Genomic DNA, 72,089 nt, shown 5'->3' with positions numbered 1-72,089 from the left:
TATAATTAAATGCCATCCAACACTATATAATTAATACAGGTGTCTGACACATATTCTAAATATGTTCTTCCCCTTTAACCAGAGAGAGAGCCTCTTACTTGAACTGTGATTGACAGTAGAGGTGAGATTAATCTTATTTTTTATCACCCATTTATACACAGGAAAAAACCATAATTATATAGTGATTAAATATGGTATTAAAATGTCTGATTTAGAAAACAGCTCACAATATTTTTGCAGTAAAACACAAACAAACATATTTTTGGAAAAAGGATGAACATTATTGAAATTAAAGGCATCTTAGCAATAAGTGACTAACAGCCTTTTTCTGTTTATATGATAGAGCAATGACAGATGCTCTGACATATATTCAATCTGTTTCAGTAGACCATCACAGGAAAAAAATGAATTTCTTTTTCAAGTTAAAAATAAAGACAGAAAAATCCCTTTTCCTCAGACCTTCAAATACTTCAAGCCACATTTTCACTTAAAAACTTACTTTTTCTTCTAGTGCCTTGTTTTAATGCTGAATTGCTCTATAATACAGCAGAGTGTAAACATCTGCACAAATTTTGGAAAAGAGTGTATTTTAACCAGCACAAAAAGAAAGAACTCAAATACTGTTTCTTGGGAAACAGCTTTAAAACAATGTGTAAAATAGATAGATTTTTTCTTCCATGTCCTCTACTTGTACAGATAACAATCATGTCTCTCAAGACAAACCCAAGGACACTGTCCTTCACAGGTCACTAACATTCAGAGACTACATAGCAAAGATGTCTGGTAAAATACAAACAGGCTAATGCACAACTGTCCCTAGACCTGTCATTACTGCCTTTTTCTTTTGTCATAATGGCAGCAAATCAGTAAATTTTGCCAACAAATCTCTCCAACCAGGTATCTCAGAGCAGAGTAAGAGTCTTGGAAAATGTCTTTAATTCAGTTTGGTAGGTCTTAAGCTAATATTAAAAAAAGCGCTGATGTTGTTTTCTTCTTCTAAAATGCTTTCTCAACTTTCAGAGGGCATTACACTACCTTGAGAGGAGGATAATGGTTGAGTACTCGCAGGCTGTTAATAGATGTTGTTCTGCTGTGGGATAGCTCTCTTGTTCCTTCTCTTCCTGCTTGGTAGCATAAAGGAGAGCGGACTGAGTGTCCTTTCTCATTTTCCTCATCCCAAAGATCTGTCTCTTTGACCTTGCTGCTGGGTCTTATGTTTGGAGTCCAGGGCAGATGTACCCTTCCCTGAAGCCCTAGTTTTTTTACTCATCCAGAGAGTGGATTCTAGATTTGTTGCACTACTAAATTTGATATTCTAAAGTTTGTAAGTTTTAATGGCATAAAATCTTACAACAGGATGATGCTACACATTTTATTAGGTCTGTCTCTTCTATATATATCAGTGTAAGTGATCTTCAAAATTGTATTAATTTGCCATATTGAGTAAAGTGTGTACAGGAAAATAATGAACAGTCCTTTTTTAAGGGAAAAATAACTCTAATTTGAAAACATTGCCATTTCAGTGTGAGAGTTTGTACATCTGTCTAACATACATGGAAAAGTAAAAATATTCCTTTTACTGTCATAAAATTCCCTACATTTGTTTGACTATTACAGGAAAAGGACTCAGTAAAAACAGTGAAATTGCCATTAAATAGAAAATATAAATGCTCTTCAGGAAAAAACCCCAATCAGTAAGTATCTGAATGTATTTAGTTGGGCAAATAAAATGATTGCTATGGATTGAAGGATGTATAAGCATGCACACTAAGATAGGTGTATCAAATGATATTTATTGTACCCAGAATAAGATTTCAGTGCTTTTTGCCATCAGGGCAATAATGAAGACTTCAAGTTAAGTTTAATTCTGTAAAAAGAATAATAAAAATGCCCAATAATGATCTTTACTAATTTGCCTTCAGCTCACTAGTGTGATTCAATTTGCCATTGAAACACATGGTCTAAAGTGAATATAATGAATATGTTTAGAGAATGAAGAGTTTCAAAGTTATTCTTTCATATAGAGGTATTCAGTGAGATGCTCATTAATCAGTGTATTGCCTTGGTCTAATTAGATAAGGTAAGGTAAATCAAAGAAAAGAAACCAGAAGGAAGATATCAAAGAAAACAAGGATAAACCCACAAAATATTTTCTCTATATAAGATAGTAATTCCAGATTTCTCTGCAGTCAGCAATTAACATGATTTCTAATGTTTCAATGAGGTGCACTCCTTAGGAAAAAAAAGCGTATGACAATTTTGTATCTATTGTTTGTTTCTTTTATAGTTCATGCATCTAGAGAAAAATAAAAATAAAAAATCAACACCAGAACACTTTTTCTTGCTGATACTCTGTTTGTTTAGAGAAGAGGCCACTAAAGAGCAGAGGGATTTCAGGTTTTATTAAGTGGAGCTGTGTGCCTGATTGGACAAATTATTTTGACATAAAAAAAGGTCAGATTTCAGTTGATACAAGCTGGTAAAGGTTTTTTGAAAGAAAGGACATAGATCAGCGTATCTCAGCTGAATATCTGGTCTACACCTTTAAAAGAAATGAGATCATTAGTTGCCTCTGCGCCCTTTTTGGAGCAGTTCCCACTTTGCCCGGTCAGCTCTGGACGCAGCAGGCTGCGGGGCCAGCCTCCGGAATCCGGGAGACCAGAGGTCTGGCTCGTGGGTCCTTCCACAGGACCGCGGCAATAGAGGCAGGTGGCGGAAGAAGGAGGCAGGCTCAATTGTGGATGAAATCCGGAAGGTTTATTGTGTCTCTGAACAGGGAACCTCGCCCCCCGCGGGTGTCCAGCAATGAGCAACCCTGAGTACGCCTGCCAGGGGTTTTATGGGGGGGTGGCGACAGGGGAGGGATGACAACGGCATCGAATCAGGGAAGGAGAAGGACGGGTCTGCGGGATGAGGGACACACAAGGGAACCTATCTTGGGAAAGGAAGGGAGGGATCCTCCCCCCAAGACCAATCACTCGACGCCCCTGCCAGAACTTTCTAGAAGCTTGGGAGGGGTGCCGGAGCGATTGGCAGGGGTCTGGGAGGAGACAAATAGAGAAAGCAGGGTTATGAACACGAAACCGGGAGGGTATAAACTGGGATGGTACAGTAACACGAAACCCAAAGGGGAGACCCAGACTGAACCAAACAAGACACACTCCCACAATTAGTCAGCTGCTTTGTGTCATAGACTGAGCCTGTGAAAAGACACTGTCATTGTCCTTTTCACTGCTGACAGTAGATTTCACAGAGGAGCCTATACCATTATTAATTAGGACTTTTTATTTTTTAATAAGCTTACTAGAGAGTTGCTGAATTTTGCTGGCTTGTCTGTAGGCCTGTTCACAGTCTGGCAGGATGCAGCATAACAAGAGAGAGACCCTCAATATTGCAAAAGAGAAGTTCTATGGGGGAAATGAAAGAGCAGATGCTGTTAATTATTTGTATTTGAAAATAAAATTACTTTTAGCTTAGTCTCTGGCTGTCACACTTCACTCTTTTTAACAGTGCCTTCAAACAGTCACATTTACAAAAGAAAGAAGACTAAGTTCTTGTGTTATACACATACATATACATATATATGTCTATGTATATAGACATATATATGTATAAGTATATATATGTATATATATTACATATATATATGTCTATATACATAGACATATATATATGCTTCTTGTGAAGATGTTTGCATTCTGGAACACTTTTTCACTGTTCAGACTTCAGAGATGTGAGGTGGATAACACTGCCACATGCAAAACCACCTAGGCATGCATGAGCTGTGTGAATGAAAGGTGTGTACCTGTGCTGATGCCACATTACGCATGACTCAGGTGATCTAGCTCACAGCTGGCCATTCTGATGCAGTGTTAGTGGAATCTGAGGTTAAAGAGATTTCAGACATTCACCAGAAATTCTATCAGTACAGGAATAAGAGTCATTGTATGACAGAAGAAACTCCTCAAAACCTCTCATAGGGAGAAATCATCTTCCCACTCTGGGCAAAGGTAATTTCAGGCTTGGGGTGAATGGCACAGATTGGACAAGGATTAACTTCAGTTTGCAGGAACTGCTGTGTTTTGTATTACCTGAATTAAAAGAAAAAATATTACACTTTCAAATCACCACTTCCACTAAAAAAAACCCCTAAAACAAGTAAGTCCCCAAACACAGAAAATACAGGAAATTTGTGTTACTTTTAAAATAAGCATATTAGGTCTGAATGTTTATTCTGTCTATGGATTTTACAGACCATGAACAACAAGCATAAATATGTGATTTGCATTTGTATAAATGAGGGAAAATACTTCCTGAAAACATTTTCACTTTCCTCTAACTAACATGATTGTTAGATAATATAAATACAGTCTTTCCATCACTGTCTATTGCTCAGCACTAGTGACGAAAGAAGTTTCAATAGCCAGCCTTTTTGACTGTCATTGTTTTTTGGGTGCATAATGTCTTTTTTGTTGCAGCATCTTTTTATAAATATATCCCTTCATATTTTTTCTGAAGGGCAAGATCCTGATTGAGGCCTTTCAATACATGACGGGAGACTACAAGAAAGTAGGACAGACTATTTACAAGGGCATGAAGTGACAGAACCAGGGTGAATGACTTCAAACTGAGAGTAAGTTTAGATTAGATATTAGGAAGAAATTCTTTTCTGTGTGGACACTGGAACACATTACACAGAGAAGATCTGGATGCACCATCCCTGGAGGTGTTCAAGGCCAAGTTAGATGGAGCTTTGAGCAATTTGGTCTAGGGAAAGTTGTTCCTTGGCCCCTTAAATGTTGGAACTACAGTCTGTGACTCTGATTTTTAATTGTTTTGGCAAATATTGTCCCTTTGGTTTCATTGTGCAGTTCACTTAGAGTTGTGGTGTGGATTCACAGAATTTGTCTTAATAGAAGTGTCTCAGATACTTAATCTTTTGGACAATATTTTGTGCACAGATTACAGCAAGATATTAAAAAAAAATATTCTTTGCAAATTTTTAAAAATTTTATTTTGGATTAACTGACATAAATATTAACTATTCAAAAAGCAGAAGTGGAGTTTCACAGGATTTTCCAGCCTTCTTCCATATGCAGTTGGAATGACAGATGAACATCAGGGTAATTCACCTCGATATAATAATACGTGGAGATCAGCCCTCTGAGCAGCCTACATTTTCAATAAGCAGTGGCAGGAACTCTGATAACAAAACAGCCTAGATTTTAGATGACTAAATTAACCGAGGTGAATCCCACCATTAGGATGTCACATTCCCATTCTGTTGTTTGGTTTCTTGCTTTTTGAGGCCTAGGACTTGCATAGCCCCAGTGACTTCTTATTCTTTATAGAAAAACAGTTTTTTATTCTTTGCTTCTCCTGCTGCTTCCTCTAATAATTGGTGATTTTACAAATTTTCAGATTCCTGTATTAATTTCTAGTTTATAATTTTATTTATAATTCAACTCATTCCCTAATATAAGACTATGGATTTTGCCTACATCCTCATTTTCCTCTGTAGCTCAGTTTCTGTTGATGTTTTAGTGAACATAGCACATGTCATTGCTCTCATTCTGTTTATGCTAAATATGAATTCTATTCTCTTAACCTGCTATTTAGAATATAATACAGCAGAGTTAATTATATTCTGAGAGTAATGTAATTCTGAACTCCGTGGGATGAAAACAGTACTTGAATTTTCTATATCTCTGCTATCTTATTACTTCTAAGATTTAAGCAGATTTAGTTCAGGTGAATTCTTATCAGAGATTTTATAAGTGGATTGTAGACATCAGCTTCATATGGGCTTAGTTATGACTTATTTTTCAGTCAAAAAATGGCAATCTTAAGTCACTGGAGGTGTAAAGTAAAAATCTAATCCAAATCCCCCCAAAAATCCATACATATTTGAGACCCAGTTTGTTACCACTACAGTCATATAGTAGCTTTAAATATGTTTTCATAATCTAGTTCTCTTTTTACATCACCCAGCAAACATATTGTCAGTCCTGAGGAAAGGTGTGTACTCTGAGCTACTTTTTTCTGTTTCTGTTTTTGATATGTTGTATTTTAGGAAGCTAGTGGCAGAAAGCCCCAGAATTTTCAGTGATAGGTTCTATTGCAGTACTCTGGGTAGTGCCTTATGACCCAGGCAAGATTATTTAAGATCAATGTTTTAGATGCTGCTGCAACATTTTCAAAGAAAATTTTCAAGCTGTAGCTTTTCCTTTTTGTCGACCTTTTTGAATGTGATTGTGACTGTGAAAACTATTGGAACACAAACTCTGCCACTGGGCCTATTATTCTTTTTACATGTAATTGTGAAGCTGTGCTAAAATCAGAGGTTATGATTTGCTCATAAGTTTTTAAGAAAAGTGTTTAATCTTTTCTTAGAGACAGGAGGGATTTTTTTGATTTGTTTTTCGTTCAACTGGGGATTCTTTGTGTGTATGTCCCAAGCCTGTAGGCTGTATAGTACACTTCAGCATAGCTCTGCAATAAAAATGTTGGATCACATTATCCTGTTATAATTTTTAAATGTCTCTGAAAACAATATTAAACTGTTTGGAAGAAGAAAGAATAAAGCAACATGGATTCCACTGCAATAAAAAAATATTAACTACAACAAAACATAGCATTTTCATCCCCCTAGTATTGGGATGGAGTAGGTAGGAGTGAATGAGATGGAATTCTTAGATTGAAATATATATGTTTTCACGTACTTATCTGATGGATCCTTAAATAAGCCTTACTTAGGGTTATTGGAAGCGTGATTTTCTTTATTGTCATGTGGTGTGTCTATTCTTGCAATAAAATAAAAAGTTTGATGGATCATGTTGTTTTCTTCTCTAAAAAATGCAATGTGTTGTATCTCTGGCTGTCCCACAGAGCTGTAAATTGCTTCCATTAGTTTCCTTGCTTTTTACTTTTGTTGTCTTGGTAACAAAACATAATTTGTTCTTATACGTGTATTATAGTCAAACTCTATAAGTTAAGGTTGCAAAATTTCTTTCGGTAATAAACTCATATTTCCACCTGGACATAACTTTTTGGAGAAGTATGACATTAAACCAAAACTTTCTTGGCTGAAGTTTATGAGAAGTGCATTTTATCTCTAAAAGTTAATAGAAAATAATTTGCTTTATATGAATGATGCACAATGGCAAAAAAATATTTCCTAAGGGAAAAGAAAAAGTAATAAAGATGGGATTCTTCTCCATAAATTTAGACATCTAAAAGTTAGCCACGTAGGTCTAATAACTTAAGGGTCATGCTCAGTGAAGAGAAACAGACACCTCCAGACATCTATCCATTACATTCCAAAACATGATTTTAAAATAAGGGAAAGTGAGAAGCTGAATTGCTCTATGGAGCTGTCCATTTCTCTCCTTTAATGGTAAGTAAAATGTTGTGAGATTACCTGAAACTTGTCTGGCTAGGTTTTAAATGCTTAAACTAGGGCAGACACATCCTGTTCAAGCATTCTGTTCTTAATAAGGGAAACTCAAATGTATGTGATCAAAGAAGCTTCCTATTTTGTGTATTGCCAGTTCTAAAGAGGGTTTTTTTTATTCCATGAACTTGATTTCAAGTAGTTAAGAAACCGTTCATTAAAGGAGAGATTCTTTGAAGCAAGAGGAGTCACACATTCCCGGCTATACACATTTTTTGTGTAGGGCTTCATACAGGTGTTTTACTCAGAGAAGATTGAATGCTTGAATGTCAACAATTTCATTCCCGCCCTTCTGCCAAAACCATCTAATGATTTTATAGTGCTTGCTGGATGCTTTTCACATTTGATCATGACAAATATAGAAAATGTTCTAGGAGATGGAAAATGTTCTGCTGAATTTCAGGCCACAGAGTAGTCATGGATCTTTAAGCAGTCATTGAGTCTATCCTGCTCTGTCAAATGTATCATCAGATTTGTGATGAAGAAATTGTACTGATTGCTTTTCAAATTGTTTGCTCTTTCTTCTTTAAATTAACATCCTTATATGGTTTAAATTGTCTCTTGTCTGTTTCTGTACACCACTCTAAATATTCTGGTCTTCTCCAGAAGAGTTAATGAGAATTTCAACTTTTTATGACTTTTTAAAATATATTATCTTTCTAAATTTCCACTCTTTGCACAATAATCACAACATATTAATTAGATTCTAGACTAATAAGGCATAAACTCTAGTTACAGACATCCTAAATCTTACTCAAAGAAAGTTATATGTTTCCTGGCTAGACATATTAGAAGTTTTTTATTCTTTGGTCAAAGGCCAGCCCTGGTCCTGGAGAAAAGACATTAATTTGGTTGCTTGGGTTTGTCTCTTTCTTGTAGAAAAATCTGAGATCCTGAGCTTGTAAAGGCAGGTTTATATATTTTACAATAAAAAGCTGCATTTGCTTTATATGCAATATTCTTTGGGCACTCAAATGTGAAACCTACCCTTCTCTTAAACCTAACCTTCTCTTGATGATCTATGTCTGCCCTTTCTTTAGGCCTTTCAAGGACTGTCCCTTTTGAGATTTCCATACAGACTTCAAACCTCTCTAGAGGTTTCCACAGACAATGATATTTTCTATTTTGTTGCTTTATCCTTTTCCAATAATTTTCAAAATGTAATATGTCTTCAGTGCAATAAATCACTGAGCACTGAGCTTGATAGCTTTATAAATCTATCCACAGTGACTCCAAGCTCTCCTTTCAGAGTGATAATAGCCAACTAGTGTTTGCAAACAGAGGAGGACTTGTGGCTGATGTGATGGTTAGAGGCTGTCTGGGGCATAGTGATCCTGAAATGATCTAGTCTTCAATTCTTGAAGAACTAAGAAGGGGAATTTCCAGAATGCGGACTTTGGCCTGTGAGGGAGACTGGTTGAGGAAATCCCTTGGGAGGCAGTCCAGAAGGGCAAAGGATTCCCAGAAGGCTGAACATTCTTTGAGAAGGAAATCTTAAAGGCTAGGATCAGGCTGTCTACATGTGCCAAAATATGAACCAGTGGGGAAGAAGACCAGCCTGGCTGAACAGAGTATGACTAAAGAAAAGGCAACAGAGCTGGTGAAGCATCTGGAGCACAAGTCTTGTAAAGAGAAGTTGAGGGAGCTGGGATTGTTTAGCTTGGAGAAAAGGAAGTCAGGAAGAAATTATTGCTCTCTACAACTGCCTGAAAAGAACTTGTAGCCAGATGCAAGTTTGTCTCTTGTCCCAATAAACAAGTGATAGGGACAAGTGTGGGGACAGATGCAAATCACACCAGAGGAGATTTTGATTGAGTATTAGGGAAAGATATAATCACTGAAAGGCTTGTCAAGCTTTAAAATAGGTTGGGAAGTGGTTGAGTCACCATCCCTGGACATATTTAAAAGATGTGTAGATGTAGCTCTGACATAGTTTAATGGTGGGCTTGGTAGTGCTGGGTTAATGGTTGGACTCAATTATCTTAAAGGTCTTTTCCAACGTAAATGATTCTATGATTCTGTAACAGCTGACTTAGAACACATGATTACGCATCAATACCTAATACTGGTTTACTCATGGAATTTTACATGATAATGGTTATTTATTGCGCTGTGAGATCTCCCTGCATCTCTCTGCAATCACATTTCATTTTTACCATGCTGCACAACTATGCATACTCAGCAAACTTTTTTCTCTCAATACTTTCTTATGAAAGGCTTTTGGAAGTCTAGCGTGTTTAACAAATGGATAATCATCCTGCACTTCTGCAGACTAACTCAGAGAACTTGAATAGGTTTGTGAAATATAGTTAAAGATGGATTGATTCTTTATCTTAGTTTATTTAACTGAATATTTACTTTGTTCTTATTATAATTTTAGACAATTAATCTATTTCTGAAATTGAAACTGTTAGTCTGTAGTAGTTTGACTAGCCCTGAAGCACTTCTTCAAATTTGCTGTAATTTTAGCCATTCATTCCTCCAATTCTGCAGCTAATTGGTTGTTTATATAACACAGTTACTACTTAAAGAAACTTTGATTTTGAGTTCTCTTAATGTTTAGAATTAAAGAGTACCTAAATTTAACAAGAAGTTACTATTTATTTTATTTATTTGTTCGTACATTCAGCTGAGAATGTACTTTGAGACAGTTGCTCCAAGATATTCTTGTAAGGAAGAGCTCTCACATGGGACCCTTCCTAAATTTTTCTGTCGTGAAAAGTGATGTAAATCACTGCTTCAGATTCTCTACCGTGGTTCCTTTCCTATATTAACTACCCTTCTGTTGGGGTTTTAGTTTAGTCCTAGTTTTTTCCTGTTAAAGGAATTTTTTCCCATATGCATGTTGCTAGGGGACAAATGGCTGTACTTAAGAAAGACAAAAGAGCTGCCCATTGGCGGCGGGGTGGGCCTGGCTACTCCTTTGTTTCACCTGGGTGTGGAGTCAGTTTGCTCTCGGTGTTCTCGGAGGGAGAAGCTGCTGGTGTTTTTCGGCCGTTTTTCTTTCTGCGGAGAAAAGATCCCAGGACCCCCAGCCCACTTTCCCTGTCCCGCTGGAGGCTGGGCTGTGGCCGCCCTGCCCCGCCGCTGATTCGAGCCTTTGCTGTGTTGTGGCCCTGCTCAACCTGCCTGCCTGGGCCTCCGGGGGGGTTCCCCGCTTGGATACATCGCGTCTGCCACCTGGGATTTGTGCTCATCCCTGCCGCTCCAGCCTGCTGCTGTAGCCTGCCATTCCAGCCTGCCGTTCCGGCCTGCTGTTCCCAAGGCTCCAGCTGGACACCAGGGCCAGCTGTCTGGGGTTTGTGAAGCCTTTGTCCCATCCCTTCCCGGGATCCCAGGGCACCAGAGCCGCGTGCTCCCCGAGCTCGCTCCGGAGCGCCCCCTGCAGCCGCGGGGGAACCATCGCACCTGCCCTGCTCACCGGGAGCCGCCAGCGCCCCTGCCGGCTGCGAGCGGAACTGCACCCGAGGGGAAAGGGCCTGACAGCCGAGAAGGCTGGCACTGGGTTTGTGATTGCTGTTACTGCCATAGTTGTTGTTGTTTTGTTTGACTGGTTATATATATAATAGTAAAGAACTGTTATTCCTATTTCCCACATCTTTGCCTAAAGGCCCTTGATTTCAAAATTATAATAACTCAGAGGGAAAGGAGTTACATCTGCCATTTCAAGGGAGGCTTTCATCTTCCTTAGCAGACACCTGTCTTTCAAAACCAAGACACCTTCCTTTGCTATATTAAGTGTCTATTGACCCTGCAGACTTTGTGTCAAGTATTTTGCTTCTAACGTGTTTGAAAACATCTAAGTAATAACTTCATGCCTTTGGAAAATTGTTCTTCAAAGAAATTTTTTGGGTTATTAAAGTCTCAGAATTAATTTGCCAGAGTTTATTTCTTTTCCATTCACCTTATCTGGACAAAATGATCATTTTCTGAAAGATAACTCTTTACTGCTGTTATCCATTTTATTTTTACTGTTTAACTATTGTTATTCTCTACTGTTTCTATTCTTTAGTCTGACTGATTTTACAGTTGCTTCTTCCCTTCAATATGGTGTCTTGAAGGAAATTCCATACTATCTATAGAAGATTTGTTCTTTGGCTGATTCTTTTGCGTTACTTTAAGTGTTCTGGTTTTGCATAATTTCTCTTTTTGAAAGTGAACATCTCTGCAGCGGTTTATTTTGTGTGTATGTTTCTCTACTGCCATCGTTTTGAACTAGATTGTATCACCCTGAGAAAGGCTCCTTCAGACATACATTCCGGAATGAGTCCAACCTACATCTCATAAGAATTATTGGTTACTCCCAAGAGTAGACGTTCTGAGTAACTGTTTCAAGAAGTTGAAGTCTAATAAAGTAACTTTAATCATCTGAAGTTTGATCTGACACCATTTGTTCAGATGTCTACCTAAATCTTCCTGGAAATAACTACAACTTCCCATCATTACAGTGTTTATTGCTCTTGCAGCTTCTCTGGTCTCTTAGTCACAGGTAGTGCCTGAAGGCTGAAAATTAATATGAAGTTTTAACCATCATTCTCGTTCTGTTTAAGTATTATTTTTAATTATTATTGCTTTTTAAATCGTGGCTAATTACTCATTACTTGTTTGCTCTAGAAAAACTTTTGTCTGGCCTGTTTAAGTAATTTGCAGCCTGACCCGACATGTTTGAAAGATCAGCTTTTTTCCCCAAGTTTATAAGTGTTCATAAGTTATTATCCTCATTAAAAATCAGGTAAACAAATTCACCTATTTTATGCTTTACGCTTCAAACATTTAAATAGGTGAGTGTGTTCATTTCCTTTTTGGATGTTTTTTTCCTCACATATGACATCCTGAAAAGGAGGTGGGTTTTTTAGAAAAAAACCTTGACTTTAAATTCCTCTTTCATTAAATTAATTAAATTAATTAAATATCATTAAATTCATCTTTAATTAAAAAGTTTATTTCAAAGGAATCTGTGTGCTCTTCTGCGGCTCTGAGCTTTCTCATAGTGCTTAGTGTAAAAGTTCCCCATAAACTTTTTAAGTTTCAGCATCATGATTCTATTTTCACCTAGCTATAGCTCATCTGAAATAACAGACAGTTTTATAAAGCAGACATCCACCTACTTGATGAGATTTTTTCCAGTTTATTGTGTTTGATTACATTTTCCTCACACAACTGTCTACAGATGAAGAGAAACTCAATCCGTCCAGACTGGTGCATGACTTTGATCAGTCTTGATCTTTTACTTCTCACCTGTTCATTTAACTTTGGCTCCAGAATCTCTATTCTCCTGTCCCATGTCATGCTACAAATGTAAGCCATAAAAGCCATATATGACCATTATTCCACTGTCTAGACCATGGTGTTCTTTGCTGTACTAAGTCAGCATACTCTCACTGTTGTCATCACAGACACATCTGTCTATCTACATGATCTATGTCCTATTATTGTTCACTTCATCACTTCATGAGATTGCTCTGGAAGTCCAGGATATACCTTTCTATCTAGTCAAATCATGTTGGCTAAATATTTTCAGCCTTTTATAGAATCACATAATCCTAGAACACTTGAGGTGGAAAGGGGCCTCTGAAGATCAGGTATCCACCCCATTGTTCAAAACAGAGTCCACCAGGAGGTCTCCCAGTACCATGTCCAGTAAGTTTTTAATACTTCCAAGGATCAAGACTCCACAATGTCTCTGATCACCAAATGGAGGTACAGATGCTTGTGTCCTACTGTGCTGTGGGGGCACATCACTGGCTCATGTTCAACTGGCACACTCCCCATTTTCTGCAAAGCTGCTTTTCAGCTGCTTGGCTCCTCAGCATTTACTGGTGCATGGGCTTATTTCTCTCCAGGGTCACGGCTGGGCATTTCCCCTTACGGAACTCAATATCTTCCTGCTAGGAAATGGTTTTCCCCAATGGCAGTATTTGCTAATGGCCTGGAAGTGGGTCTACTTAGGATGTCTGTGCACTTTCTCTGTGAACAATAATGCTACATATAATTTATGTCACTTATAAAAGGGAAAAATAAAAGGAATTAAAAAGTCAATAATGTAGTTTTTGACCCTGGTCAGTGGTCTGTGGTAGGTGTATTCTACATCACCATGCCAGTTTCTTTATTTCTAAGTTTATCTATATATTTCTGTACCGATGCTGCTCAGATATGTTCTAGTTTGATATTATAGAATTAATTATTTCAGTAGGCTAAATTATTCTCATTCAGGTTTTCTTAACATTTCTAATCATCGTAATTTGACTTATACCATATGTTGCCATATGTGGTCAGGAGGTATTGTTCAGTGTCTTCTAGTCACTTCTGCTTAAAGAAGAGAGTAACAGTGAATTCTTCCATAAAAATCTCTGACATTTTTTTCCCTGATGAGCAAAATCTATATATTTCCTTTTTTTTTTTTTTTTTCACATCCTGCTAGGGCTGCTCCTAAACACTGAGTGATAGTCTTGCCACCATAGTACTGCTCAACAGAGCTTGAAATTAGCAAGAGGAGCTCAGGCTGTCTGACAGCTAGTCCTACCACGGCCGCCAAGTCTGAACAAACAGCAGCAGCTATTTTGCTCACAGGGGAAATAAGGTTAGTGAAAATATTAAAGAAAAGTGAATGCCACTGCTGGCATGGCAACACTTTGCAGTAATTGGTTCCTTTTGATTCATGCTGGCCTGATTCTGAGAGCTGCAGATGGGAAACTTAGATTTAGGTTGGAAGCCCTAGTTTGGAGATTATAAGCTCAAGAAATGGCAAACAGATCAAAAGTTCACTGAAGTAAGTGTAATTCTGCAAATTCCAAGAACATTTCTTGCTAATTTGCTTTTCTTTGAGAGAATTCCTTGATTTGAACATGTAGAATAGCAACTAGTGTAACTATTCAGCTGCAAGCGCTGTTTTTTATGAAAACCTGCAGTCTGATTTTTTCTGCAACTAAACTCTATCTCATTCATCAAAAACTAACCCTGACCGTTCCTTCTTATTACAGAAATCAGATCTGTGTAACTAGATAATATGATTAATTTTGAAAGACATTGCTGAAAATTTGTTGTAAATATTATTAAAATTACTAATAAAGAAGAAAACTTGTGTTCAAAGGCTAGATACAAAACCAAAAATCATTAACTAACACAAACAAATGGTAAAAACAGCTTGTAAAAATAAATTTTCTAGCTCAGATATGCAAATATGAACCATATCTGAACTGTACAGCTTAGCAAACCAAACTGGAGTTCTCAAGTGAATTGAATAGACTCTCAGAAATGTTGAGGAGATTGCTTGCTTTTGGTACTATGTTGCTTGGCTAGGAATGTGGCAGTTGATAAAGTTCATATTTCTCTTCCTGGTTCTGCTTTAAACTGTGAAATGGATGAGAAATAAAAAAAAAAAAAAAAAAAGAAAGGTAAAAAGAGTGAATTTACCAAACCTTTTCCAAGCCTTAAGTTTAAATATGACTTAAGTTTAAATTGCAGACTTGTTGGAGTGAAATTACTTCTGTCATTTTCAGAGGGCTAATTCTGCTTTCTTGACCTCATCAAACTTGTACTGATTGACAAACATGGTAATACTACAGATTGAGGATGATAATTAATAAGTATTCCAGAGAAGTTGTAGAGTCTTCAGCCTTGGAGGCACTCAAAACCCAAATGGACACACTGCTGAGCAACCTGCTCTAGCCAGCCCTGGTCTGTGCAGGAGGGATGGACTAGGCAGCCTCCAGAGGTCCCTTCCAAACTCAGACTTTCTGTGATAATCTACGTATAATCCCTCCCCCCACCCCTTGAAAGATCTTCATGAATTTAGCAGCTGTGGTATTTTTTCTAATATGCTTGTTTCCTGCCTTGTTACATCAGAGCCTTGATCTCTGAGTCAGCGTGGGGTCTTATGAGGCAGATTGTTATTTATACTGAGCTTTTTCATTTGCTCCCTGTTCACTTATATGCAAAAATATTTAATAGGCTGAAGCTGAGTACATACAACAATATGTCACGTAAAAGAGTACTTTAAAGAATATTACCGTCTTCTCAAATCCAGGAATGTTAATCTGGGAATGTAAATGTAATGTTGCATTTTAAGAAAAGCACACAGTGTGAATTATGCAGCACAAAACAGCTGCCTTTATAACCCTGACAATTCAAAAGGAATAGAGAGGGAGAACAGAGTGAAGCAGTGTGTTTCAGTCACTGTATCAGGTAGATGTAACACCACCCATGTGGCTGGTAGCTACTGAGCCAGAAAATCAAGCTTTACCATGAGTGAAACCCTAGATCCCATGAGTCTGTTTTCCATTCTAAATGGTTAGTTGCTTTAGTGGTATTTCATTAGGACTACTCACATCATCACATCCCAGTGATCCTGCTCCATATCTGCTCTACCATCAGTTTCCAACAAAATTCTGCTATACTCTGGTTTGATTACCTGCAATAGGAAAACACATTGAAAGATGACCTTTTAGTGAATTATTTTATACATGCTAAGGTCAGTTCTATTTTGACATCTGAATTACATAATAGAGAATATAGCTAGTCAAGGCTTCAAGCATTTTATTTTCAGCATAGTAACTACAAATAAAACTGCTTTAATTCTCCACAAATGATTTAACCTTGGAATTAAATACACATGTAAATGTGATGGTCCCACACCTCAATTTGTGTAGACTTTCAACTATCCACTGGATTATTTGTGTTTCCAGATACCACAGAAATTCAGATTGTCAGCTCAATTCCTTAAAGACTTGTCGTGCCTACCCAGCAAAGCAGCACTACAGTTGTTTGATTAATGTCCTGATATTCCGCTCAAATTAGCAGCACCATTTCAAAGTATTTCATCTCCTGAAGGGATATTGCAGCCTGATATTCAAGGGATTAAGCTGCAGATAAAACAATTATCTTTTAATGACATCTTTCCTCCTCATTTTCATGTTTTTTTCATTATAAGGCAGTAACATAATTTAAAAGCAGAGGAAGGCTTTGTATCCTTACATATTAAGAGATGTTGCATATAAAAGTCTTCATTGTTTGTCTTAGCAATCAAACAAAAGAAAATGTGACAACTCAATCATTCTGCACTTCAGCAAAACCATCTTTTATTAGCACTGTAGAAATTCAGCAGAAATCTCCATCTTCCTGTAGATCCTTTGTCATGTGGCTATTTTAAAATAAAATGTTGAAAACCAGACATATTCATGGCATTTTCTGGCTAATAAGAATCAAATTTCTTGTCTAGATTGAACAGTCTGGCTGAGCTCTCTTAAATAGGCCAGAACTGTAAATAAACCAGCTTTTATAATGCTCTAAAGGGACAATAGCAGATACATAGATAAATGAAATAGGAGGAAAAATCTTCTGAAGAACATTACTGGAAACAATACTGTGTTATAGTAAATAAAAACCACTGGTTTAAAACAACAGCTAATTTTATTCAGGGTTTTATTGATCAGAATAAACAAATACATTTTATTTTTATCTCCATTCAGTTAATGTGAGACAACTGTATATTAATCCACTGTTTATACTCTTATTTGAACCCTTTCTGTGCAGCAACACAGAGGGATGGATGTAGTTTTAATCTGAACACGCAACTTGCCCGGCTTTGGGGCAATGATGATATTGTAAAATAAAACCATTCTAGATACTGCAGTGAATATGGATCAGTGAGGCTCCTGAGCTTGTCAGAACACACAATGTTTTGACATGGTAAGAGCACTTTGGATGTTGGTCTCCTGTCCTTTTGGAAGGAAAGCATGGGATGCCAGGGTTTGTCAGCAGTTATTTTCCTGTCCTTTCCTTAGCCAGTTCTTGGTGGAGGGAAAAAAAAGTTACCTGTAAATTCTTCTCCACTTGCTAATCTCTTCTCATTATGTTTAATGAAAATGATAGGCACAGCTTCTGTAAAACACAGGCCAGCCTTACCACTGAATACAAGGCCTTTTCTGGTCTTCTCTGTTAAGTGATCTCTGTTGCAATGAATAAAGGAGTGTCTTTGGAGGATGTTCTACATTTAAGTGATTCTTTTGTTCCTTTCCTTCTCTTTGCTCAAACCTGAAATTGGTTTAGGACTGGCTTGTGAGTTGTGCTAGTTTCTGGCCAAGGAAGAATAAAGATGCGACATCAAAAGTTGTATTTATTCTAAAATATCACAATTCGTTCCTTAGTATGAAACAGACAGCTCTAAAATGCTTTCACAGACCATTTCATTTGAAATAGATGTGCATGCAATATGCTGAGTTTTCTTCTGTGCAGTTTTTGAATTCTTCAAACACTATTTTTTTAAACTCACATGACAGAATGTTACATGTTTCAAACAGTGTACCAAGAACATTGGTGGAGTTTTCACTTCTTGTTAATATATGTGTGCATGAGGGAAAAATGCACTCCTGTCAATATTTACAGTAAAAAGCCAAACTTAGGAGTACACCCTGAATAAAGAAATTGGTTCATGGTAACTTCAATAAAATATAAGATACACCTTTTAGGAAAATGCTACTGCTCCTGGATATATTTAGTTTTGCATCAGTAACAGTAACATCTGTTTCTGCACACATAAAAAAAGCAAGCTTGAATTTTTTTTTGACAAAGAACTAAGTAAGTACCAGTGTCAAACACGCAGCACAGTCACACACACACACTTGTGTGTATATGCACACAATCACACATATAAAGACAAGACATTAGAGAACATACAGCAAAATCAAACACTGCAGAATGTGGAAATGTCGAGCAGTGTCCCTTCCTTCCTTTATTCTTTGTAGAACAGAATACCTATGAAACTTTTGCAAGCTTTGTTTTTCTTTTCCCCAAACTCAGAGCAGTCTGACTTCACTCTGATGGATTTTTAGCAGCAGTAAAGACACATCTCAGACACAAAGATCATCTCCATCAGTCAGCAACGCATACCTTGTCACCCTGAAATAAGAATTGCTAAACATTCTCAAGAAGAATCTTCCAGAGTATTTTTAACATAGGCAAAGAAAATACATTCACTTCATGTGTTCTTAGAAATGTCTGAATCATTTTGGCTGAAGGTTTTTCCTTGTTTCTTCAGTGACAGATGGACTAAAGATCTGACAGATGAGCTAAACTTTCTACTAGAGAAGAAAATTCTCATGTGTGTGCCTTTTGGGTATTCAATCTGTCTGCATAAAAAGTTAAAATACATATTTCCATGTCTTTACATATGTATTTCTCACTCAACCAAGCCACCTTTGGATGTGGCTTTTGTTGTTGTTGTTTAATTATTCATTTATTTCTTTTCCTCTTATTTTTATCCATAAGCCATTAGACAGTTAGCTTCCTTGGGTTCTAAGACTGTGCTTTTCACTCTTTTTTTAAAATAATTGTCTCCTTTTAGGAAAAGAAGATTCTAAGACAGGAATTTTAAGGCAGGCAACAACACAAAGAATCTTTTTTTTTTTACATATGAAGAAAGATATTTTGTAAAATAGGGTAATTGTGCAAAAGAAAGAGAGGAAAAGGAATAGAGGAATGAATTTTGTATTTTGCTGATCTAGTACATGGAGCCTATTGATGGCACTAAGAAATATCTTACTGAATCCTGATCAGGTTCCTATTTTATGTGTGACCTTGGTTTCTCTGTTTCTCAGCTCTTGTGTATAAGCTGGGGACACTGTTTCTCCAGTATAACTAGGTCATTAGAGAGAGAGGCACCTCTGGAAGCCATTTCATCCTATTCTAAAACAGGTGTTTAAAACAGAGGAAATCAGCAGAGGAAATGGCTGCCTCTCTCCATTGTTTTAGAAGGAACTGGGAGAAGTAACTTAGATTGGCTACTAAATCTATGAAGAGATAAAAGAAAATGAAACATATCACAATATTTAGGAACAAACTGCTTTTTCTGGTTAAAGAATTGTTTGGATTTTGATGTAAATACTTAGAAGTAAAAATATTTGAGAAGCTTCTAAGTTTTCAAGTAGTAAAGTAGATTGCTTTCTTCTCTGTGCTTCCCTTGGATACTCACCATATGACTCATTATCATTGATTTATGTTTTAGTATTTTTTTACACATTCTGTGTCCTGAGTTTTAATCAGTAGCCTTAAATCTTTGCAGCCCTTTAATCTGGATATCTGTTGCCACCATTGTGAAAAGCAAATAATTTATACACATTCTCTTAAAGTTAAATGCATGCTGTCTTCTGCATATAATTAAAACCAGATCTTCATCAGACTTCTTGTCTTTTTCTGAGTGTTATTGTTTTACTTCTTCCTTTCTTGTTCTTCTTTTTAAAAACTATTTTTTTTCCTAAACTGTGTCTGACAATGTAAGAAATGTCTCTTAAACTGAATAAGAAATTAACATCTAGCAAGAAATAAGTTGTTTTAAAATAGGCATTTTTCAGATATACCCTTAAATAGGAAAACAATTCCCAAATACACAGCATAAGAGGTCCTAAAGATTCAGTTATTTCCTCTAGAAATTATAATTTAAACCATATGATCTCTCCAAAAGAAAATTTTTCATTTTAGAGACTATCATGCTTACTTTAGCCCCCAGAATAATTTTATAACATTCATGGCTTTGCAATATACCATTATAAGGGGAAAAGAAGAAAGAACTGCCTTGTTGAATGCAATTTTTCAATAAATACATCCCTTTTTCAGTTTAATACATTTAGAAATCTCATGGAAGTATCTGTCCAAACAGCTATTAGAAGCTGACGACAAAGATCTTGCTGACTGAATGCAAAATACAGAACATTTATGGTAAACATAAGCAAAGTCTTGTATCATATTTAAATAGTTCTCCTTCATCAACATAATGGACTTCTGAAAAGAGATTTTTAAAGCCAGAAGAGATCTCAGTCCCACTGATTTCAGGCGTTGCATATGGTGGACCACAGAATATCATCAGAGTTAGGCCAAATTACTTACAGTTGCCTAAAACAGATGTCCTAGACACTTCTTTATCTTCCCCCAAACATTTCTGGAAATGGAAAGTCTGAACAAAAGCAGAACTGTCTGTCTGTTTTCACAGGATGAACTGACTTTTGACCAAATAAAAAACCTTTGTGAAAGCAGTGCAAGCTATCTAGTGGGCTCGATCAGAGATTGTGGCACATCTACATTATATCGCTGGTCCAGGGGAAGATCGCAACCGATTAATTCCTTGATCTGCCACCTTTGTAAGTACTTGTGAGTTTCTATATGCACATCTGAAAGGTTAAAGAAATAAAGTTCAAAGAACAGCTGAAGGTTAGCTCTGCTAACAACAAACCTTAACAAATCTGTATCATAGATCTTTCTCCACAACATGATTTGGGAAGTGCAGCTATTAGAATTACCTTACTGAGTTTTCTGTCTTCCAACTGATGCATGATCTCAGAGTACTTCCTCTTATTTTGTTTCTCCAATTAGAAATCTAACAGATTAGTTGAAACCACTAGTGAAATTAGTTTTAGCAAATAAGTAACTTCATTGGAAAGGGCAAGTAAAGGTCACATAATCAATCTGTAAACAGGTCTCTTCCTCTGGATCAGTCTACGGCAATAGAAAAGGTTACTTTGTTTAACTGTTTATGCTTTCCTGAAAAGTTTGGGCCCTCATTGATCTGTCAGTTACATAACTTATATGAATACTCCCTAATTTGCTGAAACAATTTACTACCACCTTTTTTTTTGTCAAAAATAATGGAGCTGGTATTCATAGTGTTGCGATGATGGTAGGTTTGCAAGAGACTCGTGCTTTATGAAAGTGTTGAGGAGAAATATCAGATACTAAGCCAGCTGGATCAAAGAAAGACATCTGTCCAACAGCATCATTTGCATCTTAGAGGCAGTTTAAGAAGCAGCTGACTGCTTTCTCAAAGCAAATGAGATACTGATGGTAACTTCTTGTTACGAATCATGTTAAGATGTTAAACTGGATGATAGATATGCACACAGATGAGATGAGGACAGTGAAATATTTTAACAACTTTTCTGCCATCAGTTTCAGTATTTGTCCTTATCTATGGTTTTAAGGAAGACAAATAAGTTTTGCATTAATAGTTTTCTGCTTTGTTCCATTTTGCTCCCTACTCCCCTCACCCTTCCCCCCCCCCCCCCCCCCCCCCCCCCCTTTCCATCCAGTAAAAAGGTATATTTATTTTCTTGAACAAGTCTTGATGCTCTTATGGTATTGTGTTCCATGATGTGATCTGACTGACTCCAATTGAGTGTGAAGCACATTCTGTTATACACGGTTTTGAACACCGAGTCCAATTGCAGTTGCTTGATACATACATTTTTATCTTTGGGTCCACTACAGTCTGCTGCTGACTACTTGTCAGACTTTTCCTTATTTAAAAAAAAATGATGATAAATCTGGCACAGATTTAAAACACTTGCCGGCTCTTATTTTTCATAGCTATTGTGTAAAGGATTGTGAATTTTACATTAAAAGAAAACACTCTTACTAGAGCATAAATACAGTGTTCCATTCAGCACAGTTTAAATTGTATGTATTTTCCATTTTTCATGGAGTCACTAAGTGTTATAGCTATTCATTTTGTTGGTCACCTCTTCTGCTTCAAAGATCAAAAGAGAAATGAACATTAGTTTTAACACATTTCATTATCACTCTGGTGATGTGCAAAAGGTTTGCTAGAATTTTTTTCTGGAAAACTTCAAATCGAGATTTTAAAAAATGGCATCACCTCCCCTTCCCATCTGAATTTAACATGGCATGGGTTGAGAATGAAGTCAGTGTCTCAGCTGGCCACACTTGATTTGATGGTACTGATTATTAGACTTGTTTCAAGTTCATTGCTCATTGTTAAGTCGGGATCCTATGTCATACTGCAATTAAAAAGAAAAGCTGCAGATGCAGCCAATAGACTACTTTGTTATCACAAAGGATCAAAAAAGGAAGATTTATTACCACCTTTAAATTTACCTAGATTATAATTTTTCCACACATTCTATACTTTGCTTACATTTCTCAGAAAATTCTGTAATTCCAATTGAGCACCTTGATATCTGACTCTTATTTGTGTATTTATTTATTTATTGATTGAAGAAAATCAGAATATGTAAGACAAATGAGCATTAGGAGAAGAAGTTCTTGCCATTTCACTGATTTGTGGATACATACAGATGAGATTTATAAGGTGGGACTGTAACACCTGATTTTGCTAAATCTGAAAAAGAGACAGCTAAGTAGGGACCCTAGTGCTCATCTTTAACACTTTAGTGGCAGAGTATAGTGGAGTCAGACTTGGAGCTGTGCAGCAAGAGAAACTTGGGTCTGAAGTCAGTAAATCTGCTGAACAAACTCTCAGAGTACCAGTTACTAGGAAAAAAAGGTAAAAAAGAAGGAAAAAAACATCCCAAAGAGAGTCAAAGATGAAAGGTGCATGTGTTAAATTATCTTTCCAAAACTTGTGGCCTTATACTATAAAATAATGAAGTAATGATTACTTGTAACATGACATCATAAAATATTTTGCTGGACTGAAATGTAGAAGGTGAATTCTTAAAACCTTACATGTTCATAGTCCCAGCTAATATGCATAGAAAGAAACTATGCTGGAATGGCTGAGTAGAATATTATAAAATTACTGTTTTATCTGCATGAGTTTTTTTAAGAGAATCTTAAGCGGAATAAAGCTTTTTAAGTCTACTCCTTAAACAGAAAAACTTTCAGCTCTTGCTGTTGTATAACTATTCATACCTGTTCAGAGACAATTTCAGAGACAAAGGAATAGGATAATATTAGCATTTCATGGTACTGGCTCTGTTAGAAGCCCTGCTAGGAAAATGGGGGAAAAAAAAGTTTTGACAGATACTGTTTTCAAACCAACGAGCAAGTATTCGTGAAGTCCAACAAATTCTAATGATTTCTTTTACTTCCCGCTTCATCCTGGCACCATAAAAGTATATGGGTTCAACATCTTCTGCCAGAAGTATACACAGTCACTTCCATAATTTATGCTTATCTTTCACAACTCCATAAGTTACCATAAAATTCATAAAGTGCGAACATGTTATTAAATTTTGTGCATAGTAGACTCCATGAAATGAAAATCTGAATGTGAATCTGGGTCTCCAAAACAATTGTTTCGTTCTCAGTGCTGTCACTACCTTTAGGTAATTTTTCTCTTGTTTTTAAGTCCATCATATCTAAAAAGTGTTCTCCTTTTTCTGTGTCAAATATCTATTGCTAATGCTTTTAAAAAATTCACAGTACTGTGTAAATATTGATTATTTTTTCTACTGTGGGCATTATGATAATGAATCAGCTCAGTCAGATGAAGTAAGTTGCAACATCACTTGGTAGTCATAGTGTCTGGCAAATTAACCTGGTAATTTTCTTTAATAAACTTATTTTCTAAATTAAAGAAACAGAGGAGATGCCACACTTCTGGACCTTTAGTAAAATATCAGTTCCATAGCAGAGATAACTACAATCATTAATTAAACCAGAAAAACACATAAGAAAGAACTAGCTAAAATGAAAAATTTAAATAGACAGTGATATTAGGAACATTATATTACTGTCAGAACTCCTCAAGGATCAAAATAGGATAAATATTAACATCAGTGAAGAAATGTGTTGCTCAAATATTATTAAATTCAGAGATACCACTACAATGAAAGATTGGATGGAGTACCAAAAGAAAAACATTGTCTAATGCTTATGAATGAAATTTAATGGCAAGAATTTCAGAAGACTCTTAGGAACTAATAATAACAACCTATGTGTTACTCTGCAAATATTAGCAGGTGTAATTTAATATGGAAGAAAAGGAATTTTTCACAGTAATTGATTACAGGGTGACTATGAGCTACACATGTCATATAGCTGTGAAAATGGAAATGTGATCCTAGGTAATGTCAGTCTAAATATTTCCAGTTAGTTTTGGAAAATTTTAACAAAATATAGAGCCCACAATTTAACAGATACTGTGAGCAGTTCTGTCATGCAAGTCACCCTTGTTGAAGAAGAGTAAATTTAACCTCAATGAACGCAAACAACAGCTATGATGATCTAGAGTCCCTAAAAGTCAAGTGTATAAGCATGGCATACAAAATGTAAATCTGGTTAGCAAAAGTCTAGAGGAAGGAAGGAAGGAAGGAAGGAAGGAAGGAAGGAAGGAAGGAAGGAAGGAAGGAAGGAAGGAAGGAAGGAAGGAAGGACATGGTGTGACAGTGTGTATGTATAAGGATGTGGGAAATGAGGGATATTGAGGGAACCAGAAGCACAGCTGATTTCATTAGTGGACAGTGGTGGTACTAAATTAAGTTATCCTGTACCTCAAACTTCCAAGGGGAATATGCAGGACAAAAAGTAATTAATAAATGGTATTTGATTCATTAACAAGTAACCTGTGACGTAATAACCTTTACAGGACTGGAGTCAAGAGTCCAGAACTATCCCTTGCTGTAAAAAGTGCTCTTTTCTATGAGAAGCAATCATGAAGTCAGTTGCTGCAAAATGATCTGCCTTAGGACCTTCCTTAGCATTAATGGGGCAGAGAAGGGGAGCTGTAAAGTTACAGCTTTCCCTTCATGTAAATTGAAGAGATGCCTCTGCTGAGATACAAAGTAGCTTTAAAGTAGCACCTTAGTTTGGATCAAGAACATGTATTTGCTTTTATTTGTGGCACAAGAAGATCTTGGGCACGTAATTTAGACTTCTTTCTGCTGAAACTAAAATAGATTTTTGACTTTGGGAGCCTAATACACTTCATGCCCAGTTGACTGTTCAGTCCACAAAGCAGCAAGTCAGAAGTAAAATTTCCTGTAATGTGTTGTGCACACTGGATCCCTACCAGCAGTTGCTCCTCTGTGTAGATCTAATCCCTTTGGGTAGCTGCTTGTTAATGCATATGTAACCTATGCATCACCCAGGGTTATGCACAGCAAAGAAGTAGCAAGCCCCACACTGACTCTGGAAATCTGCCAGTGGGTGGCAAAGGACACGGCTCCCATTCCTGTATACCAGTGACAACTGATCTGGTCACAAAGCTGTAAGTATCTTTACAAGTTGATGTGTCCACAGGAGTGAATCATGTTAATGTTTCATTTGGTCCTTAGGAGTGGGTTCCCAGTACAGTAACCATTTACTCAAACTGTAATGAATGAAATGAGCTAAATTCCATCCTGATGTAGGCTGTCCCAGAAAGATATTTGACTTTGGCTTGGATGTGTATGTTAGAGAAGCATTGGCAATCTGAGGATGGGTATTTTCAATGTGCACCTTTTTTGTTGTTGTGTGAATGGTTCTTTCTGGCAACTTTAAAAACAATAACATTAAAATCAGATTTGGATTTTATTTACTGTCCTTTTCTCTTAATGGTAGTCTATGTCTTTTTTTTCTTTTAAGATGAAAACAGCTGCAAGCTCTGCTTAATTTGCTTTCTGCACAGTGCAAGACTATATGAACAGTACACATGTGAGCTCATTATACAATAAGGAAGAATTTATTGTGGTAGCAGAATGCTTTCCTACTAAAGATGGGCTGTTAAACACTGTCTCACTTAGACATGGATTGCCTGTGATGAGGGATACCAGATGTAGATAAAAGTAAAGCATCTGATGTAGATAATCTACTTTCATAACTGTAAATTTTATAATGTGTTTGCATTTACTTTAGAGTCTATGAGAAGTAACAGAAGATAAAGATGACAAGTGGTAGAAATCATGTTGACCTTCTCCTTCATACACTTGTGACTAACTCAATAGCGTTTGCTGTATGAGAATTCCTATTGGAACATGTAATCTCCATCACTCTGCCAAAGGAGATAAACATCCAAACCAGGTGAGATCTTCTTAGGCAAAAGACAACCCCAGAAAAAGATTTATGCTGGAACCCTATATCTCCCCTCTTTCATTTTAGTAAGCATGTCACTTTTGGTTTGATACTCCCTGAGGGAACCTGTTCTCAAATTAGGGAAGCTTTAACTCATTCCAAGGCTAGACTGCTGTAGCTGTGTATGACTGTATGTACTTCAGTCTCTTCTGTGGAGTCACTGTGTACTGCAAAGTTAATGGAATATTCACTGGCATAAAGAAGGATTGAATGGATTCCTGGTCAATCTCTAAATTTTCTCTTTGTTTCTCCCAGTAAATATTTACTTTATTCACATAAATATGGGGAGCTTCCATAGCAGGAATACAAAGAGACTTTTTAGCCTCAGGCTTGTTTCTTGGTGGAATGGCTATCATATCTAGAAAATGTTAGGGTGTGACTTCTCCAGAGAGCAAAAGATATTGGGACCTCATGTTCTTAAAATTTTAATTGTCCAGCCAAAGTCTGCTGGATAAAATAGGGCTGGTAGAAACATACTCTCTTGGTGTTTGCTTTCTGATATGGTTTGTGTATCATTCCCAAACTAGTGAGGACAGACTGAATTGCCTAAACATAGGCTATTTTACATACTCTGGGTTATTCAAGACATCTGCTTGGAATTTACACATCCCACATCCTTCTGGGGTGGCAGCTGAAGGTATTTATTTAGACAACTCATTACTAGTACTTCAACATTTTCTAATTCTCTGTCAGGTTGTGTTCAGACACTGTGATTATGGAATCTACAAGAGTTGAGGTAATATCAGTGCATGCTCACTGACAGAAGTAAAGGACTGTATGAAATGTATGGATATAACTTGTGGAAATATGGGCAGCCATTATACTTCAAGACACTACTAGGATTTGAATTCTGAAGCTTAAGCATTGTGAAGCTGCTGTTTGAACAGATTCTACATCTGAATATTACTTCGGGGGCAGAGGAGCAAGCTTCTTGGGCATCCATACAAAGGATAGTGACTAAACTTAGCCAGGTTATCACAACATTTTCCTTAAGCTAGTGTTTCTTCATCTAGACAGGTCAGCTCAACAGAGATTTAGACTAGAACAGCTTGAAAACCATCAATTATTTCTCATGTGATAAAGAAATAAAAAAAACACCCCTCTAAATCAGAAGACATTAAGAAAAATGGGTTTGTTCTTGTTCTTTTTCTAGCAAAACAAACCCTGCCAAACCCCTAAGCTTATTTTTAAGATTCCACCCTCCTGTTTCACGGTTTAATCCCCTGCCAGCAGCCAAGCTCCATGCATCCACTGGCTGATTCCCCCACCAGGAAGAGCAGGGAGACAATCAGAAAAGTAAAAGGTAGAGAACTTCTGGGCTGAGATAAAGACAGGTTAATAGGGAAAGAAAAAGTCATGCAGACAAGCAAAGTAAAACAAAGAATGAATTAACTGCTTCCCATGGGCAGGGGGGTGTTCATCCAGGAGAGCAGGGCCCCATCATGTGTAACAGTGACTCGGGAAGACAAACCCATCACTCCAAATGTCCCCTCCTTCTTCCTTCCTCTCCCCCCACTTTGGGTACTGAGCATGATGTCACATGGTCTGGAATGTCCCTTTGGTCAGTTGGGGTCACCTGTCCTGGCTGTGTCTCCTTCCAACCTCCCAAGCACCCCCAGACTCCTCCCAAGTGTGGCAGTATGAGAAGCAGAAAAGGCCCTGGCTCAGTGGAAGCCCTGCTCAGCAATTAAAAAAAAGTCTCTGTATTATCAACCCTGTATTCAGCACAAATCCAAAACATGGCCCCCTATTAGCCACTGTGAAGAAAATTAACTCCACCCCAAGTGAAACCAGCACATCCCCATTTTGATTTTTTTTTCTCCACTTTCTTTCATTAGAATAATCATCTTGGTTCTCCAACACAAATTGTTTTGGTGTTTGAACACTTTGAAGAAGAATTATAAAATAAAGTAAAATTTCAAAGAAAATTGATTTTAAGAAATATAGACAAAAATAATTTTTCCTCATGGTATATGTTCATGGGAAATTTTTTTCTGCTCTATTTAAATCCTGGGATGTGGCTGCAGTTATTTCTACTGTTTTTGTATTCTTTAGCACTTATGTTGTCTACACATATGCATTTAATAAACTAATTCTATACTAGTTATGAAAATTGAAGGAACAACTAAGAAATAACTATTATATTTCCTGTAGAAGTTTCATAGAATTGTTAGGGAATGATCTGTATTTTCTAGAGGATATGCAAAAAACCCCAAACCAAACTTCAAACTTAAGGAAAGATTGACTTAAACAGTAGTTTTATTGAAGTAATGTAAAGACAAATGTTATTTCTAATAGTTCTGTATAATTATCATTTTGATACCAAATATTCCCTTTCACTACTGACATGAATAACTTTTATTTTATTTTCTATTAAGATATTGATGAACATTATACTTTTGGTATAATCTTTTTAAAGCAGTTTTAAGTGGACATACCATGAATATCTTGTCTTTTTTATTACCCTAAAAGAGAGTACTGTTTTTCTCTAATGAAAACCAGAGTTATTTTTATTTCAGTAATTTTGTTCAATATTAAAGAAGGAGGCTTATAGCTCACGTCTGACAGTTTCTAAATCCAGGACACCACTTCAAAGGAAACAGCTATGCTCCTTCTGTCACAATTCTGACTTAGTTCTGACTTATATGGAATCTGCAAGTTCTCTTGAGACCTCGAATGTAAAAACAATTGCTGATATTATAAGAATGTGAGCTCAAAAGTAAACAAATAAATTTGAGGGAAACAACTCTGAATTTGTATACAGCTGAACATGTAGACGGAGCAAGAGCTTCAGGAATCAATATTTCACTTGTAGCTTTGTAGTAATTGTTTTCTCAACTGGCTAAGGAAGACGGGAAAGGAGACATGTGAGACTGTTGAGAAAAGTGCTGCATTACCCTTCAAGAAGTTGGGGCACTGTCATCCAACACTAGGAGGACAGGTACTCATTCATACCAATGAATGTTCCAAACTCTTAACATGTGATACACATGTAATTGTGGCTCAAATGGGTCATCGTGGGCTTTAAATATTTTCTTCACCACTTATCCTCCTCCCTTTTATATCCAAGAAATTTTATGCACAAGTGAAGGAACAATTTGGACATATGGATGTTTTCCTGAAGTCCTGGTGCTTAGCTTAGTTTTTTATGCTTGTATGGGTTTGGAGCTAATGCAAATGGGACTCACTCATTATCTTCACAACTCACAGATGAACAGTGAGGTCATTATGTTATTTATGACAGTCGTATAGTATCGTGAAACAAGGAAAGCAGCTGCCTCACAGTTGCAGCAGTATAGCACAGATTTATCAAATGAGTAATATAAAAATTCATTCTTAAATAGTTTTGGTAGCAAGTTAAATTCAATTATTAACAGATTCCATAACACTTAATTTTATCACATCCTTAGAGTCTTTATATTTCCCTCCCTTTTGTAAATTAATTTCTAATGTCTAATAAAAACCAATATTCACATTTAAGCTAAGGTTTTGTTTTGCACACCCATAGCTGAAACTTACTTGATTGGTGTAAATCTTGAGTAGCAGGTTTTTTGTCTTTTAGATTTTGGGGGAATGAATCAAAACCTTTATGTTTAACTTCACAACTTTACGCAATCTGACCTCTCTTTGGTTTGGAAAAATATCTACAAGGCATAAAGAAGCCTGATGTTCTCCCATACAAATGTCTTGTTCTATTTTGAAAGTTTACCAAAGCCCACTCTTACCACTTTATTAAAACGGTCTTATCCTGGAGAGGGCAAGCATACCTGGAAGAATTTGAGATGCAAAAAGGACCAGATTAACTCCTGATTTTTGTGAGGAGGTAACTAATTTTTCCTGTTGATCGTCTCCTGTTTTATTATTTCCCACCTGGTAAGTCTATATAAGAAAACTTTGTTGACCCTTAGGTCTTACGACTAATGACTTGAATTTAGATGGATAACTTATACTGTAATACTGATGACACCTGTGTGCTAGTTTGGAGAAATTTGGAGGAAAAATATCCTCTGATAGAAGGCAGGTTACAACCACCTTCCCCCAGCAGGTTTGGGAAAAAATAAATTTTCCTCAGAGGAAAGTAAAAGAGATAAAAACTATTTATTTAACAAACACACAGGAAAAGGATAATAATGCCAAATAATAAAACCTCTCGCTGTGGAGAGAAACCTGGGAAAATTTCAGAGTCCTTCTCTAGGTGCGGTCTCTCTCCTCCTCCTCAGAGCTGGGTCGTGGGCCCACCTCCGGGGCCTCGCTGGAAAATTCTCCCAGTGTGTTCTGACATTGAAACAGTCCAGAAGAGAAGAAGGGAAAAAACCAAAGTCCCAGGAAAACAAAGTTCAACTCTCCGTCTCCCTCTAGACAAAAAAGAGCTGAAAAACTGGCTGAAAAAAAGGGTGCTTTGCTCTTGCTGCTTGCTGCCGTGGAAGCAGAGGAGTCTGTATCTCTGTGTCCTTGAACAAACTGCTTTGAAGAGTTCACTCGGGTTTTTTTCTCTCCCCCCTCTCAGGCTCAATTTAAAGCCACAGAAAGGCACAAAATTAACTTCTGGGCATAGAGCAGAAATAGGGGATACACATCATAAAGTCACCCCGAGACAACCTGACACTGAATACATATCTCAAGATCCAAATTCTATTTCTAAAGATCTGCAATTTTGGTCATTTCTCCTTCTACATTTGTAGTTTTCTAACTGCTGTGTCCTTTGTGTGTGTTGGGATAATTTAATTCATTGAGGCATGAGCAACTTATAAAGTGGTTGGGACATTGGATCCCTTATTTCACTGAGACACTCAAAATACTGGTGCATTAATAAAAACAGCTGAGACAGGTAGATAGAAAACCTCATGTACAAAACTGGTGAGTGCAGACCCATTGGAAACTCAGAAGTTCTACAGATCAGCATGTCCCTTCTTCACTAAAGAAGAACTAGGAGAATCAAGACCAGGTGAACTAAGAAAAGGCAAAAAAACTGTCTAAAAATTGTCTGTGAGTACAGTAGCATGTCACCAGTGGTGTACTGTTCATGAAGAAACTTTGGTTTGTGAATGAGGCATCATTCTTTGGATTAGATAAAGACATACAAAACTGTGTCATAGGTTTGTTGGGGTTTTCTTCCTTTCGTCTTTAGAGGAATAGAAAAGAGGACTTTACTCAGTATGGTCCTCTGTGCTTATTGAAATAATAGATATCTGCTGGCTTGCTATAATTTAATTTTCATTAAGACATTTAAAATGTCAGTGTGTGTTTTCAATCAGTTTGGAGGAAGGAAAGTACTATTGTACAACTGTTTAACATTGAAAGGATAGTTATTTTGAAGGCTGTAATATAATGAGAAGAAAAAGAGGTTCTGAAAACCTGTGAAGACTATTGTTAAAGTTTTATTATTGTTCAGCAATTTGCATGCTAAGAAAGGACCCAAACTACGCTGAGGCTACAAAAATTTACTTTATATGCTATTTATAAAGTCCCTTCACCTCTCAGTGTAGCTGATTAGAATCACTTGTAGCTATGAGAATGATTGTGTAATCAAAGACACATAAACATGGTGGGTTTTTAATTATTCACACCTGCACACACTCTAAACAGCACACCCTGCTGTATCTTTCAGATGCTCTAAAAACAAACATTCTGTTCTGATTCACTGTGCTATTTTTAAACACCCACAATTTGTTAGTTAAAGCACAATTGTCCCATGGTTTATTTTTTTTTCCTTAAATACAACAAAAAGCTCTGTTTATCATGCAGAGAGATGTAAAATTTTGTTTCATTTCATATTAAATGCATTGTTTCATCAGAACTGAAAATATAATGTTTGGTGTTGGGCTCTTGTAAGAAACCTAAAGGTAAAGAAAAGTGGATTAATTGAATATATATTTTATCCAGCAATTTGGTAATTGAAGAATTCCCCCAATACTGTGAGACATTAATTCAATTATTTGAAGAGAGTTCTTTGTTTGAAGAGAACTGAAGACATACCAACACCTGTAATCTTACCTGTAATTTTGTGTTAAGGCTAAAGAATTGTGATGGTGGAAGGAAACCAATTCTTGTCATATAAATAATTGGATAATTTTAACAGCTAATTGAAATCACCACATTTTCTTGTGAATATATCAGATAAAGCCCAAAGGAACATTCCAGTGCACGAGTTCCTGACTCACAGAATATATATACAGTCCTTACAGAGGATGTAGAGAAGCCACTCTAACAGGAAGTATAGCCATTATGGTGCTTAATAAGCAAATGCTTAGCTTCATGCTGGTATCTAGACCGACTCTGATTCTGTAATTTGTCTTTGTCTGATTTAGAACAGGGATCTGACTTGTGTCTTCCACTCTCTGCTTGTATATGTTAACTACACTGGGATACCAGCCCACTGGTGTCTCATAAGAGTAATATATCTGGAAAAGAGATGCTGATATTTTGTTTTGACTGTGATTTTACATGAATTGTCCATTGCTTCTGTTTTTCCTCTATGTCTTATATATTCAAGGAACTCCTGGGAGTCTGCTTGGACTGTCCAGGCACAGCAAGGTTTACTATTTGAACTTACTGAGCCCAAAGGAGGCTGCTGGACACCCTCCAAGACAGTTGTCATAGCCACAGAATCTTAATGCTCTTTATTTGTATATGTTCCCCTATGTCATTACCCCCACAGTGAAAATTCACATTAGACCTCCAGGATGTTGCTGTTTCTGTGCCTTAAACTCTGTCTACATCACCTATCATTATTTTCAGGTCAAGCTACAGCCAGACCTTTTTCTTTTATGGTTAGTTGGTGCTGCTGCTTTTCACATTACCTCATGTGGTTCCCTTTCTATGAGAAAAAGCAGAGAAGAAACTCATAGACTACTACTTTACTTGCTCTTTGCTTTCTCTTTTCCATCTTCCCTCTCGGTGGGCATCTTTTCTCACTGTTTTTTTCTTTCCCTTTTCTGTCCAAGTAGTGACAGAAAAGAAAAACCTGCCCAACAACAGCATAACTCTGCCCCTAGACTTCTCCCCCTGCCTTCAATATTTATAACAATTTTTTTAACATTCCCTCTTCCCAAACAAATGCATCTATGACTTTAAAATCAATCTATGCAGTACACTCTGTGTAGATGGTGATGGCAGTTCAGCCCCGATCAGGCAGCATCCCCAAACACAGCAGGACTGAGCTACCAGACAGAAAAAATTCCCTCCTGTTGTGGAAAAGAAGGAAGAGGGAGGTGGGTAGTCGCAGTCACACAGAGGGGGCTCCAGGGTGCATGGTCACTCATTTTGTTCTACACCAGGTTACTTATCTCAGTTCACCAGTCAAAGCCCAAAGGCTGCCAGTGCCACTGGTTTGTGGCCTTGCCCACAAAGGCAGTCAGCATAAGGGCTGTTCACAAGTGCTCGTGTAAGACTTTGGCTGATGTATCTGCCTAGAAGCTGGTGGATTTAGCCCAAGAACAAGTAACCTTCTACAAGTTTGCCATGAGCAGCAATATCTGTCTAAATTTTTATTCCCTTATACCTAATGCCTAAAGGAGAAAAATCAAAAAGGGTATTGATGAGTTCTGTACAGCACTTTAACAATTTCATAATTAATTCTAGCAAGAAGGATTGTGTGACTTCATTTCTTCATAAAGCCCTCACTGGTGGACAGCTGAATTCAGCTCACATGTGAGGACACCCACAGGTTTCAGTTCTGACCTGCTCACGCTGCTCTGCTTCTCCCTCTTCTGAAATGCACAGGCTGCAATTTCACCCACTGAATATTTACTGTAGATAAAGCTGTTGTATGTGAGGGTATCCCAGCCCACTGCTAGCTATTGCTGTCCCTGCCCACCCTTCCCATGCCACAGCAGCACCTGTCTCCAGCTCCCCACAGCTCTATCCTGCCTGGGCACAGTCCCTCTACACCAGGCCCACTCGTGGGCCCATGTCTCAGCCTGACCTTTACCTCTCCCCATGCCCAGTGAGGTGCCCAGTGCCTCCTGGCTGCCCTGCTCCTGGGAGTGGCACTGGCTGGTGGTCCTGCAGGAGACCCTGGCTCTGACTGCAAACAGAAAACTGAAGGAAACTTCATGAGCAGACATTTTACAAAAGTAGTAAATTTAAAATAGTGAAGTGCTCCCTTAAAAGTTCCTTATCTTGAATTTCATATAGCTTTAAATAAAAACCTGCAACAATCTTATTGAATTACCATAATCCTGCTCTGGAGCAGTCATGGAAGTGTCCACCCAACTCTTTCCCAGTTAATTTGTACCCTGACTGTATGTTTCTGTTGCTTTTCTTACACTGACAACTTAATTTTAAATTTTTTTTTCAGGAGGCAAGGGCTGGGAGGCAAGCATGGCCAAGGGAAAATGCAGGATGTGGGTGGTCTATCTTTAGCTGCAGCAGCATGTTTTTAAAATGACTTAATCTTCTGCAGACATTCTAAGAAACTCTAGGTTCACCCCTGCTTCTACTAATACCTAGTGATCGTGATGGTACAAATATAAACCTTCATGGGAAGATTCATAGGTGACTTAAATCAGGAGTTATATCACCTCATGGATGGAAATCATGCAAAGATAGGACCACAACAGGAAAACAGCTGAGAAGGGTTGTGAGAGTGAGCTGATGCATCATACTTGTTAAACACTGGAAATAAGTACTGGGCTGTACTTGCACGTGCAGAGCACCCAGCACTGAATATGCTTTCCCTTCTTAATGAATAAGGAAATAACTACTTAGTTTTACAATAACCTATCAGCTTATGTTTTGATTTTTTTTTGTTTGTTTGTGTTTTTTAATCTACAGAGTTATTTCCAGACATATCACTTGTCAAATACATGTGGATAAAAGTAATTTATGGTGCATGGAGATGTAAGTCCCAACTTCCAAGCGGCAATGTGAAAGCAAGATACCTTTATAGTGATGGGATTCTTATCTTAGCCTTAATGTAGTCTAAAACTAACATATCCCCGTCACCTATACTCCATGGTGTCCCTGGTATGTATATATGGAAAAAATCACAGAAAACCTGAATGTTAAAATGTAATTATGAAAATTGAGAAATATTAGACGAAGTGTGCAGTTTAACACGAGACATACACACAAACCACAACAGAAAGCACTCTTAAAAACCTTAATTTGAGTTTCAAGAACATATCAGAGGATAATGCAAATAAAAATATTAGGGAGTTTCTTCATTGGTGGCTATTGAAAAGAGCTAAAAATCACTAAGTTATTTAAAGAGTAAGATTAAAAAATAGGGCAGGGATAATGGGGGCAAGTGCAACAGTACTTGACACATTCAGGACAAGACTCCTGATGGGCTGTTGTTGTGGTGCCATTGCCAGGTCAGAAGTATCTGCTCCAGATACAAGTCAGGAAAAATGTCTAATTTCTGTCTGCCTGTTTAAGTGCATATACCATACTTGTTCAGGTGGCTCGCAGAGTACCAGCTGAAACTTACTAACTTTTGAAGTGGTCTCATATCTATTCAAAGAGAAAATCCAGGTTTCTCTGGTGCAATATTACTGCCCACATTGAATATAAATCTGGTATGTATTAGTCTCCTTTGTCTTCACCCTCCCCAGTTATCCCCAGCATCACTAGCGCAGCAGATTCCCTTTTCGTCTTTGCTTGCAGAAATTGAAGGTTTACCACTGTTATGATCCAGTTTAAACCCAGAAAAGCAAAGCAAGCTAAGTCTCTGTGCATAAACTGGAAATAACTTAGAAGGTTCAAAATATTCCCAGAAACGAGATTAAAACCAAATGAGATTAGATGTTGATGCCAAAAAATTGATGTATTTTATTTAATAGTAGAGAGGCAAAGAGAAGGAAAGAGAAAAAAAGAAAGAAATAGAAAAAGAAGTGTGCATGGGGGATGGGGGGACAGGGAGAGGTGACAGGGGTTAGGTGGAAGCGTATCACCCATCCGAGGCTCCCAATGCTCTCCTCCATCTGGTCTGCTGGGGGTGAGGGTCCCCCGTCGCTGCCATGGCCAAGCTACCACACGCTGCCACACACCACCACACGCCGCCACATGCCACACACCACACGCCACGCCAAAGAGTACAGAATCCTGTGGATTATTATACACTTCGGGCCAGGTGGGAACGCCCACGTGTCTCCCCTTGCAGGGGCTGGCTTGACACACTGTCCCACTGTCCCTTGCAACACTGAGGTTCTGTTGCATCATCTCTGGTGCTCAGGGGACCCCTTTGAGGGGGGCCCCTGTGATGGGCCATGTCACCCCCTTCTGCTGTGGATAAGCTTCCCCCCCTGGTGAGGACCCCTCAGCTGGGCTCCTCTGCACAGTGGAGGATGGGCGGTCACTGGGCTTCTGACCAGAGGTGCTTCCAAGATACCCAAAGCCTCTTGTCCCTCCACCCCTTGGTGTGAGGGTCTGTTCAAGCCTGGCAGCTGATAGCCCTGGGGCTGTGGTCTCCACCTTGGAGGTGTTAAGCCTGTGCTCAGTGAATGTCCCCAGTCCTGAGTTGTTACTTTGTCTTATCTTCATCATCGAGCAGTGTAAGGCCTCAGTCAGGGCCTCATTCAGGGTGCCATAGTCTTCTCCGCAGCTTTTGTAATACAGTTTTAAAAGTCCTTCAAGAAAATGTTTAAGTCATAAACTATAGTATTTCAGTCTCTGACAACCACAGAGAGTAAGAGAACAGGTTTTTTATTGATAAGAGAAATGTGTTATCTACACATCAGATGATATACATTTTTTGATTTAATTTGATAATGCCTGAATTTCTTTGCTTTTTAGTTTTCGGTTAGGAAGACCTAGATACACTATCAGAACTGAAGTAACACATCTGTCCTCTGCTTCCTCCAGTCCTCTACTTTTAGAGTCCTTAGAGTCACTGCAGCTTCTTCCTGGACATTCTGTACCTTAAAGAGTGTCCTACGGCCTATTGCTCCCTGTTGTCCTGATGGAAATCATCTAGGTCAAAGCCTGTCTCTCTCCCCTGGCATCTCTTTAGAGGTACGTGAGAGAAGGATTTATCTTTCCCTCAGGTTACTGTTACTCTGCTAGTCAGTAAGTGCAGTACAGGGAACCTAACTGGTAATATTTGCAAGAAATGTTACTGATGTTGTTCCTGATAACTTGGCACCTTGCCTTTCTCCTTTATTTTGAATGTTTTTACCATGATATGCGATGTGCTGTTTACTTCTGCAGATCTGTGATGAAAGCAAGTTAACACACTTAGAGAAGAAAAAAATAATCCTCTCTAATGGGCTGTGATGATGCACTTGGCTTTTTTTTTAGCCCCTTTTGTTATGGTAAGATTTCCAATAGCAGTTTTCTTTGAGTAGGAAATCAAACTAGTCTTTTTCCTGCCAGAAAGAAAAGGGCCTGCAGCTGACTGTGACATTGTTTTAGTGATGTAGGAATCTGGAGGAACAGGGAAAAAGACCTGTGCACACAAAACTCCTGTATTACTGGTTTTTCAAAAAAGTATGGAGAAATACACGTATTTTTTTTTAATGGGTGTTTCTTTCTGGTTTTTTTTTCATATGACAGATACAGAATTTTCAATCTTGAGTGCTCTTGACTGATTTTAAGAATTATACTACTTCTTTCTAAGCAAACCTATAATAAGATAAAACATTCAGTAAGTGAAATTTAATAATCTCTAAGTTAAATGTCCATGCACCAAATCTTCAAGTCCTTATTAAGTGTTATTCAACATCAGCCTTCACACAGGCAAACTCTCATAATCTCTGTTCTCATGATCCTACATGTTATATTGAGTTCTACTTTTCAAGTATTTGCCATTGTCTCAAACAATGACTGTTAGGTCAATAAGTGATTTGCGTGGTCAAAATTTTTTATATTATGTATTGTTTTTTAAGCCAAAGTTCCCTTTGCTTAAAGTCTGAATGGCAAGAGAATTCAATTTCTTGAAATGCACACTGATGTATGACTAACAGGCCAAAGCAAAATGGAGAACTTCTAATTCATTACCTACTGCAGGGTCTTCAAATCAATCGAGAGATACTTTATTGTTACTAGAATTATATTCCTTTTTCTTTGCAAAGTTTTTTTCCCCATGATAAGAAAGGGTACTCAGCATTTCTTGACGGAATCATTTCATGGCCTCTAACCAATGGTCTGCAGTTTGACAAGGGAGGTAACACGAAAAAGTGTCAATATTTTGTAGCCTGAATTTAACGTTTACAGACACCATATTAAAAAAGACTGTTGACGTTTTGTCACTGTTTCAGAATACATCAACAACTTATATATGAGATTTTGTAATTTTAAAATAAATTCCTAAGTAGGTTTTGAAAATGCTTTTTTCTTTAATACATTTAAATTATTTTTATTAACTTTATATTCAAAGTCTCGACAAATTTCAAATAACACACATTATATATGTTAGAATTGTGTATGACATCTACTAATGATCAGTAGGTTAAACCTCAAGTGTTACATGATTTGCAATTATAAAGGTCAGAAATTGCATCTCGAGTATAATTAGGCATTTGGGAATGCCTGTTCCTTAAACCAAACATAAGAAAAGGTACTTAGTGAAAATTTTACTTAGGTCATTTGTGATAGCCTTCCACTGATGAACATTTCCCATAATCTCCTGAGAATATACATCCTGTAAGCTGAATAGGTATATAGCATTTTTGAAGCTGAAAAATCCTTAGGAAGTATTTTTAGAGTTGGTCTTTTTTTTCTTTTTTAATTTTTAAAAATTTTTTTAAAATTGTGAAAGAAAAATAACAAAGCCTATTCATATTTATATCAAAGTCATGTTTCAGGTGCAAGCTGAAACTTTGTCTGTCAGAATGGATGGGCAGAATTCCAGAGCAGAATGCTGGCATACTTGGCAAGGGTGAACTTTTTAAAGCCATGAAAATGTAAAGCAAATCTGTATCTTGTCATATGACTGCTGCCAGCTGCTGTTGCAGAAAAATGTGTATATTAAAATTAGAATAATAATATAGCATCATAATATTACGATAATAATGATAAAATAATATAATAATATTAAAAATGTGCATAAAGTGCATATTTATTCTCCTCTGTATATTTATTATAAATACAGGCATCATGAAAAATAGATTGAATGCAACTGATACTCTGAGCATAAGATTTTTGTCCCTTCTCTTATCTAAGTATTCTCTACATTTCAAATATTGTTCACCATCCTGAAAACCCATTACCACAGACTACTTTTCCTTTTCTACATGGCTAAATATTTTCTTTCAGTTTTCTAGTAAATTTGAAGGAAATGGTGAAATGATGAAAAATTATAAATAAAAGTGAAAGAATGCTAAAGGCTTGAACTCTTTGTTGATCTTTTAAATTTATTTCCTATATTAGAAATTAAGACTGATCCATTAGAAATGGGAATATGCACCTGCTAAATCAAGCTTTTAGGCACTTAATATTACAAGTAGATGCTAGCATCTAAATATTTTTTAAAAATTGCTTTGAAAACCTTCATATTGTCACCATTAAATCTTCAAGTTTATATCTTGTCATTATTCTCAGAATATCCATAGTTACTTACTCAGCTGAGTAAGTAGGTTTAGATCTCATGACACTTTGAGCTATAAAATCTGTAAGTCAGGCATCCAACTCTGAGACTATAATTCAGTTTTCCAACTGAGGTGTTACACGTATCCCTGTACTTTCCCCTCCAGGAAGAGATGCAATTAGACGGAGGCTGATGCAGAGAAAGCTGCACAGAATGTTGAATTCTGGGATGCTTTCTTTAGCATCTTAGAATAAAACACATCAAAGATAGAGGTGCAACTGCAGTGCCTTTCTTCAGGATCTTGCTTAGTGGCTTCTGTGCAACTGGGAATTAGGGTTTTCAGCTTCCATTTCAGTTCATACCACAGGTCATGCTTTTCTCTTAAAATACAAGCAGGTAAAAATTCTGCCTTTCAGGAAAATAGTTCAGTGGCAGGACCACACTGCAGGCATCACAGTACTTGGTACAGCCCTCCTTAGCCTGGGAAGATCTGACCTTCCATCTCCTCTCTCTGTTCTAAACCAATAAATAGAATGCACTAGGATGCCCAGGGTAAGTGGTGTGACATAACACATGTCCTTATGGTGATACTCTCTTAGGGGTCCCATTCATGCTGTTTAACTGTAATGAACCCTCGTGTGGCTACACCTGGGATTGTGACTAGGAAAGTGCCAGTATGATACGGGCTGATATGGGCCAAAAACCATACTCAAAACAGGCTGATGATAGAACACTATGCTTAAGAAATTGCCAGTATTAGACCCCATGTCCTGCCTTTGCCTAATTTAGTAGGCTAGACATAGTCATTAATACCAAGATCGTAAGTTTCCGGGGTGTTCCATGTCCTCGTCACTCTTCCTTTTGAAGCTGTGCTGCTCTGCAGTCAGGAATACTTGATTCAGAAATCCAGAAAAAGAACAAGTGAAAGACAAGTGACCTTGTGAGTGGAGTTTAAAACACTCAGTGAACAAAGAGAAAATGAAATCTGAGTCTTACTTGCTCGACAAGTGTTCTCAAGGCAATGTAGAACCAGCAAACATCACCTCCATTTCTCTCCTTATTATTTTTTCAAAGAGAATAAGAACTGCTCAGTTCCTCGAAAGGATGCTTTACCCTGTGTATTCAAAGTGGATGAACTCACCTTCAGCTTGAGGAGATAAAGGATAGGAATTCAAAGATTTCCATATCTCCACAGTTTTCTGATTGTGCTTCTACAATGCAGATTGCACTCACTTTAATAGGTAAGGCTCTTTCTAAACCCTGGCTAATTTATACTGCAGATTTTGCATTTCATTCACCAGACCAAATGAGAGGTAATCACTGAGATAAGGTAGATTCTGTTACTCCGGTCTGAATTTTGATAAAAGAAAGCTGCAAAGAAATCTTGAAGGGTATTATTTAAATATTTTTTTTCTGTCATTCTCCTTTAATCACACAGCTTGTGACAAATATGTATAGGTATAAGTAGAGGTGAGATACTTTTGGGAGAAAGCCTGCAGTTTTTTTAGGCATTGAGTTTCACAAAGCAGAAACACCATCTACAATGTACAGAAATATGCTCATTATGACCAAAGTCCACTTCAGATCACAGCTCTCCGAAGAACTCAGGGGTCTCAATTATTTAATCCCCGCAGATGCTGTAAATTGTGTTAATTATTTACGTATAACAGCAACAATTGCCGTGGCGGTTTTGTCGCTGGATGTTGGCAGAGCCTTTTCGCCGGGTCGTTGAACACGCTGCCCACTAGGTGGGGGTAGACAACCTCCTACAAGCAGCCGCGTCCCTGGAAGGGAAATGTAGCTGAAGATGTTACAGAAACCAGACTAAATGCAGATACTTTGAGAGGTGTTTCGGTTTTGCTTTTGTTTTACTGGGGGGGAGTTGTGTTTTTTCTTTCCCCTCCGTTCTCCTCCCGTGGTTGTGTTGGTTTGTTTTTACGTTGTGTGTTTGTTTTGCTGCGATAAAACAAAGATTACAATTTGTGAACTACTGGACTTTAAAGGTGATAATGAACTGACAACACGGGCAATTAAGTTCAGTTTGCATTGAGAGAGAACTACGGTTTTGAACTCACATTATTACAGGTCAGGTCATTCGTATGCATGCAGACTAATGTGGATTAATTATTTGCAACTGCTTATTGAACATCAGACTCAGTTGATTACAACTGGTAATCCATAATAGGTAGATCCAGTAATTTTAAAGTTAGGCATAGGCACAACACAAAATGATCTACCTTGTCAGAACACAGTGAGGCACCATAAGTCAATGAAAGTATGATTTAATTAGCAAGTTCATAAGACACGAATTGTATGTGCACCAGACACACTCCACGTGTCCTCTGTTTCTGAGTGAAAACTTTAAGGAAATCCTAAGTGTAGTCAGAGTGGTTTGAATTTCTAAAATGCAACACAGCTGAATCATGCAAATAAGACCGCATACATTTATTGCAATGAATGAATGACTGCTTTTTCTGTAGGTCAGCAAATAAAAATTTATTAAATCACTATACTTGAAATATTATGAAATCCTAGTTGTCAGGAAATGTCAGTTGTTGCAAATTCTAGAGGCCTTTCATAAAGTAGGTTAGTAGGGAATAGGAGGATATTGTCAGATTAATGTGTTTCATTACATCATTTAGCATTTAAAAGGTGTGATACATGAAATCAAAGATTAGTAGTTTAATCTACTGTTGTTTTCCTTTTAAGTAGCATCTTTACTGCTGCACGTGTTTCTTAATTGTTGTAAACATAGTGGGAGTTGAGACAAGAAATTTGTGATTTTATGAGCACATTCAGTTTTGCTTAATTAGACAAAGACAATATGTTGTTTGAGAATAGACAAAGTTCATTTTCCAGGACTTTCAGATTATCATTACCAAAAAAAAAAAAAAAATCAAGCTAAAAATGAAATCATGTTCCAAATTTCTAATAGCTCAAATTGTTTGTGTACTGTAGATGGTCCCATTTTTAGTTTAGACCATTTTTAAATGAATTTTATCACTTTCCTTCCTCAGAGTACAAAGGCGTTCCAGCATTTGTTTCACTCTTTGTCACCCGTCTTTACTTAAGCTTTAATAGTCCACTTCCAGAGGGTTGGCTTTGTTTTGACTTTTATGTTTCCCTTATTTGTGCTGATAAATGACATTGTATAAATGTTAAACTTACTTCTCCATGGTAGTATTTTCCCATAATTGAACGTTACATATAGAGGCATCTTTCTATCTGCAAAGAGACACATCAACTCAAATTTGGAACTAGCTTGCTAGCAGTTGTAAAAAACCCACTTGCAACAGCTCTAAGTCCTACCAGTGGTAAAATGCTTCTTTCACTAGAGCACTCAATAATAAAAGAAAAGATGTACAAAGCCAGTGTATACGCTTTGAAATAAGAAACAGTACTTCAGAATTAGCATAAAATATATATCTGTCTGATTTCTGTAATATTCTATGTAATAATATTGAACTACAACACATTACAAGTACTTTAAGAAATTAATATTATAAACTTTAAATATACCTTAATCAGATCTTTTCAGTGATGCTAATGATATATGAAAGTGTATTGAAGTACTTTAAACTATGAGCTCAATCATATTAAAAAATACCTTCTACTCAGATTGGTTTAACACAGGTTTAAAGGGCTTTTAAAGAGTTTTAGAATTTAATTTGTCGTGAGAACTAATCTCAAATGTGCCAAAGAATCAAGTGCTGAATATGTTTGCATTGCTATCAAACCACCCTTAATGTTCTACCTTTTCTAAGACACATTTCATTGATAGGTTACTTAATATGGCTTAAGAAGCATTTTCATATACTGAAGTAATTCCATGCAGTGTCATGATACATAGTCATACTGTATTCATGATGAATATTAACCACTCTTTAGAGTATCAGCTTGATTGTCATAAAATGTGCACTTTTCTTGACTGATTATATGTGGGTTGGAAGACTATCTTCTATTTCCCTCTGTGTTTTAGTCAATCTACTCAGAACTCCCTTAAGTAAAGATATATGCCAATGACCATAATTGTTTTTCACCTTCTTTTGGCACAGTGAGCTACTCTGCAGCTACTCTGAATGATGGGATGTTTCCCTTCTTCCTCTACACATTTTTTTGACACTACACCTGCCTCCACCACTCATCAAGTGGCATAGTCCAAACACCTTTCTAATCCAAATATTCCACAATCTCATTTCACTTTTCCACAGTCAACATAATCCCAAACCCACTGCAGTTAAGGCACTTTGTACACTTCAGCCACTTCAGCATAAATCCACAGTAACAGCTGCAGTAACAGAAAGAGAGAAATCTGGATCTCACTGAAGTCAATGACAGCTTTTGCACCTTGAATTGGTTTCACTAGCAACCTTTTAAACTGTAATCTAAATATTCAGGTCAATTTGAAAATACAAAGTCTCTTCTTTTTCTTTTTTCTTTTTTTTTCGCTGTCCCTAAAGTCCCAAGGAGAAACATGGATGAACATACTGTGAACTGTGCAATGCTAGATTGTTGAATTTACCATTTTCTGCATGAACCATGTGAACACTGAATACATACATGTGCACCCAGTTCTGCACTCTACAAATATGTCAGGTGTGTTAAACACCTACTGATACACTCTGTGAAAAATCAGTGCATTCCTGATGATTTCAGCTCTATGCAATTGCAGAGAGGTTTAATTGCTCTTTGTTTTAATTTATTTTAATTGCTCTTGCTCTGATGGAGCAACTGTACTTCTGGGAATCCAGTACAAATGACCAAATTTCTCCTTTTCCACCAAGATAAATTCCTTTTCCTCCAGGCAGAAAAAAAAAAGAAAGAAAAAAAAAAGGCATGTTCTGAGAAAGCAGGACACAGAGCTACATCAGAAGCAGTAAATTAAACACTGTCAAGACCTTCATTCTGTCTTTGTGGCCAACCAACACAAATAAGCCATGGCTAATTAGCCATCACTAAACTTTCTTACCCTTTAGAATATGGCATCTGCATTCAAGCTAGTAACTGGAAATTCTCTTGGCTTTAGTACAAACTTCAAGCCACATCTGGGAGGACACTGGTTTGATCAGGCCAAAATCATGCCAAAGCACTACTCTGACTACTTAACAGGATAAGAAAGGATTTGTCAAGGTTTAATATGTTAGAATACAATGGTCACAGTGCCTTCAAGGGTGATGTTGATTGGGTGAAAAGATTGACCTGAAAAGACTTCTGCAGTATTAAGTCTCTGCATTTGCTAGTATTTTAGCAATTAAAACACATTTTAGTTTTGTGTTAGGAAATTTTGGCTTTCTTAACTATACAACACATTGTGATAAAAAGTTTTTTTTCCTTTCGGTTTGGAAAAAACTTACCAAAACTTTTCCTACTACCTGAAACTACTCCCAAATTCAGATTGAATATATACTTTCAGCTGAAAAACAATACATGAAATGCTTAATAAATCAGAGGAGGTGATTACAGTCATTTCCAGGTGACATATTCTGATTTTGCTCTGCAAGCAGATGTGTTGGGATTCAGGTGAAATTCCACAAAATCAGGCCAGAATTAGACAGGTCTAGGGAAGTTTATTTGAAGGGACAGACTACTGTAGAGTTCAGTCTCTTCCTAGTTCAGAACACAAACCTTGACAGAAATTTTCCTTCTCTCAGCAAAATGTCTTAGTCAGCAAGTTACAGAGCAGCCTGGAGTGTGAAACTGTTTCAATTCGTATTAATTGAATGCTTATTAATTCAGAATGTGGTAGCCACCTACTTCCTCTTCCCAGATGAGTGCCTGAATCACAAGATTTGTGATAACCGGAATGAAAAAATGAATGCTGAATGGTATAGTAATGCCATCAAAATTTTCTTTTTAAAATGTGTGCACTTGAGACAATACTCTTCTCTGGATTTTGAACATTTTTCTGATTTTCAAGAAAGGTGAAAAAAACCCCTAGCCCCTAAACTGAATCAAGTATATTGAACTGAATTTATTTCTTTTAGAACTGTCAGAACAGCAACTACTCAATTATCCACTGGATTTGAAATAGAAGATTGCCCAAAACAGACTTCTGCATTTTATTTTTACTTAAGTCTTTGAGATGAAAAAAGCGCTATTGCTTCATGGCACTTACTATTCTTTTTTTCTCCCAGTTCTCAACTGAAGTTTTGAAATTATTTGATCTTACTTTATTTTCCATGTTTTAGTCAGAAAGTCAGCAAGGACACTAACATCCTGAATATCCTGGCGTGTATGCAAAATAATAGGCTCAAAGCATACTAATGACTGCCAGTTCACGCTGTCTGCGGAGGATTACTAAGGATTACATGTAATTATCTGAAACTGCACACTGGTTTTTGGCAATTTTTTTAAAAAGTGGAATTGATAGGGCTTCTAGTTTCCTGCTAAGATTTTACTTTTATATTTTGCATTTAATATTTTCTCTTTTATGAAAAGTAAGAAAACACCGTAATAAATGAAAGAGTCCCTGAAAGTCACTTAGGGATTAAATATATATAAATCTCAAAGCTGAATACAGAACTCAGAGACAATACCACTAATTTATTTGATATTTTACAGAATCTTGCACAAAATACACTTTTAAAATGTCACTTATGAGACCATGGACCAGATTTTGATCTTCATTTCTAGTTTCTGGGAGTCTGTGTAGGAAGTAGTGTAACAAAACTAATTGTAAGAATTTATGGAAGAAGAAGGTGACATTTATTTCAAAAAGTTTCTAAGTGATTCCACTTATATTCTCACACTCCTGCCTTTGTAAGCTGGGGACTCACTCTAGCAGTTTAGCTTGGACCATTTGTATACCAGCTACTGACTTCACATCACATCTCTTGTGGTATTTTTGATTAGTGATGAGAAACTCGTTTTTCTGTTAGTCTTTTTATATGTTTTAGATGCCAGCAGTTACTTAAGTGATTCTTTTGCATCAGAACTCAGCTTATCTAAACCCCCATAAATATTAGCCAAGGTTGCCATTCATTGCTTCTTTTTCTCTGTTTGGAATACACAGATCTTTATGGTTCCAGCCTGTGTTCTTTTTGGTCAAACAAGAAATAATGGTGTGTGTGGTGTGCTTTGTTTTCAATCTCCTGTTGTCACAGTACAAACAGATCCTTCTGCCAACAAGTTGTCTGTGCTCTGGCCTTATAGACTGCAGGCTTTCCAGTTTTGGTAGAAACAACACATTTTTCAATTTTATTGCTGTGAACAGTGGTTTTTGTTAACATTACATGCCACTGTCTTAACCCTTGTTTTGCTTTTTCTTCCAATATTTATGTATATACATTTCCATTTGCAGCTCATATCAATCTTTGTTTATCAATGTTTAAAAAATCAGGGGAGATGATTGCAGCCATTTCTAGGTGAGATATTCTGATTCTGCTCTGCAAGCAGACATGTTGGGATCCATGTTGGATGTAATTCCACAAATTCAGGCCAGAATTAGACAAGTGTAGGGAAGTTTATTTGAAGGTTCAGGCTACTGTCCCTTAATATTCCTGTTATAGTTCTCCTCCTCTGTTGGCCCTAAGGATATTGGTGTTTATGTGTAGAGCTTTAAGAAAGACTCTCAGTAAAAATATTCAGCTTTAAATGTTAGTGGTGTCCAGTAGGGATGAGCCTGTCCTGGTCACCATTATCACACATACTTCACCACAAATTAGAAATTCTGTAGTTCAAACAGGGAAACAGAAAAAATAAAATCAGAAAAAAACTATACATGAGACAGGGCAAAACCAGGATACTTTTAGTCTGTTGCAAACACTTTAATCACACCAGTCTGTCTCTCACTAAGGTACTGGCAAAATGGAATTGAGGTTCACCAGGTCTGGTGCAGATTCAAAGAGCAGAGGCTGTACAGCCAGCAGCCTTGCTGACTCTTGCTTAGCCTAGAAGTTTGTGCTGGGATAGAAGAGAGATTCTCTTATTTAAAAATCCTTGGACCATATTTATTCTCAATGTTATAGCTGCTATGTGAAAGGCCACTCAGCCTTACTGCAGCATGTGGTGCATGTGGCATTTCAAGTTACTGTAGGAGTAAAAGTTATTTGCTGTATTCAGTTTTCTTAAGGTCCATCAAGGAATATCCCTTGTACTTTTGCCAGAGAAGGCCTCTAACAGTTTCTTTTGGTCATTGGGTTTAGTCCTCTACATTTTACAAAATCCACTATGTCTGACATAAAAGGCTTCCATAATTACAATGCCCAATTTTTCAACTGATATGGAAAGCTTTATTTAAATTTTTTGTCACTGCTAATGAGTGATCTGAGATGATGACTGGTACATTCTAATTATATTTCCCAGTCTAGGGAATTACCATAATTAGACTTCACAATACAATCTTGTCACTTTACCATGAATCTCAAATTCCTGGTAGAACGTTATTATCGCAGGTTCCAAAAATTCATCAAAAATTTGCACCCATATTACACCTTCATTAGCAATTTTAATTAGCAGGACAGTTACGGAAAGGAAGAGGAAAGAAAGCTTTTAGTTCAGCATCAATCAACTAAGTATTTGACAGACTTAACGAAAATCTGTATAAGAGGATTCATAAAGCAAGAATGCTGAGTGAAAACCAACACAATATTCAGCAGAGGATTTGAAATCATTGAGCATATCATACAGGCAAGTAAGAAACATTTCTGTCACATCTGATGCGCTAAGCAATGCTTTCAATAATGCAATGATTAGAGACCTGCTTGGTGCTCACCTGGTGAAACCAAAGTTTTCAAAAGTATCAAAAATATGTCTTGATTTTTATCCAAAAGCTCATGATTTCTTATCTTCACTATTTGATAAAGTAATGACGCCTGCTTACACAAAGGTCTTCTCCTTTGTATAGGCTTCATCTGAGGACTATGCAAATATTATTGGTCAAGGTAAAAGCTTAGAAATATAATTTCTTTTTAAAACCTTGTTTTATAAAAAACTTAAAGACTAAAGAGGAAGTTATATAGCAAAGTCTCTTTGATTTCCTTTGGGAACTGTCTGTGGCCTTGAGAAAATTCCACTGAGAATCAGTCAAAATTGGAGAACATCCCAGAGTATCATCTCACTAAAATCCTTTGGCTGCCCTATATCAGATGATGAGGCCATTAGGGTGTGAATATGTTATGTGTATAGAAAAGGACAGAATTAGTTTTTGAGGTCATCCAAAACTGTAAAGGCTGATGCTGACTGAAGGGAAAAAATGTCTCCATTTTATTATTTATTAGGACTGTATTGAACTAAAATTATAACTAAAAATTATGTATGAGTTTGGTAAGGGTGCATGTGGAATGGGTTCATCCAAAAAAGCAACATATGAGGCAGATAGAAGCTAACATCTCAAAATGTCCATATAGTTCCAGCTTTGTCAGCTGGTCTAAATTCATATCATTTCACTGAAGTCTGAGGAGTTATTCCTGTTCATCCCTGCTGAGCATTTGGGCAATTAAGTATCTGAAGTCTGGGCAGTCATGTCAGATGTCAAGGAAGATGCCAGTTTGAATGAAAATATAGGGTTGGTGAAATCCTCCACATACAGTTAAAGAGTGGGCTGCCAAAAGGTTAAATCAATGCAGTTTATATATTAAAAAAAAACCCAACAGAAAAAAAAGCACTTCATAGTTCAACACTCAAGGAGCTAAAAGTGAATCAAGAGCTCATGAAAGGTCTAAATGCTAAGTTTGTGGAAGTGCCAGAGAGAGATACTTGGGAAGATGTTCCTATTGCAGGACTATCAAGGGGCTGATTCAGCTTCCCATGGTCTTCACTTCCTCAGATGGTTTGTATCCTCTATTAAATTTAAAACCTTAAAATGTCTCAAAGGTCAAAGCAGTTCAGGACAGATGCCCTTAGGATTTAAGAGTGACAGTTTATAAAGGGAATATAGTGCTAAAGTCAGGTTTGAACAACAGTACTCTAAGCATATCAATCTGCTTGGATTACAAAGAATTTTTGGCATTTGGTTGGATAGAAAATTTATACCTATGGGAGGCAGTGACTATCCTGTCAAGAGTGTTGAGAACATTCCCGTCACTTTTTAGTGAGCACTTTTGATAGCAGTGTCTCATGAAACTCTTCAAGCCAGGTAAAAATCCACAACCAACAAAAAAACCTGAAACCAAAAACCCTGTGGGAGAGTTGCTTTCCAATGGAGAAGTTAAGAATGAGAATGACTTAAAATACAGATTAGAGAGGCTCAGCAGCTGCTGTCAGGATGCCGCAGTAGATGAACACAGACCCGTAAACAAGAAGTGAATTGTTAACGCGTCTAAGAGCAGCAAGTGACAGAACTAATTCCGCTCCGACATGTGCTCGTGCCGATTCTGCTGCACCCTGTTGCTTTACAGGAGGTAGATGTGTGAGAACCAAAGACTAATTAGGGAAAACAGATTAGCCTTTTAAGTTGGCCACCTGGTATCCACCCAGTTCCTGCACAGCTATGGACCCATGCTGCTCATTGTAAGAAAAGTGTAGAATTCTTTTTTTTCTTTTCTTTCCTATTAATTTTCTTTCTTTCAAAAATATCTCCTCAAAACTAAGCTTCACTAGGACTGTCAGATCAAAATCATATCAGAATCTAATTAATCAAGGCAAACTCAATATAAAATTAAAATTAAAACATTAGATTAATTATAAAAATGATTAATCTTTATAAATTTTAAGACGTTTGCTATCTTCTTGGGTATAAGTTCTAATTAGATAATTTGGTTAAGTCAATCAATACAATAATTTGAATGTTTAATGCTGAAATCAAATTAATATCTAATTTTTAAACCAAAATTTCAAGAGAAATGCTGAAGTTTCCTACTTATATGAAAGCTAACTCTTTCCTGCCTAAGAGGAGATACTGACTAAAAGTTCAATAATCACCACTTGTAAGAAGTTGTGGAGGAAAACTTTAATCTTGGTAGGGCTTTAAATGCAGAAAATAGAGCATACTTTTATGGTTCATTTTGAGAGACAAATTCTAAGTGAGATTGAATCTAAAACTGTTGGTTTTTTGTGCTTTCTCCAAAATAAAAATTAAAGAGGTCTATGAATGTGCCTTCAGAAAAAATAATTGAAATTTCAAGCCAGCTACTTAGCATTTATTAACATTCTGTAAAATGGAAAATAAGCTCAAATTTATGATTAGTAAACTGACATCAAACTGTTCTGAAACAGCATTTTATGTTGCTCTTTCCCTTTTGGAGTCGTCAAATACCTTATCTCTGGGAACAGGACTATCCAACATTGTAACAAGTGCAATTTTTCACTGTATGTTGCTCAGTGTCTGATAGAAAATATGCCTAATAATGTAATATGATACTGGTAGAAATTGGGGTTATGGAGAGTAAATAATTTTACTAATAAAAATATCATTTAAAAATGAATTTTTTTTTGTTTAATAAGATATTTCAATGTTCAAATATTTGTATTTTATATTTTTATGTCATGTTAGACCTCAGTTTGATCAAAATTTATAAATGTATTTTTCTCCTACCCTGCAAAATATTTTATTTCCTATTTTTGGAGAAGAGGTTACAAATTCCTTGTTTTTAAAATATTCTCAGCTTTAATTTGACATCTGGACCTACTTGAATTATTTCACGAGGAAAAAAGAAGTATTTTTGTGTTTGTTGTTGTTTTTTTTGTTAGGTTTTATTTTGTTGGTTTGGTTATTTCAGTGTTAAAATTATGAAGAGCAGCTACTTGGTATCTGAAACCTAGAAACCAATTTTCTGGTGCATTGACCTTATCCCAGAACTAATGTTTTGTAGACAAATAGCACAAGACACTTAAGATATATTTTCAGAACCTGATAATGCAAGGAAGGTTCTGTAGTCATTTGTATATTTGAGACTCTGTATGTGCAAGTTCACACCGATGTGTGTATATATATATATATGTATATTTTTCCTCATGACACAAAAGCCTTTGAAAGTAGTGGAACTGTTCACACTTCCATACCCTGATTTGAAAATTTAGTATTTTCTAATAGATCTGTAAGGTACTATTCTAAAAATCTGATAAGTTGTTTTTAGTTTATCCAAATTTCTTTGATGGTTCTGTTCTAGTTGCTTCCTTATTCTACTGAAATATGAAAGAAGGAGGAATAAAAATTCCTCCAGTCAAGATAAAGGGAATATTAGTGATGATAAATAAGAATGTCTTGTATGTAACCAGCAGACTTTCCTTCCTACCCCTTTCATCATCAGCCAGAGAAATAAAAGCCAGCTCCTTAATAAACTCTAAGAAAGGTTAACGAGTCTGCCTTCAGTGAATCATGAGAGGGAGTAGAGAATGGCTTTCTCTGTGAAGGATCACTCACAGAAAATGCCTTGCTTCTGCTACTAACTTCTTTTAAAATGAGCAGACAGAAGTTCAAACCCCTGCACTAAATACAGTATGCCTATCACATGCAGCAAGAAAAAATCTGTTAGCCAGCCGTAACATTAAGTCTAAAATATTCTACCTCTAATCTAACTTGAGAATTTAACACCATCACTCAAGCAATAATCACTTACAATTAGTGAGTAAATTGAATGGTGTTTTCTACAACTTTTGATTCATATTGCAATGTGTAGGTAATTTTATTTGGATCAGTCTTTCTAACTTGATTTAAGACTTTAATTATGGAAATATTATTTGCCCTCCATTTCCCCTTTAAAAATGTACTGCATTCCCTGGAAGCTTTATTTTCTTGATAATAGAATTTAATCTGAGGTTAATGACACATAAATTCTACCTGAGTACTTAATTCCACGTTTAATTCTTTTTTTTTCTTTTTTTTTTTTTTGTTTAACTTGGTTACAAAAGACTATGGTAGAACTGATATGGTAGAACTGAACTTAGCCCCTGTGCTTTTTAAAGCTATTTTACCTTTTGATCTACTTCAAAAATATGTATTCTTCAATATTTTTCTGAAAGCAAGGGGCCTTAATCATAGTAATTCCAAGTTCATAGGTAAAGTGCATTGCTTCTTGAAGGGCACACTAGAGAGGTTTATCAGGATTGTGTTTGGATAGAGAGACCTTGAGAAAAGGTCTCTATCCTTTGGTTATGTGAGAAGCTCACCACAGAGAAGTTATAGCAAGGAAAATTGAACTGTTGTGATTATTGTGTTTGGAAACTCGTAGTTCTAGCTCATTTTTTGGTTCAGATGGAACTGCTGATATAAAGCAGATGAAAGTTTAAGTGTTTTGTCTAGAATGGAAACTTACAGCGAAGACAAGCTCCTTTTCCCAAGAAAACACAAACTTGCATTTGTCAGAGACAAATGCAGCTCAGCACCATGCAATGCCACCTTACACCAGGGTGGGAGACACAGCTAGGATGGACAGAGCCATGTTCTGATGGGAAGATCAACAGACTTACTGCATAAGAAGTAAGTGGAAAAACAAAATTTGGATTAAAGACATAGACAAAGCCATGCTTAGCTTTCTGGTAGGCTCTTAGCCTATCAGATCATTGCTCTCGAAGTCTCTGTTGTATGTCTGTATCTACCTCTTGTCCCAAGCCTCCTATATTGTTATAAACTCCCTGGTGGATTTTTGCTACCTAAATGTGTTCAACATCTATAGCAAAAGGGTTCCTTGATCTTTACTGTGCTCCTTATTGTTCACATATGACAAAAACAACCCCAAAAATAATGATAAGCAGAGAGAGGTGTAATACAGGTGGAGGAACTGCTGCCTGAGGCAGCAGGATGATTGGATCACAGCAAAGCATGGCTTTAAGAGAGGGAAATAGAAGGAGTGAGCCCTTTCAAGCAGGGTTCTGCAGGAATTTCAAGGGATAGAGTTGGTTGTCCAGAGGTGATCATTCCTGGATTGCTGCAGGCTCCCATAATCCCAGCAACAAGAGTCTATGCCTGGCTGTGCTCTGAACCCCTCTCTGGCTGCCGCTGCTGGTTCCAGAGGGCATACACAGTGGTTTACTTAAAGAGAGGAATAAACTCTCAACTGGCCATCCTCTGTTTCAATATTTTCTTGGTTGAACTGGCTATAGCATTTCTTTTTGAGAGGGGTCAGGCAAGTTTTTGAATGGGACTAGAGAGTGGGCACAGCTACTAAATAGCCCCAGTCAGTTGGGCAATATAGGTGCTTGCTGAGGACAGTGCCTAGGACAGTCACTGCCTGATCTGCCCTGCTGAGAAGCCTAAAACCAGCCCTGCACAAAGACAGGAAAAACCCAGGAATCTCCAAATTCAGTCAAGGTCAATGTCTGACAGGAGGAGTCTGGTATTACTAAAACTGCTCAGGAAGTCTCTGAAATGCTGAATTCATCAGCTTGGCTCTTTCCTTGAGAAACACCAGCATCCTACACAGAGAAAGGAAAATATATGTTCAACTGAAACTCTTGGGGGGTATGGTGAAGAGGTGTGTGTAGAGGTTAAATCAAACTCAATCTATTTGCAAAGGTGATAACATCAGAAACAAGGAGGAAATGCTCAAAATGAAATGGGAGTCAGATCAGAAAACATTCATGGAATAACTAAAACAAGTCACTGTGTCAGGAAAAAAAAAGGCAGGCTAAAAGAATTAAAATAGTACTCTGCAGTGCTAGCCAAAATAGATTGTTTCAAGAAATCTCTAGAAGATCAGCCATGAAGAACCCCAGCTCACAGATCCAAAATACATTATCAAGATCTGGAGAAACATGTAGGAGACTCCAGCCGAACTGCAGAACTTCAAATGAGTTCAACTGAACAGGAAAATGCAAAAACAAATAACAAAAATTACTAAGACAGCCTTTAAAAACAAAGAATTGGAAAGCACAAAGAAAAGGTGTCACCCATGGTTTGGGATAAATTATTTTTCCCTGCTACAGTCTCTGTTTCTATGTGTTTCATAAGAAGAAAAGTCATTCAAAGGATGACACACACAGCAGTACAGCACCAGTACTGAAAACCAAAAGCAATTAAGTGTTTTGTAACTACAAATAAGTCATATGTCTCCCTTCCTTTACCTTCCTCAGAAACTGCTAAGGCTGGTTTTATAATGTCAGATTTTCAACTAATTGACATTTAACATAGGATAAAAATGTAGACAAATGAAAAGCAAAAGACATGAAAGGTCTACTTCTGATTGACTTCTGATTTCAAAGACTGTTCAGTCCAAGTGAAGAAATTGTAGCTGGGACAGAATTTTCAGAGACCCCTGCAAAATATTTGATTCAGCAGCCACCAGGACTGTTGTGACTGTTCCAGCTTGCACCTGAGTGTGTATATAATTTACCAGGGAGCAACAAGAGCTGCAAGATGTGTTTTCTCACCAGATTAGGCAACGTCTTTTAGGGAAATGTTGTCTTGTAAGCTGTCACTTTGTCCTTAAACTGACCCCTGGAGCAAAACAGGAAATATAAATCTTGATATTCCTAGATTCATCTCGGCTTATGGGCTTTTGAGATTTGTCAGAACGTCTCATTGCATGTATATCCTTTTTCCTGCAGAAAGCGTCTCATATTTCTCAGCCTCCCTAACTTCAGTCTTAAAAAAAATGAAGAAATTTAAAGTCGAAAGCAGGCAAGTATGATCTAGAGATGCAAATGCTGAAACTCTTGATTAGAAAGCCAAAAATAATGCTACTAAATTGGAAAATTAAAACAGTAAAATGTGTTCCTTATTACCTTGTTCACACCAAAGATACCTGCTATTTAAGCTATTTGACAAATATATGGGCTTTAAAAAACAAAGACAAAATTCAGCTGAGCATTCATCAATCTTCTAGATGCCAGCATTCAGAATAGGAACTAAAATTAGTTCAGCAACTGACACATCTATGTCCTTTCTCATTTTCTGCTGTTTTTTCTGAACTCACTGTGTTCAAGATTTTTCTCCCTCATTTCAGTTTTTATATGGATCAAACTGTAGCTGCACTGAACTGTAATTCAGCACCTTATCTACCTTCATAGGCATTGCCATAGTTTCATTTTTTAACTTTTGTATACTTTCCAATTTACATGTCCTTCTATTGGCAGCACTTTCATGACGCCATAAGACTTATATCATAAACTGCATTTCCTGAATAGATGTCTCATAAAATATAAAGCCTCTAAGTTTGCCTTGAACTTTTTATAGGATCATGACATAATACTTATTGAACAGCAATCTGATCCTCAGAAACATTTTTTCAAATCACCTTTTCCAAAAATTTCAGAATGCATGAGAATAGCATAAAAGACCAGACACAAAATTTTGGGGTATTTCTCTATCAGCATCACTGATATGAAAACCATACCAGAAATTAAGAAAAGGCTGCATCATCCAGCTCATGGTGTTGAAGTGGATACTAAATTATTTGGCAGAATTAGGCCTTTTCATCTGCATCATAAAACTGGGCTTAGGAAAGACTGACAGCACTAAAGAGGATGACAGGCAATCAGCACATGTAGTCTTTTCCTTTGTATATTCCTTTGTAAGATCAGAGATGATAGGCAAAGCCCTCTTAGATGGGCAAAAGTGTTAGGAAGCTGATGAGTGTTCTGTTAAATGATCCAGAACAGACTACTTAAAACTGTTCATTTGTTACAGACTCACAAAGCCCAGCTCTTCATACAGATTCACTAGCACATCAGGTTTTGAACCAGCACACAAATGACAGAGATCCAATATATAGTGAGATTATGTTTCTGAATGGTGCTGGCAGATTCAGGACAAAATATTGGGGCAGTAAAAACAAGCTTTCACTGGGACCTACATGGCTAATGCTACCTCCCTGCAAAAGTGAGGTGATGGGAACACTGGCACAGAAGCAGGAAACACTACAAGAACCTTTCACCTAATGACCAGCCAAATTATTAAACTCTGCACTCTGTGAATAACAAGACAAAAGAATAGACATGAAAGGCCCTGTGTAAAAGATTTTCCTGCCTGAACATAGTAGCCCTGTGTGATTTTAGACAACCTAAGATATTTTACCTCACTGATAGCCGAAACTCCCAAGCTGCATTAGATGATAGTGTTTAGGCACCTTAATCTCCCTCACACTCCGACATACATGCTTGCCCCTGGAATGAACACCTGTCAGATAAGAAGAACAAATAAATTAGTGAAATGAATCAATAAAATAAATATAAATAATTTTTTAAAAAAAATCTTCTTCCAAGCATTCATATTTAAGAAGGGGGAAATAGTCAACATTTAAAGAAAGCAAAGAGTTAGGATCATCTGCAGCTCCTCTCAAAAGTAAGCATGCCAAGGTTATTTCCATCAGAAATGAGCTTAAAAAGTGGTGTTATTATGAAGAGGTTTTCCATACTGGTAGATCTCACTGGCTTCCTAAAGATCCAGTTGCTTTAACATCTAATGAAAAATTGCACATGACAACACTGGTACGTGAAGGTGTGATTTGTCATAACAGGGATCGTGGTGTAATAAAGCTGCTCTGATTACACTTGAAACATTTATTTAAAAGATTAGGATATATACCAGTTTATAACAAAGTGTCATAACTCCAATATTTAGAATGTGCTGACTACATTTAAATCTTAAATGTCTTTTCTTAGTGCTACTCATTCAAGCAAAACTGATTGATTTCAAAAGGTATTTTGGCTGCATTAGAAGCTATGGACTCTGTAAATATGTAGCCCAACCAAGGTGAGGAGGCAGATTGCTACAGCAAACATAATTAAAATCTCAAAACAAAGATTAATTCAGCTAGTGAATTTTAACTTCACAGTAGAACCATAGCAGGAAAAAATGAAACAAACTCTCTTTCTAGTATATGAGTGTATTCTCAACCCAGTTAAATAAAAAAGGTCATTCAACCAAGTTTCCCTGCTGTCAGTCACTGGAAAAGAAGAGGAGAAATCCTGTGAAATGAATTCTCAGAGGATAAAGTTTTTCATGAAAACAAAAATAAATTGAATTCAACAGTTTGCTAACTGCAACCTGCTAACCTTATAAAAATATATCAATGATGTTAAAAAATAAAAGATGCAGCCAAAGGAAACAGCCAGATTCCTGAGGGAACAGAATGAATTCTCACTGGTAGTGGTTAGCCACTCACCTTTCTTATCCTGATAAGTGTAGCGGGTTGAGTTTGAAACCGGGCGGAAACACCAATTAAATGTAGTGGTTTTGATTCAAAATATTCATTATTTACTTATTTTCCTTCTGTGAGATAAGAATTAGGAGAAAAGCAAAGCAGGCACAAACCTTAAACAGTTGCAGTACAATGAAAGAGCTTTATTACTAACAGAATTAAAAGTAAAGAGAAAACAACAAAACAAAATTAAAGTAAATTCCGCCCCCCCCCCTCTTTCCAGCACTTCTCTCCTTTTATCCAGCTCACACAAGGGATAACAGAACATGGGATGTTAGTCAGTGTTGCAGTTCTTGAAAAGTCTCTCTCTTATGCTTAAGGAAAAAAGGGTTTTCCTTCAGTTGCACGTGGTTCCCAAACTGCCACCAATAGCAGACCCGCCCGGAAACAAACAGTCTGCTGTGTGTAGAACATCTCTCCCATGAAGAATTTCACAGTTCTTTCGCACTACAGAACATGGGCCATCACATGGGGTTATTCATCTTTTTGAGGATAAGTTATTTTGGCCTGCACACAGAGGCTTTTCTTCGCCACAAGTCTCTAACAGCCTCTTACTACTTCTATATAGCCTGGCATAGGCACTCTTCACAAACTTCATAGGCATACGTTGATTCTCCACCCCCCCCCCATGTTCTTCAAATGGATTAAAGAGACAAACAGTTTGTGGTATTACAGTTTCTTACCACGGCATGCAAGAAGGTTTCTTTTAAGCTGCGCGCCAGAATCGCGGCACCGCCCTCTTTTCTCCCGTCGCCATGCTCAGCTCCGTCCCACGTGACTCACTTCTCTTTCTCTCTGACTCTGAAGCCGCCATGTTGAAGAGTGCTCCCGTTCAGGCTTTACGGTGGGGAAAGCCTCGCTCCCTCTGTGCTGCTGGCTGCGTGGTGTCCTCTTCAGTTCAGCACGGAGTGTGCTGGCTGCAGACAGGAGGCTCTGCCGGCTCCCGCTGGCTCCGCCGGCTCCGCATGGAGAGGAGAGGGACCCGCCTGTCCCCAGAAGCCGCGCTGGATGGGTTTAGCTGTGGCAGTCCATGGCTGGTTTGAGCTGCCTGCGGCTCTGGGACAGTCCCCCTCAGTGACCCAGGGTCCGTGCCGCAGCGTTGGGAAAGGGGGAAAGGGGCAGTGGCCCCGGCCCGGCCCAGCGGGGCCGGGAGGCTCGGAGCCCCCCCCACCTTCCAGCAGGCGAGCTCCGACCAAAAAGGGAAAGTCCCGCCTTTCCGTGCGGTTTAAATATGTAAATTGTGAGAAGCGTAATTGGTCTTAAAGACTGTCCATCAACTCAGGGTCAACCCAACACATAAGCAATTAAAATGCTGTTCTGTTAAAGCCCAATTGCCATCTACTCTTAGTTTGTCTCAGCTTAGATGGATAAATGAGCATGGACTACTCCTTCAGTTCCCTGCCTTTTTTTATTAACTGCCTATGCACAGAAGGTTGGCAGATCTTGTGCAAGAAGTGTTAATTAAGGATGTTTACTTCTCTTTTCTTTTTTTTTTTTTTTCCTACAGTAGGATTAGAATTCTCTATACTCTTTAGCAGCCAAACTCTACAAAGAGGTACCTATGCAGTACTCACACTAAAGGAATTGGAAGTTTTGATTTATCAGTGTGCTGCAGAAACATATGATCTTAAATGTGGCTGACAGGGATAGCTTGCAAGCCTCTTGGACTTCTTTTTTTCCCTTCAATAATTTAATCCTGAGATAAAACAGATTTTGTTGAAGAATTTTTGAAACCTGCAGTTAGGGCCTTAATAGTGACTAGAGTCTGACAGTAAAAGCATTAATAATAAAGATAATTGTCCATTTCTTTCTACTATTGAATGTTTACTTACACAAAATGAATAGGCCCAACATGAGCAATACCCACATCGCAGCAGCTTGGAGGTTAAACCGTGACCTGTCACTGAGAGGAAAAACAAAGCCAAAACCTGAACTTCTTTCGCTTACTTTTCAACAGAATATCATCATAACACCCTAGTATTTCTCTCTGTATGCTGTCCATGACTCACACCCACTAACCAGCTGTCTTAGGAAAAACCTTTCTCTTCAAAAATTTCAACAGAACTGGTATGTTTGTGTTTGTGTGTAAAAAAATTTAGTTGTGATGAATATTTTCCATAAGAAGAAAAAACCCAAACCGGACGAACAACACAGCTGAGAAAGAGACATTTAGATAACATTTCTTAGGGGTTATCCTAGCCCTGCCTTATCTGGTTTAGTATTGAGCACAGATGCATTTTATACCTCACTTATATCTTGACAGTAAAATAATTTCTGACTTTTCTAAGCCCACCGCTGGATTTAAGAAGGCTGCAGCTTTTTGTCATTCATAGAAAGAAATAAATGGTTTGGAACTTTCATCAGAGCTGAGCGCCAGACTCACCTAGCCAAGGACAGTGTGAGGGTTGTGTCAACACAGACGACTCAGAAATTGTCACCATCATAACAAAAGCTTTGACGGCACCGTTTCCAACTGACAGCAGAAAACAGAATGCATTTTCAAGCCTCTATTGCTCTCAGAGAAAAAGCTCTATTGAATCTTGCAGAGACAGCTGACAGGATTATTTTCCTGCAAATGTTTGCCCTGCCCACCTTCTGTTTCACATTTCTTTCTAACAGAGCAAACAGCTGATGAAGGCAGGTTGGCGGTAGGAGAGTGTCATGTGAATGGGAGGAATGAGAATCAGGGGGATTTGCCATTCTTTGCAGGATACTAAGAGGCTGTTTATGTTGCTTTTGCACCAGATGCAGTAGAGTTATGAAGAGGAGAAGGACAGTCTAAAGCACTCTAGAAAGCAAGCAATAGGAGTCGAAGTTACATATCTGCCACTCTGTGCATATCAGCAGTTCCTAACACTCTTATGAATTTGGTTGTGAGAAACTAAATGGTGTCAGGATTTGGGTACAAGCCTGACATAAATTGAGGTGTTAGCTGCAAAGAGGAGATTGAGACCCTCTGTATTTTGTTGATAAATCAAGTTGTGTGACCAGAGAGTCTTGAACACAGTTTCTGCAAGAGTGTAACTGATACTTCAGAAGGCCCCCTCTCATGTCTCTGTAATTACCATAACTATGCTATTGTATTCTGATACATATTTAAATAATTTATATTAGAGCCAAGGAGGAAAAATACTGTTGACATACACACTGCAAATGAATCTGACATAAAATGATAATTCTGACATAAATTATTAATGCATCTTCTTATTTTAGGATTAATAAAACCTAATTTTTACTATGCTGACAACATTTTCTCTTTGGATATTATGATTAGACTACATTAAAATAAAATAAAGATTTAAGCTTTGGGATTAGAAAAATTGTCCCTTTCAAATTTTCAGGTGATTTGAGAGTTTTAGAGATGGTTTTTTGTCTACATATTATAGAAGCAAAAGTGATCATCAACTATAGGCTGAGCTTCCTCAGAGGCTTGTGTCATTTTGTTTAATTCAGTTTTGCAAGGAAGCAGGTGTACTATGCATACTCCAAAAGAACTTTTTTTCCTAAAAGCTGGCTTCAAACTTTGTGGAAGACTCAGTCCACATTTTGCCACCATTAAATTTCATTTCAGAACAGTCCTTTCTCTGGAACTGCAAGAAGACTGAATCAGGAACCATGAAATGGCATCAAAAACGTGTTTTCATTGTCTATATTCATCATATGGCAGCAGAATAAGGAACAAAACTGACAAGTATGGTTCTTACTGAATTATACTTTTGACTATAGGCCACCAGGTGTTCACCTAAATGAAGAAATCTAGAACAGCACAATGACCAGGAATAGTGTTTCAGCTGGTAATGTCTATCTCTTTTCTTGGATGCTGAGAAGCTTTGGATAAGTGCCTAATAGGGCTGCTGTCTGGTTGCCAGACACATTTCTTCCTGCCTTTTGGCGCTGTGTTTATGGCATACACTTGAAGATAGGATCTTCACTGTAGTGCAGCTGAAATCAGTTATCCACTAATGCATAACATATTTATACAAAAACGCTTTCTCTATCAACTTATGCCACTGTGTTTACATGTATTCCCAATAAAATCCACACATTAAACTGCTTCAAAATACCTAATGACTATATTAGTCCTCTGAATAGCTGTTGGGTAATGTGTGGTGAATATTGAGAATTTGTGCTCTGAGAAATGAAAGAAAGTAGAAAACAACAAGATTTTTTTTTAAAAGGGATAGAAGACAAAACCATCCTCTATAGCTACTTTTATAGTAAACAATGGGTTTGCTTGGGTTTGTTATTAGCAATGTCCACATTTTTTCTTAAAGGTGTGAAAACCTTAGTTAGGTATCAAATGCTCTTTATTTCTCCAAGTCTTCCTATGTACTTTTTAGATGGAGGCTGTATCCATTCTTTGACTGTGAATGCAAACTTTGGTGGCTCTGTAGACTACCTAATCTGCTCATGTAACATTACAGTTTTAAGTTTCAGAACCGCCTTACTATTTGTTGTTAATATTTTAAACAGCACAGAACATGCACTTCACTTATACACTTGTCATGAAGGCAACTTGATTTGCATTCTTACTGCAAGAAGTACCAATTTTATTTCTTTGTGGGGAAAAAAAAGTTAAAAATCTGACCTCATCTCCAGAAATTTAGCCTCCTTTTGGTTCCATAGGCATGTAAAGGTATTTTGTTGATGCCAGTCAGATTCCAGTTTTGTAGTATTAGCAGAAATGAAAAAATAGATTATTTTAGTATAACAATTTAATAAATAATAATTTAGTACAATTTTCAGATTTTCCATTAATTCCTTTAAGTTTTTGCACTATAATGTTACTATAGAAAGCACTTAAAAATTAATACTTTCAGAAATGAAAAATAATGAGACAAATAATGAATAAACAATGTAGAAAAAAGTTTGAGAATCAGTAACATTATTTGTGACTTATTGGCATCAAACCACTTGCAATTATTTTACTAATTAGATCATGTTTCCACCAAGCATGGACTCATGTTACATTTCAGATGCAATATTTGTTTTTCAAAATTAATCACCTTTTTTTTTTTTCCAAAAAGGATTGAACAGTCAAGTGGTGCACTTGAGCTAGACAAGCAATGCTTATCCTAGGCTGTGCTGTGAAGCAGTGAGCAGAGCTGGGAAGCTGGGAGTAATAATGGGGATCAGAAGTGACCTGTCTGAACTTTGTTGAGGGAACAGTGGATGTTGTTAAATAAAGCTAATTTCCTTTGGCTAATGTATTGTAAGAGGCCATGTGAATTCCTGCATGGATGAGACAGTGACACAAGTGTCTTGAAATTGCAAAATCTAAATAATGGAATATAGCATTCATTTGATATTATAGTGACCCATGCATTTAATGGATTAATGACTACTGGTTTATTTTCATAATTTTGTACAAAAGGTGTGTGTGAATGGGATCGAATTAAATACTTTCATGATTCCTTCTTTTATCTCATTACAAGAAAACTAACAGTACTTAGTGATTTAAGATATCTGTATAATTTATTGGACAGACTTGTTTCTTTGGAACCATAAGAAGTCTTGCCTATTGAAATTTTTTAGACCAGGACATTATATTTATAATATATCTTTTAGATGTATGACTCTCATAGTTTCCATTTAAATTTCCTGACCTTATAAAGATTTCCTGGTCTATAAAAAAATTTGGGGTCTGTTAAGTTTTTGAGTAGCGGATTTGAAAGGAAACTACCAGGATTAATGTTCTTGACATGTAAAAAAAATGTCTTGAATGGAGTATATGGAGATCTACATGTGAAGATTATTCTCACCTGACTTTGACTCCCTAAAACTTTGCTGTCTATTTTACACTTAAAATCGGGACTGGCTCTATGGTCAGTGGGTGAATTCTTCCCACCCTAATGTGGTAGTTGTTTTTTCTTTATTGATTATGGGAGTAACTTCAATGGTTAGCTGTGATGTCTGAAATCGGGCAACATGAAGCCTGATGTAATTATTATTTGATTAGTTCATAGCAATTAAATAATTACTTTCATGAGTATTTAATAAGAATATAGTACTGATATGGACTAATTTTAAATGAATATCTAAAATTATGTAAAGAAGGGAGTGGATTTCAAATTATAAGCAATAATTGTAATCCTGGGACTTCTGGGTCATGAATCTTGGCATGTGACAGAACTAGCTGAACTTCGTCCTTTAGACTCTTTTTCTGTGAAAGAAAAAAGGAAGGAAGAAATCATTACACTGCTGCCTGCACAGCCATCTACTGTCCATCAGATCCAAAGACCTTCAAAACTGTAACAGTTACTTTCTCATCTGGTTTAATCTGCTTGCCCCACGGGAAGCTTTCACTGGTAAAGATAAGCTGCCAATTCCTACCTGTGGGCAACAAAAAATGTCTATCTTGTCTTAATCCTCTACCTCAGAGCATTATCTGTAGTTTAAGGAGCTCTCATGACATCTGACACAGTAAGAGGAGAAAAGCAGTGAAGTCAGGGAGTGAAAGGCATCGCAAGATTTTGTAAGAGTAAATGGGAGTTTGGAGAAGGAATGAATGAGGGAGAGCAGTGGCACTCAGCCACATGCTCTTTCTGCTGCAGTTGCCTCATTGGGACTGACTCCTCCCTGCCAAGGGCACAATGCTCTGCTCTTTGCTGTCAGATCAGACATGTAGGATCCCAGAAAAGATGTTTGAAATACACACACATTTTATCCTAAAAAAGGATAGAGATGAAACCCACATGGGTTAAATGGATTTAAACAGCTACATTTGGTTCTTTAGTGCAATCTAAACTCAATTCCATAGGTGCTTTCCTAGCTCTACAGATAAGCCTTTGGAAAAAAAATGACCAAACCCAACAATGAAGATTTAAAAAGAGCTCAAAAATCAGCTCAAAAAACAGTTGTATTAACGGAGTGTAATGTATGCTGCAAGCACACCTGTCCTTACAGATTATGCATTGTATTATATGCTCTTATCATGTGCTCCTCCCGAGTTGTTCAAACTGGTACAGACAATGCAATCATTTTCGTGAGGTTTTCTGTGAGTGTCCTTCCAGGCTTTTCTGTTCTGTACAGTATTTTGTGAACATTCACCATGCTTTCTTCTAATCTAGACTCAAACCCCCTTCTCATCCTGTATCGGAAACAAACAAATTAAAACAAAAAAAACCCCAAAAAACAACCAACCAACCAAAACCAAACCAAAACACCCCACAAATCACAGAAAACCTGTGTATGTTTCAGAAGATGTAAAACAAACCAAAAAAACCCTCAAACAAAAAACCAAACCAAAATGAAGATCTTTGGATTTCAAGAAGTGAAACTAAACCTTGCAAGAATTTAAAGTAAACTTTATAACAATCTTATCTGGTTAGATGTAGCTCATCAAAACATAACATGCTGAAGTTTGCTGCTTCTTAATCTCCCTCCTTAAGGAGAAAAGAAAGGAATGTAGTCATCTACTACTCCTTCACAAAAAGCAGAGCAGGATGTGGAAGAAGAAAAGGTTAATGGACACCATTCAACACAGATATCCTCAAGGAATCTCCAGAGCAATAAATTATTAAATATAAAAGCATAGCACCTGCTGCAGCCAAGCTAATGGTGAAAATATTTTAAAAACAAGAGCTGTCCTGGGGTGTAATCCATTAATATATTCTGCATCTAGAATTTTTATTGTAATTCTTCAGAAGTCACAGATTAGGCAGCAAATGCATTCATTACAGTAAAATGCTTTTACCTGTATAAGAGATAGGCCTCACTGAGATTCTGTAATGCTGCCAGTCCTCTGTTTATCTTTGTTCTGGCTGTGTGGCTCTAAATCAAGATAAAAACCAACTCAACATGAAGGAAAATAAAAGGAAGGTCATTTAATCACCACGTTAGCTTAAAATGATTATTGATTCCTGGAGGTGATGTCTAATTCTGCCAGAAAATCCATTTCAGTAATTATTACTGCCCTCTGCCTTATCTATTATACTGGAGGTTATTAAAAGTGGGAGTCTCTAGGGAAGTATATAGCTTTAGACCACTAATATCATATTTAATATGTTTTTAATAGAACAGAGTTTCAGACTGTGCCCTTTAACCTACAAGCGAATCAAGTAGAGTGTAGGTCTAATTATTATATATACTCCACTGGGATCTAGTCACACACTGCATGATAGATAAATATCAGCTGGGACAAAGATGTATTGAACTCTTCATCACTCTAAATTACCAGGTGCACACAGCTCTAGAAATAACATACTCAGAAAACTTACAGTACCCTTTTGAAATAGTTACTCAACTTGCTGTTGCGCTTTACCAAATGATGTTCCCATCCTGTGACACTTGTATGATGTTTTCCTCCTGGCTGCTCTTTCAAAATCGCAATGATATAAACCACCGTGGGAATTAAGAATTGTCTGTATCCTGAGACATCTGTCCTGCCATTATGTATACACAGGGACTCCAGTGTGTCCCAATCCAACTAGATTACATAACTAAAAGCATAATGAGGGTAACCTGATAAAAATGAAAGATTGAATATTCAGAAAATTAGACTAGATCATCCAATCTAGTTACCTTCTGTGGTCCTAATTTCTTTCTTTATGTCAATCTCTAATTTAAAGGAAAAAAGCAGGTAAAATGACATATGAAATAGCATATTGAAATTATGTTATTTGGTGTCCCATGGACCAACTGTTAATCCTTGAACCTTTTTGAACCAAAGGATCACTATTAATGCTTCCAATTTTCATAGATTGGAATTTTTTTCTCATTATATTTAAAATTAGAAAAATATATTATTTCAGGGATCAGTTGCAGATCTTTTCTCAGAGAGTTTTGGATCACCATTAATGAGAATGTGAGATTCTCTACCTTGTGGGCTATTGAAAGTAATTTATTCTTTTTAATCCCAGAGAAGCTTTTAAAAAAGTTATTTTAAATAAAAGTGTTTGGAAAAATAAATTACAGAACCCAGTTTCTGAAATTAATTCATCTGACAGTATTTACAATTTGAAAAATAGCTTAATAACAATAAATAAAAACCATATAGGACAACTCATGACTGCCTATTTATTATAACATTATTTTATTATCTGCCATGACCAAGAGATACTGTAGATCATATCAGTGATATTATATTTGATATGAGGAGATGTCCAGAATCAATGAATGAAAAAAAAGTAGAAGGAAATTGCAGTTCCAAACTATTACACATATTGTGGGCATTACAGACCACGAGGCACAACTACTTTTAATTCTCTGGTATGCACTCCCTATAGCCTTGTGTGAATTAGTATAATATTTTTATATATTATTAATATATACATACTATACATAATGATATAAATTTACAATAATATATTTTCCAGCCATTTGTGAGACTTTTGATATTATTATTTTACCCACAAAGAAGACATGGGAGATTATATGATTCTGCCTTTATTCTGAACTCATTCCACTTCACAAAGAGAAAAGAAATCTGAAGTAGTAAATTTTCTTATCAAGGCATCCCAAAAACAATAAATAAGTGCAAATAAAATGCAGTTTAAAACACTGGTCAGATGAAGTGCCAGTCACACAAGGAACAAGCCCCCAAAAATTATGCATACAGTGATAATGTATCTTAAATGGTATATTTGTATACAGAGTTGTGCTATGCTACTACATCTGGGAGCTCAGCAAATGTAATTTCAATAAATATTTGTCAGAAAATATATTTTTTTATCTTATTGTTCTTTGCAGGGCAATTTTCTTTTCTCTTGCTACTCCTGATATTATTACGGCTTTCATACTTTTGTTAATTGATGCAGACTCAGAGAAGTTGCTCAAAAGTTAATCAGTGGTTTTAAAGCACTTTTGTATTAGTCCAACAATTAATTAGACCCTAACAGAGGCAGAGAAGGCCTGATGATAACATTTTGAGATTCAGTGTTCAGATTAGTGGCCAGAGAACATAATACTAATTATTAAAAATGTCATAGAAATTTGGTATAATCTTTCCACATCAGTTGTTTTCCACATTTCATACAGTTGATATATGTGATCCAAACTTCACAAATACAGTGCATGAAACACTTTCAAGTGTTTATGTTAATGGGTGTTCTGTCATTAAATTTAATGGTGACTATACACACTATATGGTAAAATTAAGAAAGGCATGTATGCTCTTTAACACCCTATGACTCACAGCTTAATGGTTAATTATTTCGTTCTTGCGTTGCTGTTCACTTTGAAGGATCTGTGGCCAATAAATTGTTTATTTCAACCATGCCTGTTAATGTTTTGATATTTTGACATTTTTATTATAATGTATATAATTCAATTATTTTTATGTAGTGTCAGTAATTCATTATAATGCAGAGAGATATGACAGCTATGCCACTTGTAGGATAGTACTGCATTTCCTTGCTGCATCGAGTGATAACTCATTCATTTATTTTGAGCCATTATAAGTGGACTTGTATTGCTCACCATTAGGACATTTAGCAGAAGACCTGCTGTTGCTTATCGTAGGGACCTCTGGAAGAAAAAAACCCACAAAACCAATCCTAGATTAATGTCCTCAATATGTCACTGTCAGAGAAGTCAGCCAAACCACAAAGAACTTTTTAATGGAAGAAATATTATTTTCTCTTTAAAATGCTGACATAAATATAATCATAAAAATGAGGAAAAAAATTATTAATTCATTGACCAAAGCTGGGGTCAGATTCTCAGCTGGCATGAATTTGCATGCTCCATTACTGTTAATTGGGTTTTGCTCCCTAAAGACCAGATGTCCTATGTTTTTTGGTGTACAGTGCTTTCAGAATCATAGTAGGTTTTTGCTTTAGTATTCTTGTGGTTTTTTATGGACTGAGTACCGCTGTATTTGTTCTGGACAGTCTTTTGCCATATTTAAACTCTGACATGGCTTAGAAAGTTAATTATCAGATTGCAGAGGTAAGTTTTATTAAATATTTTGGATCTACACCATTTTTAGTTAAGCAATTCTTCTGTTTGTCAAATTAGATTATTTATTTATATTTTATTCAGCTGTGAGTGCAAATAAGATTTTAACTCTCTCTCATAATTTTAACACTCACAGTTTTTCCTTCCTCACACCTCTGCTAACACCTTCATTCTCCCTATTCCCTATCAGAAAAAAATTTATTCCAGCCGTATACTTAAAGTAACTCTTTTTCATAAAGTCTTATATACTACTTGTTGAGATCAAGAGCTTAGTGGGTTTTGTTTTGTTTTTTTTTATTTTCCTGAGGATGAAATGAAGATTAGATTGAAACAAACAAGCAAACCCCCTACTACATGTTACTTAACACAGTCCACCAATGAGATTGTTTTTTTGACCTTTTCATACTGAACATTTTGTTCAAGATTTTGTTAATCAGATGTTCTGTGGTTTAGTTAAAAAATTTGCAACTAATCATCTTCAATCCTGTAACTCTCATGAATCATACACTATTAAAATTTTTGTCCATCCTTGTCCTTTTCTGTGGAAGGAAATCAATGAATTATTCCACAGCATATGCTGTGTTTGTAACTTACTAGGTTTAATAAATTATAATAATTTTTAAATAGCAAAATAGTGGTATTTTGTGTCTGAGATACTGAGACTTCTGCTGATTTAAAGAGAGCAAAGACTTCATTTGAGTGCTGCCAGCAGGTCGAGGGAGGTGATCCTGCCCCTCTACTCAGCCCTGATGAGGCCACATCTGGAGTGCTGTGTCCAGTTCTGGCTCCTCAGTACAAGAGAGACCTGGAGCTCCTGGAACAGGTCCAGCAGACCTTTACAAATTTGAGTAAGGGCCTGGACCATTTCTCTTACAAGGAAAGGCTGAGGAAACTGGGCCTGTTCAGGCTCAAGAGATGACCAAGAAGGGATCTCATCACTGTCTGAAAGTCTCTAAAGGAAGGCTGCCAAGAGAATGGAGCCAGGCTCTTGGTGGTGCCAAGACATAGGACAAGAGGCAATGAGGCATATATGATGCACAGGAAGTTTCACCGGAATATGAGGAAGAACTTCTGTACTGTGCAGGTGACTGAGCACTGGAATAGGTTGCCCAGAGAGGTTGTGGAGTCTCCCTCCCTGAAGATATTCAAGAACTGCTTGCACGGAATCCTGTGCCATGTGCTCTAGGGTGACTGTGGTTGAGCAGGGAGACTGGCCCAGCTGAATCAGCATGATCCCTCCCAACCTGACCCCTTCGGTGATTCTGTGTTTCATTTATACATGGAAATTTTACAAAAGTTGTTTTGAAAATAAAGTTGACATCTTAAACTTGTCATTTGAAGAAAATACCCCTCATGTACATATTTGAGGGAAGAACTAACATCAATAATTTCATTAAATGACAAGAAATTTTATTATACTATTATTACTTTTATGTAAGCATGTACTTTCTTGTCTTATAAAAAGTCACTATGAGAGTAGCAGTGGATCAATTATTGATAGCTTTCTTTTTCTTTATCATTGTTCCCAAAGTTCTCTAGTCTTTTACAACTTATTTTCCTTCTTTCCCCAGTATTGTAGTAAAATAACATAGATGGTGGGAGTTATTTATAGCTCCCTTCTTATATCCATTTTACCTCTAAATCCATCCATTACCAGTGGCAAATATGGAACAAATTTATTTAGCCATAGCTCCTGACTATCAACAAATGACCCATCAAATGTTCATTGACTGTTTTTTTTGGGGGGGAGGAGAGGGGGGAAGATGTGTCAAAGCTAGCTTCTTTTTCTTCTTGTCACTTCCAGACGGCACAATGAAGACTAGAAAAACTCATACATAATGGGAAACCTGGTGCCTGTTGAGCTGTGAAAAGAGCTGCCATTAGGAACCCAAAATATTTCTGCCAGGTCAGCAAAGATTGAGAAAAGTTCCCCTTAAGCAGTTTATAACTATACACCTCTTTTTTCTTCCTTTCCCTCTCTCCCTCCCCTCCAAGCATTTGATAGCCAGCAATTCACTTTGCTGGCACACACTGTGGCCTTTCTCAGAGTATAATTCACAATGTTTATACTGTCATTTTGGTCTCTGTACTTTGTATTTTTTCATCTCATAGCCTTTCTCTTTTTCAGGTTCTTGTCACCCTGGAAAAACACTAGTGTTTATAACCTCTCTGGCTACACTGACTGGCTTTGTCATCAGAGGTTTTTGTAGCATCTTTAATGACCTGTTAGGAAGAATCTTATAAACATTCTGTCATAATAAGTGTTAGACTGAAAATCTGTTACCTTAACTTGTATCTTCAAAATATTGGCATATTAAGTGGTTGGCAATTGGCCAATGTGATGTGCTGTCTCAGTTTGAGACAAGTTTAGTGGGAAATGCCCTGGAAGGGACATCTTCTCCACAGAAGATGGATTTCAGCACTCCCTCCCCACCAATATGAAAGAAATTTCTTGGATGAAAGTGAAAAAAACTATTTATGTAACAAGCAGACTGCCGGCAGGGCAAAGAAAAATAATGAGTATTGCTAGATAATAAACCTCCTTGATGCGGAGAAAGCTGGTGGATTTTAGAGTTCTGTCTGTAGCTGGCTTGGCCCCTCCGGAGGCCCAAGGCCTGGATGCAGCGTCCCCATGGGGTCCAATGAGCTGGTTCTTGGATCACAGCTAGGCCCAACAGTTCCAGAAGAAGAAGTTCCGGAGGATTTCGGTATGCAGTCCTGGGAAAATTTCTTGCCTCAACTAGCAGGCTGGCTATAAAGCAGGAAGGTGCTCCCTCAGCTCTGCAGCAGTGAGAACGCGGGGAAATGTGTGTGAGTCCTTGAACGCAAACCACACTAATGAATTAGCTCGGCTTCCCTCCCCCCTCTCCCAGACCCCGCTTAAAGCTGCAGGACCCATTTCTGGGCAATAAGCAGACAATAGGGGAATACAATATTATCATAAATTCACCTCAAGACATGGGCACAATATAGTAAATTCTTCAGATGCTCCTTTTTCTTAATGGTATTCCTTTTTGCCAGAAAATGGCCATGCTAATCAAAGAACAGATGTGCTATTAGGCTGTGAATTCTTGGGACCTTCTGTGCTTAATACTTATAAGTAAAAACACTTTCCAAAAATGGCAATATACATCTAGAATAAAAAGCAAAACACTTTTTGTGAGGTTTTGAGCAATATCCTAAATGATATATACAGGAAATTCCAAGTATTATGTTTTTATATATATTGCCATGGGAGAATGTAGAGAAACCCCAATTCTGCTCTGTTTTTTCAACAGCAAGACGTGTCTGAGGCATCCAGAAAGCTTAGCAGAATGTTGTATTTTCTAGCACTAGTAGATTTTGTATAATCAATGGTGTTAGTCTTGCAATAGCTAAACTTCCCAAATCCTTCGGAATAGTTATATGACCTTTTGTAGTAATACTTTATAAGTGAGACCTAGGTATTGTTTAA

The 72,089-nt window shown here is 37.0% G+C and overlaps 2 long non-coding RNA genes across 3 annotated transcripts; both read left to right on the top strand.

Moving 5' to 3' along the window:
- Window positions 1-14,139: 14,139 nt before the first annotated feature.
- Window positions 14,140-26,257, top strand: LOC125322400. Of its 2 annotated transcripts, XR_007201970.1 has the most exons (4): window positions 14,140-14,222; window positions 20,436-20,583; window positions 25,291-25,409; window positions 26,036-26,257. It is a non-coding gene; the product is annotated as an uncharacterized LOC125322400 (long non-coding RNA). The 2 variants fall into 2 exon arrangements; XR_007201971.1 differs by lacking the exon at window positions 25,291-25,409.
- An 8,769-nt stretch (window positions 26,258-35,026) lies between these two features.
- On the top strand, window positions 35,027-71,451 carry LOC125322318. Its single transcript, XR_007201951.1, has 5 exons — window positions 35,027-35,092; window positions 37,058-37,207; window positions 40,794-40,960; window positions 70,440-70,541; window positions 70,764-71,451. It is a non-coding gene; the product is annotated as an uncharacterized LOC125322318 (long non-coding RNA).
- Window positions 71,452-72,089: the final 638 nt, after the last annotated feature.

This window comes from Corvus hawaiiensis, chromosome 3 (assembly GCF_020740725.1).
Source record: "Corvus hawaiiensis isolate bCorHaw1 chromosome 3, bCorHaw1.pri.cur, whole genome shotgun sequence".
NCBI lineage: Eukaryota > Metazoa > Chordata > Aves > Passeriformes > Corvidae > Corvus > Corvus hawaiiensis.
Note: the sequence above shows the minus strand (reverse complement) of the source record. Positions and strands in the feature narration are given on the sequence as shown.